This window comes from Taudactylus pleione, unplaced genomic scaffold, assembly GCF_031769625.1.
Source record: "Taudactylus pleione unplaced genomic scaffold, aTauple2 ptg000015l, whole genome shotgun sequence".
NCBI classification, from domain to species: Eukaryota; Metazoa; Chordata; class Amphibia; order Anura; family Myobatrachidae; genus Taudactylus; species Taudactylus pleione.
Genome location: NW_028284417.1, coordinates 2,510,805 through 2,582,893, shown reverse-complemented (window position 1 = coordinate 2,582,893; position 72,089 = coordinate 2,510,805).

Here is a 72,089-nt window from a genome sequence, read left to right as displayed (position 1 = left end):
TAAGGGGGGAATTCAGTTAGGCGCTACAAGCCACTTTTTCGCAAAATAACGGCTTATCGTGCAAATTTATACTTATTGCGCTATCCTATTAGCTGCTGTTTTCGTTGATGCAAATTTTAACATGCATTTTGCGTGAATTAATTTTCACCACCTCCTGAGCAGGTGAAAAGTTGCGAAAAATCCATATTTCAAGGAAATAATGTTGGGACTTGGGGGCTGATTCAGACCCGCTTGCAAGGCTGCGTTTGTACGCAGCCAGCCGATGTTTGCAATCTGCGCATTTGTATGCATCACAGTGCGCATCCGCTAACTAGTCCATTAGATCGGGAAGCGTTCGCTATCTGCACATAGATAGCTCGATAGATTGAGTGACAAGACAAGCTGTTTGTGGGTGGTCACAGGATGGTCGATGAAAAAGAGGGAAAGGTGGTGTGAATGCAGGTGTGCCTGAGCGTCTTAACACCCTTTCAGAGGTGTGCATAATTAAGACGCAGTGTTAATACACATCACATGTTTGTTTTACACACTGAAGCACTCGCAGTGCTTGCGGTAGGGTATGGTCAGCCACAAGTGCTGCGATCGCTTCTAATGGTAGTTGATGTTAGCAATGGTTGCATACACTGGCCCGGTAATGATGTTGGAATGTGGGCATCTTAAGACAGGCTGGTGGGCATCTGCATACACACAGTGATCGCACGCAAAGACATAGTGGGCATGCTAATGCCTTGCCGTGCGATCGCGGATTTGCATACTTTCGCTGCGTGCAAACGCATCTAGTGAGTGGGTCTGAATCGAGCCATTGGTTCAGAACTACTAAGACACCCTCCTATATTACTAATTAGGCAAATATATTTATATTTATTAGTTTAATTTGGCCAATAATGACATGTCAAAAAGTGCAGGAAAATGGTTTAATTGAATGGTTTAATTGGCAGGTATATGGGGGTGCTATATGAGTGGTATTTTTTAAGATTGCAGGTGAGTGTTAGAGACAAATTTTGAAGCTTCTTTAAATGATACAAATATATACTTATAGGTATTTTTATGCACCCCCAATTTAAAGAGCACATTTATTTGGCCAAAAAACACTTTTCTATCATTACTTTACTGTTTTAGAAATATGCATAAAACAGCCATTTGACACAAATTAAGAACCCCAAATACTTTTATTAGGTCCATTAGTTCTATATTGTTATCCTACTGTATATCTCTTTAAATTTTTGGGGGTACAGGCAGATTTCTCTATTTTCACCTATATTTTTCACTTCGATAATACCAGGAAGAATTTTCTCGCAATTGCCGCATTGCGACATTTGGAATTGAATTGCGCAAGAAAGGCAGCGTGCATAGACGTGCTAAGTGAAATTTGCAGTGTAAAAACTTAGCGCATGAAAAGTTACTACATTATCGTGGCTAATTGAATTTCCCCCTAAAACTCTGCTGCAGTTTGCATTACAGTGTACTTTACAGCTATGACAAATGTCAGTTACTATGCTACGTAATAAGGAATTTGTACTTGGATTTTCAGAAATTAAATGTCAAAAGTAGCATCACACACTGAAGTCTGTACTATCTAATTAAAGGTACTTAACTGTTTAGAGATATATTGATATACCCTAGAATTATTTCTGGAAATGATTGTGGAGCACAATTAATATTATCTCCATCACCATCAGTCTCATTTGAGAGTCAATGAGATATAATTATTTTTCGCCGCTAGACAAAATAAATGGTCTTGCTTAACTATACTCTAAATGCTCTTTTATGTGCAAATAATTTGTTAATTAATGCTTATTATAAGCAACCATTAAATCTATTTAAGGGGCAGACTAACCACTTACTTAGCCTGGATACTCCATTATTTTAAATATAGGTGAAATAAAATATATGTTTTAATACAATTTATATATACACCAATTTAAAATGAGTGCCCCAAAAATGAATTACTTTGATTATTAGCCACTGCTAATGTTATTCTATTCATATTTCACAATCGTAAAGAAAACATCACCACTAATTATGAAAGGAAAATTTACTGCTGACAAATGTAAAGTTTCCAACATGCCATACACTGCATGCATTGGCAAATAAAGGCTCAGATAATGGCTTTTCTTTGCAAGTGGTAGTCCTGCTGCTGCTGTTTCATACACTAGAATGCCTATTGTGAGCACTGGGGCCAAACACAGCCAGGCATCTTCTGTAACCACAAATGCAACATCTTCTTGCTCTGAGTCTAGATGTGACACCTTTAAAATAGGAAAAAATTATGGCACAAAAACAATGCACTGTGGCTGAAGAATGAACTGTGGGTTCACAAACTTCACAGATCAAAGAGAAGAGTCTAAGGGTATCCACGAGTGCTATGTGTGATCATAGTGATGCCTCCTTCCATCATTTGTGAACATTCTGCAAATGAAGAGTGGTAGTAAAAGTAATGATGATGACATAGAAATTGAGGATGCAACTGTGGAAGAGCAACAGGATGAGGCGGATATTTGTGTATCTGACACTAATGAGGATGTTTATGATGAATTTGTTGGACAAGAAGATGCTAAAATTCATGAGGAGGATGTTTGTGTCAAAGTCAGCCAATAGTGACAGCAGTTCTTCCCAGTGATAAGAATAAGGACATTGTCATGCTTAGGCATAACACCTTTTCTGTGTGGACATGTTTTTACCCAAATCCTGACAATTTATGAGGCCAATGTAAGTAGAGGTAGGGGTATTTTCCATCTAGGCACCTCCTCCTTGTTACATTATTTGCAGCAAGTCCATGCAAATTTCTTAAAATGTAAAAAATCTGGTAAAATAATAATAAGCAGCATCAGCAGCATGGATAGACCCCAGCACATGCAATTTCCTCAGTCAAAACCTTCATTATCAACCTCCTCATAAATGGAGGTAGTCCCCCTGCATCCAATTTGCAAAAGCTAACTGACTCCTACCCTATCCAGGATTCCCAAGAAGAATGGCTGTTGCTGCTAGGGGTGAATCTTCATCACAGAAGGGGACCAAGAAGACTAGTAGTCTCAAACAACAATTCACTGTGAAACAAAAATTTACAATAGCAACCAAGTAAACCGGATCACTAAAGTCATGATGGCTATTTTAGCATTAGGCATTTTGCATTTGCCAAAAGTAGATTTAGATTTATTTAAAATTGATCTAAACCATTCAATGGGCTTTCCTAATGAAAAATCTGCAAATTTATAATCAGTAGGGTTTCAACTGAAATAGAAACCCTACAGATGATAAATATGTGGATTTTGCATTAGGAAAGCCCATCTATGTTGATCAATTTAGATTGATTTTAAATCGATCTAAATCAACCTTTAGTAAATTTACCCCTAGATCTGCATTTAATGGGCCTGATTCAGAGTATTTTTCTATGTCGATGTTTTCGCAAATGGAGCGATTCTTTGCCACTCCGTATGCATCTGAGTTGCACTGCACATGCATCAAAGATTATTACCATAGTCACATGCTGAGAGTCTTTATTCGCAGTGTGATTGACAAGCCGGCTCCATCATGCGCATGTGCTCTGGGCTACCATCGACTCGGTTGCGAGTGCTCAGTGCTTGTGACCAGGTCTGAATCAGTCCCAGAGTCCTTTGAATATGGGAAGGAAAAATAGGCAATTTGGAGCCCCTTTTACAAACTAGCTTTGGTTTACTAAAGCTGTCCATCCTACAGTGAGTACTCGGAAAGAGTTTTTAGCATACCAGGAACCATGTGAGCAATCCGCATAGAAAGCTACTTCCAAAAAAATGTGGAAAACCGATGTTCATAAAAATCTACAAATTCTGAGCTAATTTTGTGTTATGATAATATTAACAACAATTATAAGGATGATTATGATGATGATAATGATTAACAACAATTATAAGGATGATTATGAGGATGATTAACAACACTGTTAGCTGCCTTAAGCCCATTGATAGCTTGGTTTGTGGGGGCCCAAACAAACCAAGCACTTCAATCACAAAATTGTCAGTCTTTGTTGCTGAAATGCTTGGTTTGTTAAACTGTGCATGTTAATTTTTAATATACATCATAAGGGAGGCTTTGCCTAGATTGTTTGTATCTGACAGTGTATTTTACTGAACTTTACTGGGGCATTCATGTTCTTTTGTATCTTGCAAGGTCATCCATCACAAGCTTCTCTTCCAGGTGTGTAGGCCCCGTTACCTGCAGCTTCTCAACAGATACAGAGTAGTATCATCAAATCATATAATTAATCAATATTAACTTCTAAAAGGCTGTTACTTTGCCTTGATTCTCTTGTATTGTTCTGAGGCCTGTGATTTGCTGTTTGGATTCAGTTTAAACTTTAAAAATCTCATTGGGATATTGGAAGCTTGTTTTTTAATAGTTTTTTTTCCATGTGTCTGATTTGTTTTTCTTTATAGTTATTAGTACTGTTAGTAATTAATCAATCAATCAATCTTTTAGATGGCTACTCCACCTCAATTTACCTATACTGGCCTCTGGCCTCTGATCTGGTTCTTGAGTAATGAAAACATTCTATAGAATTGTATAGGTTATTAAACTGCCATCCTGCCTGCCCCTGCAGTGTCACTATGTTTAATAGATGTGCTACATTCTTTTAAACTGCCATGTTTTAGTGCCGCTGCTTTATCACTTAGTTTAGCCAGGCAGCTTGCTGCAGCCTTTGGTCAATATTGGGGAAAAAAAATATTGCAAGCAGTGAGGTGTTCAAAATTAACAGGAAATGAATGTTAATGATGCTAGTAATATGGTAAGAACAAAAACTCCACTACAAGTTCTTACAATAAAATTCTGTCACCTAAGTTTTATGACACTTTCTAGAGGTGGTGCCTTCAGAGTATTTTGTCTAGTGGTCTCCTAGATGGGATGCATTCATTTGACCAGTGGCCGCAAGGCCACCAGTCACAATCCTGACAATGTAATCCCGGTAAGGGATCTAACATAGGCGTCAAAATACCGACGCCTATGTTAATCCTGATGCCAGGACCTCAACAAGATGCTGGACAGATTGTCCAATGCCGGGGGTAAGTATCCATGTAGCTGGGGATGGGTTACCCCCGGGGGGACTTAGGGTTAGGCACCCCCCCGGGGAGGGTTAGGCTAGGGGAACGGCGGTTTAGGGCTAGGCCCACCTGGGGGGAGGTTAGGGTTAGGCACCCCTGGGGGGGTTAGTTTTAGGGTGCAGGGAAGGGGGGTTAGCTTTAGGGACCCCTGGGGGGAGGTTAGTGTTAGGCACTAGGGGGGAGGTTAGGGTTAGGCACCCCTAAAGGAGGGTTAGGGTTAACAGGGAGAGGGGAGGGTTAGGTACTTTACTTATCTCTGTCGGGATCTCTGTTGTTTGGCCTGCCGGCATCGGGATTTCGACCGCCGGGCTCTTGTCCGGCGATCATTCATACCGATTCCCTCCTAGATATTATAGATTTATAGAGTAAACTCAGCTACTGTATATCAAAACCATACTCTTCCTAAACCATATATGAGATATTTTCTGTAGCTATTGAAAATCAGAGGAATGAGCTACTTCAAATATGTTTGCTAGGGAACATTATAGAATAACATATATTTTTAAAGCCTTTTATATTTCATAATGTTTCATATATAAAGTTCTATTCTGTTGACTGGAGGTATAATTCTTATATTTCTAAAACAGCAGTATTCTGAATACAAAAGTGTGTAAAAACAGATGGCTACTAAAGGGTAGTACAACTCATGAGCATAAACACACACACATATACACACACACACACACACTTTGATGAACAGCGAAATAAATTCCTCACCAAAAGTTACACAAAAATGTATGCATGTTTGGATTCTGATTTTTATTGTCTTTTTATTTAACCATGCTGTTCTGTTTGTTTCTACTATATGCATGTACTGTTCGGGTCAATATGACCCATATCATAAAATTATGCTTTCATTATTATTAAATAAAAGGGCTATTCTCTAAATCTTTTGGGTTAAATAAAGATATCATTCTTTCAAAAAACATTACCAAATTAAAAAACAAACTACAATTTTTTTTTAAATTGTTTAATATAGGTACTTATTTAGTTGTTTTTACAATTTGGGATATGTAACATGGGATTTACAAATATGTTTGTTGCAATTGGTACATGCAATGTATGTTTCATTATAATTTTTTGACAGTCAAAATTTACATCTGGCTTGTTTGACAGCTCCAACTCCCCCCGTTGAAGTTCCTGATTGTTGAATGTATATTCTTCACAATTTTACATGACTCTTCTCTTCTCATGACTCTGAAACAAGAACAGCATACCTCTCAACATTGCCAATGTAGATTCGGGACCCCTGCTTGCATTCCAAAAAAAGGGGAGGAGTCTTGTCAGAAATGGGGCATTCAAAGGACCCCTTTTGCATTACTGTGGGGGCATGTCCAGCATGCTCAGAGATGCTGAGCTACCTCCAGGCTGTCCCTGCACTGTAAATGGATGTTGTGCGCATGGCATCTATTCACCCGCTGCTCTGCTCTGCGGAGCAGCAGTGACAGTGTCCCCTCCAGCTCCCCCACCCCCGTGGGACACTGCAGCCTGTGGGTGGGACCGTCCTCGAAAAACATGCCAATTGGGAGGTATGGAACAGACTTGCAGAAACTTGAAGTTAAGCATAATTATCCGGCTCCACATGTGAACTTGTTTAACTGTGAATACGTGAAATACTGACATACCTTGAATGTAAAACAATAAACTGACATGGTATTCATCATTTCTGCAATTTTTATTGTTGAAATTATGTGTTTTGAAACATAAATGGTCACTCACTGGTATAATATTTATGTTGGGTCATATTAACAAAACAGTACATATTGAGCCAAACAGTACATTAGTACTAACTATTCATAACTGGTAAAAATGAAATATTTAAAAAAAATAATAATCATAACAACTATTTGTCATAAAAAATAAAAGTCAAAAGATATGGAAATCATAGTTACATAAATAAGGAACTGACACCAAAATGAATTTAATTTCGGGTTAAATAGACCCGTACAGAACAGCAGCGTAAATGAAACTGTTTTGCAATTTACAGTGTAATATTGTATGTCATTTTATTAATATTTTTTTAAACATTGCAACTTACTCATTTTAATAATATTCTATCTTTAGTGTGCTTAATGGGTTCACATGCCAGATAAACTTAGCACTTACAAATGCTACTGTACATAAATATAGATTCAGTAGTTCAGTGGGGTATATGTAATAACCTACGAGTTGCAGGCAGCAGAGATTTCAGTGATTTAGCTGCTATTTTTAAAACAGCAATTTAAAAAAATGACCACTTTAAATATAGAAGCTAAATTGCTGAAATCTTGCAACTGCCTTTCAACTCACAGGCATATATATATATGAGACCTTGTGAAGTTTAAAAAAAACAAACTTGTCACAGTACATGAAGATTATTCTGAGAATAAAGTGCATAGTTCTGTAAACACGTTTAAGCTAATGGAGAGAAGATCAGGTTCAGACCCAACAGAGACTTTAGAAAAATTTGCTCTGACACATACAATTCCAGTGCAGATTACACTTGAAATAGTGAGGAGGAATGTGCCCCCGTTAAAAACAAGGTAAAAAAAAAATATGCCCCTGGACAAAACTGTACTAGATGGGGCGGGGGGGGGCAGTAAGTGTATCTGGGCGCAAAGACAGGTATGAGCAGCGAGATCCACACCGAGGACCTCATTCAGAGTCGGTCGTTGCGGCCGCACAGTCGTACACCACCGATGTTCGCTATACTGCGCATGCGTAAAGTTCGCAATGCGCGTGCGCAAACTAGCCGCTACAATCAGAAATTTCTCTCTCCTTGAACACAGCCAGGTCGGTAGTTTGAGTGACAGATGGAGGCGTTTGTGGGTGAAAACGGGGGAGTGGAGATCCGAACGCAGGCGTGCCTGATTATGCGAACGGCGTTTTATAGGAGTGCATACGGATTATGGGAGTGCATAATTAACAAAGTAGCGTCATGGCACATGTGACATGGGAGGTTTTTACACGGACATGATCGTAGAGCTTAAGAGAGGGTATGGTCAACCTTAAGCTCTACGACCAGTTCTGATGGTTCCCGATGGTCTCAATTAATCCTTATATGCCCGGAGATGACATGCAATGCGTACGAGAAGGGGTCGTATTTTTTTGTCTTGCGACCGCTTCCTCTCCTTGGTCGGCCAACTACCGATCCGAACTTAGGGATGCAACTTGCGAGGGAATCATTTGCATATCCGGCCCCTTTTTCCGTACGACCGTGCGGCCGCTTCGACCGACTCTGAATGAGGTCCTGAATCCTCCCCAACAAACAGGACAATCAATGTCATACATAAATAAAGGAAGTTGGGATCAATGGCGCTTTGCCTTAAGCTATAAGTGAATAAAAACATATAGCACATCAAACATATAAAATCATATACAAATAATTATATAGTGGGATAATTGAATCAAACTCCCATCTTGAATGGTTAGATTATCCGATCACTTTATCTTCCACGATGTTAGTAAATGAAAAACAAAATTAAGAGACAGCCAATATAGTGTAAATGCAATTAAGAGCATGCCAACAGCAGAATCTCCTCCAGGGTGTGTAACAGAAGATCAAAACGTACCAAACTCACACAATAGAGTGCATGCACATGCATCTAAAGGTTTCTTTTATTCCACCCAGGAATTGTGAAATAGTGGTATATCCAGCCTGATAGGATAGGGAAAATAACATACCCTACTTACTTAAAAGCACCTTCAATAGAAGCACATAGCAGTTTCTTTCAAAAGATCAACCAGTAACATAAAAGTAATGTTGATCTTTCACATCAGGGTTTCTTTATCTTCACTCATATCAATATAGGACTTAATATATAACTTATCATAGAGAGATTTATCTGCCTCAGAAAGTAGTTTTTGAACAAAGGATTGTCTTTTGTCCCTACTAATTCCATTGATTATTTTCAAGTAAAAGTTGACTCGTCAATTAAAAATGAAAAAATTAAGGACTTTTTTGGCTCTAAGGCATTAAAACGATCTAAAAGCTGTGAAAGACATCAGCCATTATATAGACATTAATAGTCGTAGTGCAGAAAGCAGACTGCATTGTTATAATGGACACCGAAGAATATAAATCTAAGCTATACAGGCAATTGTCTGATGCTACAGTTTACAGACAATTGGAGATTGATCAAACTGACATGTTCCTTTCTGAATTAAGAAAACATAATTCTTAAATAAACTGGAAAAGCATTATTGCAAGCTCACCGGGGATTCCATTAATTTACACTAACTATTTCTCTTGGCTCTTTAAATAGCTTTTCCCAGTGAGAAAATTCATAATTATGAAGATTTTTGCTCCAGACATATTAAAATGTCAAATATTTTGCTAATTATGAGTGGCATACTTGTATATATCTGCTCTAGATGCTGCTTTGCACTCTATTATATTTTAGATATATTTTTAGATATTGTACATACAACTCAGAATACAGATGGAAAACCCAAGTGAACCTAACAACCAATGCTACTTTAACACATAAAAAAGCAAAACAGAAACAAAATAGGAAAAACAGTTAAAAACAAAATACAAGTTATATACAGGTTGAGTCTCCCATATCCAAAATGCTTGGGACCAGGGGTATTTTGGTTATCGGAATATTCCGTATTTTGGAATAATTGCATACCATATTAAAATGTTTTAGGTATAGGGCCCAAATCTAAACACAGAATGCATTTATGATTTATATACACCTTATACACACAGCCTGAAGGTAATTTTATACAATATTTTCAATAATTTTGTAGCTCAAACAAAGTTTGTGTACATACATGAAATTTATTTGTGTCATATACACCTTATACACACAGCCTATAGGTCAATTTATACTTTATTTTTAATAATTTTGTGCCTTAAACAAAGTTTGTGTGCATTGAGCCTTCAAAAATCAAAGTTTTCACTATCTCAGTCATGCTAAAAATATTCCGTATTTTGGAATATTCCGTATTTTGGAATATTTCGTATTTCGGAATATTTGGATATGGGATACTCAACCTGTACTACTGTATCGTTACTACCTAGAATTGTAAATCTAATCTCTAATAACAAGCATCATACTTGCCGACTCTAGGGTAAGGCAGCCAGGTCAGCACTGCGGGAGGCGGTGTTCAGTGTAGATGGGCGGTGTGGGGACATGGAATCCTGGGGGTGTGGGGGCATGGAATCCTGGAGGTGGGCGGGCCTGGGGACGTGACAACGCGATTGTGTCATCATAGCCCCATCCCCGCTATGCAATATGCTGAGATTACCGCCATTGTGGAGCGCGGGGGGGGGCAAAGGAAAGATGACACAAATAAACACGATTTGTGTCATCTGCAGCCTGTGCCGTCCACTTCACTGGGGAAGTGGGTGGCTGTGGCCGGGTGGGCCCAGTACACAGAAGGCTTGTCCTACCCAATTCTTGTGAGCCTCTCGGCCGTTTCAGGAGGGTAGGCAAGGTAGACGTGCATGCAGTTGTTATCACTATAATTGTTGCCAGTTGCAAATTGAATGAGGAGACAATATTGGAAAAGTGTATTTTTCAATTTTTTTCTCAGTTTTCCCATTTAATTATAGTGAATTAAGAATGTTATATTTTATTATTTATTCAACATGCATACAAAGAGAAGTGTCTTTCTGTCCCTAAGACACAACAACATTCAATTGCCTGGAGGAAAAGATACAAAAGTTAAAAATTTTAGCAAAACTAACTAGGGAAAATTACACTGCAGGGGTTAATAAGAGAGTCCTAGCTTAGTAACACACCAAAGGGCCAATTCCGCATCCGTGTCTGTATCTTTGGCTGGTCGCATGTCTGCGACTTTATGCAAATCTCCGGTGTAAATCCATATGTTTAAATGTGCACGGACTGAGACGGCCACTTATTGGTGCAACATTTGACAGCAATCTTCCTGTCACCATCCAGGAACACCCAATACATATTCAAGACATTTGTGAGACCGTTCTTCTCCCGTGCACCTTAATCGCAACTTGGACTGTGTGCATGCTATCTGATCGCATGGACAGTTAACCCAGATATAAGAGCAGACATCGACAGTGTATGTGATTCAGAATCTTTCTCTAGGCAAACTTCATGATTATGGGGTATATTTACTAAAGTGAGAGTTTTTCGAAGTGTAGATGTTGCCCATAGCGACCAATCAGATTCTACTTAACATTTAACTAGCACCTTCTAGAAGATAATAGCTAGAATCTGATTGGTTGCTATGGGCAACATCTCCACTTCGAAAACTCTCACTTTAGTAAATTTACTCCTATGAGCCATATTCAATTTGTAGCGAAAAGTCCGTCATCAGCGCTAATTTATCGCCGATGACGTCGTTTTTGCCATTTTCACTCATCCCCTTATTCATTTTCAAAGACTTTTCGCAGGTGCGAAAAGTCTTTGTAAAATAATGGGGATAAGTTTTCACCACTGTTTAGGTGGCGAAAAAAAAGTGCAGAATTGGGGTTTTGGTGTGTAGAATTAAAAACAGTACCCTGCAGCCTTTGAAATGTCCCCTAAAAGTAATGTGTATCAATTTTTTTTTTTAAATTAGCATATGACCCCCCAAAATATGTGATTTTGTTTTGGGGGTGAAAAAGAAAAAGGGGACAAACTTAAAACTAAGGAAATTGACTCGGGGGGGTCCCCATGCATGCGGCAGGTATTTTCTAGAATGCGGGTGGTAGCGGCAGGTGGATTTTTGAAGAATTTTAAAAAATCACTTTAGGGACTTAAAAATATGCTTGCACCCATTTTCATGTACCCCAAATTTGATGGGACTAGTTATTTAAAAAAAAAAATAAAGATAAATGCTATTCTTCACTACTTCTTCAAAGCTACATTTATGCACCTGCCATGGCTGTTTAAAAACCCCAATTAACTTCAGCAGGCCAAATCGGGGGTACCCCTAGTGATCCCCCATGTCAGACCATCTTTTGGGGGGTGACAGGCTAATTTCCTCAAAAGTGACAGGACTTTACGAAACTTACCTTTCCGCCGGGTCCCGTTTTCGCCAAATCCTAATTGAATACGGGGATAAGCGGACACGCACCCAATACTTTATCCCCTCCTAAAACGGCGATGATGGCAAAAAGTCTGACCTCAGACTTTTCTCCTCAAATTGAATATGGCCCTATGTCTCTATTATAGTGCATATAGGATAAACATCTATCATGTCTTTATTTGTTTTATTAATCACAATGAATACGGTTAGAATTAGTAATGAGTCAAATGACTGGTTGCTGTTACTTAATATAACCTCTGACATTTGGTACAACTACAGGTAGTTGTCTATTCTTAGCAAGATTTGCTCTTTATCCATAGTAATATATGCTGCAATGCTAATTTGGGTGAATAAATGACCCAGTTGAATAATGCTCTTGTATCTAAAGTCTAAAATGACATAACCTGAGCTTTATAGGCACTTGAAAGTCATTCATCAAAATGACAGCAATCCTGTGCATGATAACATGACACTATCAGTCCTTGGTTTGGTTTGTAGTAGCTTCTGAAGCATAAAATGGAACAAGCCTTTCAAGAAAATGCAAATCTTTTATGCAAGTAGTGGGGAATAATGATAAAAATACTCTTTTCATCATGTGCTCTAGTCTTTGTGCCACATTTGGTCACAATGGAGATTTGTTCAGAGACCCTTTTTCTGTCTGTAGTATTCCCATGCAAACCATTCTTCAAGGAATTCATTTTACAGAATGCTAGTGCCAGGACGCCCGGGGAAAGGGAATGGTGCTTATTTTATGCCAGCGAGTAGCTCCAAGCCCTGTTTCAAAGCATTATCTCTACAACAAGCAGACATTCACAGCTTACTTTCTTTCTGAGTTGCATTTTTTTTAATTGGAAACTTAAATGGAATCCTTTTTTTTTCCTTTTTAAACTAAAAGAAACATTCATTAAATGAACATAAGTAATCTCCTTATAAAACCATGAGGGTCATTAAATCATTCCTAGTTGCCTGTGTTAAAGCCAGAAATTAACTTTAAACTAAGTTTTCACTCTCTCCTCAAAGCTACACTGATAGGATCACCTTTTCATATCAATTAGTTATTTACTTAGTGCAGGGCCGGATTTAGGGGGGATCATGGGGAAAGCACACCCTCTGAGAGGGCCACCCACCACAGATCATATCTTTATTACCGATCCGAACCGCAGCACTGCAGCTTACACCAGCAGCACCTACACTGACAACCGTCATACAGACAGCACCACAGAGAACTGCTGGGATGCCAGCGGCCATCCTGTGGAATACAAGGTTGCAGCCAGAGGCTGTGCAGGCTTTCAGTGACTGGCCAGCCGGCGTGCAAGCTGCAGGGAAGGAGGGAGCACTGCAGGCACAGCTGCACATGGAGGATAATCTGAGGAGGAGAAAGAACAAACGTGCTGTGTCACAGTCTGCCACAAAAGGAATCATCTTAACAGAGTAGAGACAGAAGTGCACTTTTTTTTCTCAATTAAAATGTAATAAATTAAAGGCACCAGGTCCTATTACTTTGAATGTGTGTATGTATATATAAAGCAGGGAATGTTTGGCGGTACTCATGGCATATATAAAAAACACAACCTATATAGTTCAACATTCTAGTTCCTGACAAAAGTGTCTGTAAAGACTAAAACGTTGAACTATATAGGTCATCAGGACCTTAATTTTATGTATGCCTTGAGTACCGCTAATCATTCCCTGCTGGTCTTAATACTATGGATGGCAACTGGGGTTCATTATATATACGAGGGTGAGTAAAAAATTATCCGCACTCTGGCTGCAGAATTTATTGTAATCAACTTTCAGAAAAGACAAATTATTTTTCGATATAATCTCCCTGCTTTCTAATACACATTGTCCATCTGTCAACAAGCTTTCGTCTTCCCTCATTAATAAAATGATTTAGGCTGAGCTGCGAGCCACAAATGCACCGCTGTCTTCACCTCTTCATCAGACATGAATCTTCGTTCTCTTATGGCTTCTTTATGGGATCAAACAGGTGATAGTCTGATGGGGCAAGATCAGGACTATAGAGAGGATACTTTTAACACCTCAAAACGAACAATACTACTGTAGACGTCTGGCTCCTTCTTCATGGCTGACAATTTGTGTGACCTTCCTTGAACTTCTCTATCTGTTCATACACACTTCTTCTCGACAAAACACTTTCTCCATACTGTGCACAAAGTCTTTATAAATATCGGCACCAGACACACTCTCAGACCACAAAACCGAATCACTGCATGCTAATCTTCTTTCATACAAATCACAAGTGGGGCAGCCACTTTTCTTGCACTGCAGTCACAAATGAACTGGCGTAACACGTTCAAATCTGCACAGCTACATAGTACGGAAAGCATTGATCAGACAGTACGGTCAACAGAAGTTTTAATATAACTGGAGTGTGGCTAATTTTTGACTCACCCTCGTATATGAAAGGAGCAGAGTGCCAAGCTGGTAGATGCTGATATATATATATATATATATATATATATATACCTACATATATATACATATATATATATCAAAGGTTGTGGCCAGTCAGACCAAATGAGGACACTCACCAGTTCAAACAGTCAGACAGAAGAGTTATTGAGCCATCAAGGTTATCATCGGCTGTCGACATTTCGACCCCTAAGGGTCATTATCAGACAGTCACAGGAGGACATCAGCACAGTATGCAAGCAGTAGGTATACTGACTGCCTCCAGGGCTGCCTTTCTATAGCACCAAGTAAACAGGATAATTGAATAATAGGCAGGAAATGACTCACTCACACACAGGGCTTAAAATGGTCCTGGAGAGGTGGTGGAACTCATCTCTCCCGCCGCCTACTCCCCAACCCCCCGCCACGCTAGTCTCACAGGCCAAAGCAACACACACGCACAAGGCCACTGTTGTGTATAGAACACAGTAGAGTGAATGGCTGGAGGCCGCCTAGGAGCTTTGGGGGCTATGACAGTGTGAAATACATTTTACATGCTTTCTAGCACTCCTGCCATCAGCAGAGACTACAATGTTAGATCACTTAAAAGGAAAAAAAAATGTTCTATATCATCAATGTTATTTTTCTGCCGTACCTCTGAGTTTATGTCACTTGGATGCCTAATTTTTTTTTGCAACCACTATGTATTGCCCTTGCTTGATTCTTTCCTTACCTATATATTGGTTTCTGTGAAGAAACTGAGCCTCTCTAGGCAGACAGTGAGTGACTCTCTGTCTTTGGGACTTCTATACAGGGACTTGGTGGAGGTGAAACTAGTTCCACCTACCATTAGAGGTGACGGAACTCAGTTCCACCCCGTTCCTGTCCATGCTCACACATGTAATGGGTCATCAAACAACCACCAGTGTGTGAGGGTATATGCATCAATCAACTAAGTGCAGAACATACAAATAATAAACGTAATAAACAACATACCATATAGAAGCAGAAGGTGCTTCATATTATAATACAGTGATGGTGCCAGCAACCAACCAGCTCTGTAAAATAATATGAAGCACCTTCTGCTTCTATGCTAAGCTGATGTCCCCCTGTGACTGTCTTGATAATGACCCTTAGATCGTATATATATATATATATATATATACAATGCGATGCACCGGCACTCCCACACTCCGTGTCATGGGGCATGTAGCCCAATATTTGCTCTGGTGCCCTCCAAGGGGGACAGCACCCCCAAAATGTATAAATAACAAAGGTCAGGTGGCACTCAGAGTCTCAGTAAATTCAATACCCTCACCAGAGGGGTTTAATGGTCGACGTTTCGAGGTGAATCCACCCCTTCCTCAGGACAACATAACAAAAAAGTTTTTGTTATGTTGTCCTGAGGAAGGGGTGGATTCACCTCGAAACGTCGACCATTAAACCCCTCTGGTGAGGGTATTGAATTTACTGAGACTGAGTGCCGCCTGACCTTTGTTATTTATATATATATATATATACATATATATATATATATATATACATATATATGTTGTCCCACTCCTGAAGAAGTCCCGAGAAACTACAGATGGATGAAATGCATAGAGCTGGACCTCCTGTGGGCACCTCCAAACCACTGGACAGTTATTAAAGTGTATGTCTGTTTGAACACACTACACGATTAGAGGCTCTCTTTTTTTCTATACCCCATCTATATATGAATATCCATTTGATTGAATGGGACCTGATGCGGACGATCTTTACCTGTACTAAACCTTTGAATAAATACAGTTGGTACGAGGCATTTATATCTAAGGTGCTGGAAGCCTATCTTGAGCACGAGTGGAGTGCTTTTCACACTATTTGTGATTTCATATATTTATTTTGATCACACATTCCTTGCATGTGAGCACATGTATTTTTAATTATCAGGTTTACACATTTTTTTTTCTTCTATTTGTTTCTTTTTGGGATATATATTGTGGAGGCACTGCATGAAGATACCACAGAAGTTCCTGTAGGGACATTATGATCCCCATTGAACATTTTTGAATAGATGGTTCATCACTAAAGATTTGGAATCAGATTTGTACACTGAAGGTGCTGTTCTTCACTTCAATTCATTAATTTTGTTATGGTTTTTTGAATAGATCATCTTCTGGAAGAATTTAGCAGCCACCTTTAATAGGGAGTGTTTCACCATTATATTGCACTTGGTATTTAATATTGTCTTTTTAAAATTTTTATGAGCTTAGTGCGCTGCTTACACTATTCATATATATATATATATATATATATATATGTATATCTTACATGTATCCAAGAATTCCAACATTTATTTAGAGAAATTAATATTTATAAGTCGCCACAAATGGCGTTATTTATAATCCGCCATATAAAAAGGTCAACATTTTGGTTCTGCATGAAAACCTTTCTCAAGACTGGCGTATTAAGCAATATAGATGCTTAGAAAAGACAATAACATACATCTGAGGATAAAAATTAAAAAATAATCATGACAGAGTCTAACAGGCTGCACTAGACTGTAAAGCAGAAAAGCATGAATATAGCAAGGACAATACATATAATAATAAGACAAACAAAATAAAATAGCAAGAGTGACTACAAATCGTGCAACATATTTGGAGGATATATATAGAGAATATGCACCAAACCCACAATCAAGTTGTGGCAATAGGTTTATGGTGATAGTACAATGTAGCTATCAGAAATGATAACAACAGGTTAAGCAGCCTAAAGGGGCCTTTCCACTAGGCGACCTGAAAGACTGAACGTCTAGCGTTCAGACCTTCAGGTTGCCGAGGTGCTGTGCCCGCACTGAACGGCAATCACTGAACGTCATTCAGTGCAGGAGTCCGACCTCTTATCTCCGAACATGCAGAACCTGACGAGCATCTTCAGGTCGACAGGCATGTTTAGTAGATTGTTGGGGTCAGCAAGAACCCAGCGTGCACACGCATCGCTAGTCCTTGCCAGCTATCCATTACAAGACTTTGTGGACAATGCGACCAAAACCTCCTGGTTTGGGTCGGATTGTCCACAAAGTCGTGTAATGGATAGGCCCCATAAGTTTTAAGCAGAAACACAAGTGATAACATGGTTAAACTTTAAGTTTAAGTTGTTGTACATAAACTACACAGCCAGAATGTAAAAAGCTTACCTGGTCAGCGTATAACCAAGCACAGGATAGAAACTCTGTGCTAGCCGTGCCGGGCAGAGGTACACGTGTAGTGCTGGCTGTGTAGGAACTGACGAACATTGCTTCGGCATGTAAATACCGGCTGAGCGGAAATGACCGCTAAATAGCTACTAATTATGCCTCATCTGCGAGGAACATCCTGACACAATCAGGAGCCACCCACGCAACAATGATCACTATAGAGACCAAATGAGGGGCATGTTAAAGCTACAAAATATAAACACAGAGGTGTCATTGATGCACCTCTGTTATAAGTGGAGCCTGGGAGGAGAGAGGAGATCAAATATCTTTAAGCTAGGATTGCAATTAAATTAGCACTATAAAGTGAAGTCTAAGTGTGACTATGTATTTCACATATACTAGATCTATAGCAGTTTAGTCATGCTGCAAAACATCAAATTACCTTCTAAATAACAGTGGGGTTATTGACATTCACTATACATATATGTATTGTGATGCAGGTAAGTGGGCACAGAGTGGACACCAATCACCAAATGATAACAGTGACCAAATCGAAATAGTAAATAAAAAGTAACAAAAGTGATGGTGATATTAATGATAATGGAGATAATGATACCGGTGTAGGTGATGGTAATAATAATTAAAATATAATTGAAACTGAATAATAAATAATATATTAAAAAAAATAATACATAATAATATATAATAAATGTGAATATAAAGACTATATATAACAAAATTATATATATATATATATATATATATATAAATAAATGTACACAAAAATATATTAGAATAAAAAGAAAATTAAAGATATAAAAATATTTTATAAAAAGTGGTTCACCCATGTGGAACAACTATATCATCTGATAAAACATATAATAAATCAGAGAAAAATATTCAAAGGATTGTATTCATTAGGTCCACGTGGTGCTACTGTATCCAGGGTATGTATCCAGTAGCTTTTGCGCTTCTTAAGAGCCAGCAGTCTATCACCTCCCATCGGTGTAGGTGGTACCCAGTCAATACGTTTGCACTTAAGGGTTGCCAACTGTCCAATTTTTAAGAAATGTCTAGGAACAGGCTTATCAGTAGAACCAGAAGCAAGGGCAGATCGAATCGTCGCTAGATGGTTGGCCATTCTATCCCTACATTTCCAAGAGGTGAGACCAATGTAGTATAGACCACAACGGCAAGTGAGGCTATAAATAAGATGGTCCAAGTGCATATTTTATGTTTATTTTCTTGCCAGTATGGGGATGTGGAAAAGAAAGTCCCACTGACATTGATACACAAGTAATACATACGCCGCAGGAATAACTGCCTGGGCTTTTAGTCATTAAATCAGAGATGGTCTTGCATTCACTGGGGTATATAGTGGGCCTTATTAACATTGCTTCAAATTTGGGCCCCTTCTATAGGCAATCATTGGAACATCGAAGTTCTTGAAAGGTAGATTATGGTCAGTGGCTACTATAGGCCAATGCTTCCTCAAGATTTTCTGAGTCTTTTAGGATTTATTATCATAAGTGGTTGTATATATAAGATGTTGTTTTTTGCTCCTTGTTGGAGACCTTTTGGTATTGTCACCTCTGAATAAGTTATATGCCCTAGACATGCATTTCTTTAAGATAGCATCACGATATCCCCTATCAATGAATCTTTTTGTCATCTCATCTAGTTGTTTATCCCTTACTGCGTTGTCAGAATTGATTCTCATCACTCTTAAATATTGTGACACTGGCAAGTTGTCTTTTAGAGCTGGTGGATGATGAGCTGTCAGTAGAAAAGCCATATTTCTATTGGTCGTCTTTCTGAACAATGAGGTAACCAAGGAACCATTGTTGTTTTCAATCATTATATCCAAGAAATTGATAACATGTGAGTCTACCTGGTGGGTAAACCTGATTGGACTTTTCAAAAGATTCAATTTGATTACCATTTGATTAAGTTTCTCAGGGCTGCCTCGGCAAAGCAAAAAAATTTCATCAATTAAACGACAATAAAATAATATTTTATTACCAAACTCTGGAAAGATAAACTTCTCCTCATATGTGGTCATGTAGAGTATGGCGTATGAGGGTGCCAAATTTGAGCCCATCACTGTACCAGCAACTTGAATGTAATACTCATCTTTGTAGCGAAAGTGGTTATTATACAGGACCAATCTAGCTAACTCAATAATAAATTTGGATGGTGTATCACCATGAGATCAGTTGCTCAGCACTGCATCTCTCAAGTTGTCAAGACCCTCTTCATGTGGGATCACCATGCACAACAGGTGACATCCATGGTGGCTAGGATGATATCTTCATCCAATGAGCCAATCAATTTTAATTGTTGCAGAAAGTGACTCATATAGTGGATGAAACCAACACCAGGCTGCAGGGACTAGTGCTGGTTTTAAATCTAGGGGGCAAAAAAGATGTGAGGTACCCCCTATAATTTAAGACCAGCACCAGACCCAACCGACCGGGGTGTAATACCACAGTCCGGAGACCCTATCACTGGGGCTCCAGGTCCAAAGCATTACCCCAAGTTGGTCAGTGCAAGCCGGTGATCTTGGGGGAGTTGGGGACCCCCCAAAGAAGGGTCCCCCCCTCCCGAGCACCCAAGGCTTATGCTGAAGCCTGGGGCACTTCCCCATACCCCTGGAGCGGTGGGTATGGGGGTAATGGGGGGGCCAAATAATGTAAGACTATTGTACTTTACAGTGGAACTACAAGTGCCTGCATGCCTGCCATTTTGCACTTGTGGAACTAAAAGTGCCAGCAGACATGCGGCGCTTGTAACTTCACTGTAAAATAAATAGTTTTAAAAAAAAAACACACACCGTGTCCAGTATAACTTTATTACACACACCTACCCATTCACACATACTTACCTCTACCAGATGGAATATCCATAATGAATGGCCCTGCAAAAAAGAATTCATACTCACCTATATCCATGTGCTGTTCTCCGTAGCTTCCCCGGGACTTGGCAAAACAAAAAAACAACTCTATTGACCACACGGACACAGGATGTCTATTTGTGTTTGCCACACATACACATCCCTCCCGAATGCCAGCTGACAGGACTGACCGGGGCATTGCAGTCCCGTCAGCCAATCAGTGGCCGCGCTGACTGTAGAGCGGCCGCTGATTTGCTCCGGCAACTAACAGTTACCACGTGGGTGAGTCACACCATGTGCGAACTGTCAGTTTCCGGAGCCAATCAGCGGCCGCTCTACAGTCAGCGCGGCCGCTGATTGGCTCTCGGGACTACCAGCTCCGTGCGTGTTCTGGCAGCTGGCATTCGGGAGCTATGAGTATGTGTGGCAACACACATACTGATAGCTAGTGTGTGGATCGGGTAAACTCATTTATTTGTTTTGCCAAGTCCCGGGGATGCTGCGGAGACCAGCGCCAGGATATAGGTGAGCATGAATTCTTCTTTGCAGTGCCATGTTTTCGGATATTCTACTGGAGAAGAGGACAGATTCACCTTGTATAGGTAAGTATGTGTGAATGGGTAGGTGTGTGTAATAAAGTTATACTGGACACGGTGTGTGTGTTTTGTCTTTTTTTAACTATTTATTTTACAGTGAAGTTACAGGTGCTGCAGGTCTGCTGGCACTTGTAGTTCCACAAGTGCAGAATGGCAGGCATGCTGACACTTGTAGTTCCACTGTAAAGGACAATAGTCTAACATTATTTGGCCCCCCCATTACCCCCATACCCACTACTCCAGAGGTATGGGGAAGAGCCCCGGGCTTCAGCATAAGCCTGGGGTGCTCGGGAGGGGGGGACCCTTCTTTGGGGGGTCCCTGACTCCCCCGAGATCACCGGCTTGCGCTGACCGACGTGGGGTGCTAATGCTTTGGACCTGGAGCCCCGGTGATTGGGTCTGGTGCTGGTTTTAAATATAGGGGGTACCCCACGTCTTTTTGCCCCCAATATTTAAAACCAGCACTAGTCCCTGCAGCCTGGTGTTGGTTTCTAAAATACGGTGAAACCCTACACATTTTGTTCCCCATATTTTTAGAAACCGCCACTGGCTGCCAAGCCTGGGGCTTGTTTGGCTTTTGGAGGGGGGCCATATGTAATTTTTTTCAAAAACTTTTATCCCGTTTTTTTGCAGGTAAAAACATAACGGGAATTGCCAGAAAATATTACAGGGGACACCCTAAAGATGTTTAGACATAGGGTATCACTATGGGTACCCCCATTATTATCTCTTGAAGGAAGTCGGGGTTTGTAATAGCCGCGGCAGGTGCATAAATGCGGCTTGGAAGAAAGTGCTGCAGAAGTCCATTTACAAGTATTTTTGGGAAAAATAACTATGCCCATCAGGTTTGGGGTACTTGAAAATGGAAGGTCAGCGTATTTTAAAGTTGCTAAAGTGAGTTGAAAAATACATGAAAAAACCACCTGCAGAAAGCAGCTGCAATGAAAAAAACACTTGGGGCATACTTGGGGACCCCCCCCAGAGTAAAGTTTGCTAGTTTTTAAGTTTGTCACCCAATTTTTTTTTTACCCCACAAAATTAATTGATTTTTTGGGGTGTCCAAAACAGTTTTTAAAAAATTTTTTGACACAGTTTACATTTGGGGGACTATCTGAAGGCTGCACTGGGGTCCTGCAATGTTGCACCCCAAAACCCAAATTCTGCACTTTTTGACGCCTGCTATTCATAGCCGATACTTTTCCGCCTATTACATTGCGTTAACTTTCCAACTAGGAGGAAAGTATTTCAAATTGAATACTGAGGAAAACGAAAACAGGCAATAATGACGTCATCGGCGGTAAATTACCGCGAATCCGGACTTAACGCCTCAAATTGAATACGGCCCTTACTTATTTAAGTGAGTTATGATGGTGATGGATGCCATAAGTATGTGAATTACAATATGACTAATGAGCTCTAGTCTCCGTGAATTAGAATATGACTAATGAGTTCCAGATTGGCTGGCTGCTATGTGGAATCTTATCCATTTATTACAGAACGTTTATGATCTACTTTTTTATGTAGTTCTATTAATTTGATCCATGACAGCAGCTAGTCTACCTTTCCCATGTCAGACCAAGATTGGTCTGAGCGCTCTGATACGGTCTTCTTAGTGACACTGATTACTTATGCTATTTGACCTCGGCTGGTCAAGACCGGGGAATTAACATTTGTTTTATGTGTATCACTCTATAGTGACCATTGTGCAGTTTGACAGCAGCTCGCTGACACTTTAGTGTTAGAGTGGTGTTTATAGATATCTAAAAAAGTTTGTGTATCCTCCAAAATGGCGCTAAATCTACAGAATAATCATAAAAGGTAAACAAAGATGATACTTCTCTCATGAGATGGTTTCTTAAATGAAAAAACACAGGTGTGGGAGCGCTAACAATATGTCATTGAATAAATCTAATGAGATGTAGTGGATAGATAAATACACATTTAATAATGCAAATACACAAATATAAATGAAAAAGGAATCTGTTCATGAACATTAGATAAAAAATAAAAGACAAATGCGCATATATGTCCTAATTGAAAAAGGATATCCTGACAAATAAAAAACAAATAATGGATAATGAATAAATCAGTTGGTCCTTAAGATGGACAAAAAAAGAGGACTGTGTGCAGTGGAAATGTTGAAGAAAAAATAATGTTAGTATTAGTCCAGAATCCAAATAGCCAGATATTGGTATAAAAATAAAGCCAAATAAACGTGCTGGATATTTCCAGTGGCTTACCCGTTCAATGCAGTTTGTAATGTGGGTAATCGGTGGCAAAGGATCTGGGTGAAGTCTCTAATCGTGAGTCCCGGCAAGGAGAGCAGCTGATTACAGAGTCTCGTGGTGTAGATAAGTGATGCGGCTATGTGACACCGAGCGGCTAGTAGGTATGCCGCTCTTGCAGCTAGCGACGTCTCGCTTAGCTGTTGTTGACCATCCGGAGTCACCTCTTAGTCAGCCACAGCATGTGGAGCCGGAATCAGTAAGATTTGAACGGGGCATATGTAGAGAAAAGCCGCTGGCTGGTGTAGTAACCGCTTCTTGGTGGGCAAGCTTCTTAGCCGTGGTCAGTGGGACCTTGAGCAGAAAAATGTGTATAGATGGGAGCACCTAACGCGTTTCTCGGCACTGGTAATCTGGCCGTTTCCTCAGAGGTATAGCTCCCATAGCAGGACATCCGTATATATCTCTCCAGGTGGAAATGCTAAGTTGTTGCAGGTGGACATTACATCTGTTACTAATTAAAATAGTAGCAACACTGTGTAACAGCCATTTCAGTACAAGGTGTCCATATCTTGTTGAATATAGAAAAAACCTTTTTTCTTTTTTCTTATTTCTTATATATGACCAAGGAAACATATCTCAGTATCAGAACAAATTGTATCTATTAACTCAAATCAATAAAATAAAATGTGTATACTTAAATACAAACAATTAAATAGGAATGAAAATAGAAATGAAATAAAAAATAATAATAAATATATATATAAATATATAAAAATACACGTAGTTATAATGAAATAATATAAATATAAGTATGCAAATATATAAACGGTAAATATACTATGTACAGATAATAATGTTAATTTATTTTTTGTCTTCCTTTATTTATATATTACTTTTATATTAATAATTACTCACATATATGTTTCATAGTCATATCTAGATATTATTATTATTATTATGATCATTCTTTTTTCTTTTATTTTTACAATTTCTTATAGAGATTGGGTCTCCTTTAAGCAGGGTACATATTGTATAGATTTTATTCTACTTATTCACAGAAAACCTAGCCTATTATTATTACCATTACCTTATGTCTGTTTTTATTAAGATTTTTGATATACATATTTTGGATTGTGAATAATTCATGTTGCGCCATTGCCTGGCCCCTCAAATTGGAGTTTAAATATATCTCATTTCTGGGACCATCCATTGTAGCGGCATGTATGCTTTGTATCCAACTAACACCTTTCATCATTTATGTATATGGTATATAAATTCTCAGAGAGTCATTTATATGAGAGGTTTAGCGGAGATTTTAACTTATAATAACAATTTTTTCTTTACATTATATAAGTTATTTTTAAATAATTTGCTCAGTTGTTTTTTAACATGTACATCCTGGGGTGGATGTCCTTGCATTCTGGTCATTGGTGCAATGTGACACCAGTTTGACGTAGAATATAGGTCTTTCTCCACCATAGAATGTATGTAATCTGTGTTTTTATTTATTTTTCTTAAATAAAGAATAAAAAATTCTTTTTGGCACTGTTATTTAAATCTTAATTAATTTTTGACACTATTATCTGTACATAGTATATTTACCGTTTATATATTTGCATACTTATATTTATATTATTTCATTATAACTACGTGTATTTTTATATATTTATATATATATATATTTATTATTATTTTTTATTTCATTTCCATTTTCATTCCTATTTAATTGTTTGTATTTAAGACAAGTATACATTTTTTATTTTATTGATTTGAGTTAATAGATACAATTTGTTCTGATACTGAGATATGTTTCCTTGGTCATATATAAGAAATAAGAAAAAAGAAAAAAGGTTTTTTTCTATATTCAACAAGATATGGACACCTTGTACTGAAATGGCTGTTACACAGTGTTGCTACTAATTTAATTAGTAACAGATGTAACAACTTAGCATTTCCACCTGCAACAACTTAGCATTTCCACCTGGAGAGATATATATGGATGTCCTGCTATGGGAGCTATACCTCTGAGGAAACGGCCAGATTACCAGTGCCGAGAAACGCGTTAGGTGCTCCCATCTATACACATGTTTCTGCTCAAGGTCCCACTGACCACGGCTAAGAAGCCTGCCCACCAAGAAGCGGTTACTACACCAGCCAGCGGCTTTTCTCTACATATGCCCCGTTCAAATCTTACTGATTCCGGCTCCACATGGCTGACTAAGAGGTGACTCCGGATGGTCAACAACAGCTAAGCGAGACGTCGCTAGCTGCAAGAGCGGCATACCTCCTACCTGCTCGGTGTCACAGAGCCGCACCGCTTATCTACACCACGAGACTCTGTTATCAGCTACTCTCCTTGCCGGGACTCATGAGCAGAGATTTCACCCAGATCCTTTGCCACCGATTACCCACATTACAAACTGCATTGAACGGGTAAGCCACTGAAAATATCCAGCACGTTTATTTGGCTTTATTTTTATACCAATATCTGGCTATTTGGATTCTGGACTAATACTAACATTATTTTTTCTTCAACATTTCCACTGCACACAGCCCTCTTTTTTTGTCCATCTTAAGGACCAACTGATTTATTCATTATCCATTATTTGTTTTTTATTTGTCAGGATATCCTTTTTCAATTAGGACATATATGCGCATTTGTCTTTTATTTTTTATCTAATGTTCATGAACAGATTCCCTTTTGATTTATATTTGTGTATTTGCATTATTAAATGTGTATTTATCTATCCACTACATCTCATTAGATTTATTCAATGACATATTGTTAGCGCTCCCACACCTGTGTTTTTTTCTTTTAACTAGTTATATGAGGGATCTGCCTATCCCCTAAGTCAGTGTTGGCTAACCTTGACACTCCAGCTGTTGTGGAACTATATATCCCAGCATGCCCTGCCACAGTTTTAGCATGCCCTAATAGCAAAACTGTAGCAGTGCATGCTGGGTTATGTAGTTCCATAACAGCTGGAGTGTCAAGGTTAGCCAACACTGCCCTAAGTGGTGAGCTGCAATAATATCTGTAGTTCTCAGTTTTTCTTTTCTGGAGCGCCCATTTTTTCTGTGTGGGTTTCTTAAATGAGGTTTTCAAAACATGTAAGAGAAAATAAAAGGCAAAATATTGCGTAATATAGTCATATACATGAACAAATTTATTTTCTCATTAGGCCCACACTTGGCCAACAATAAAAACAAAAACAATAAAGCAACTGGGGCTAAAAACTATGGCGTTGCCATAGGCTTGCGTACCATATATAAGATGTATTGTGTGTGCACCGTTGGCAAACCAGACTCTACCAGATGGTGTCTAACAATTTTGGAGGATACACAAACTTTTTTAGATATCTATTCACTATCGGGGTGTAAGGTACCCATGTGTCTCCACCTTAGGCTGCTTTATTTATTGCGCTCACTATATATATAGAGCAGTGTTTATGTTATATATCCTGGCGCCTCCTTCGTTTGTGATTGCTGTGCCCTAACCTATGTCATTTTCGTTTTTTCAGGGGTATGGACCTATTGATGGAACGCATGAGTTTTCGATCTGTGGAACGCATACTGCTGGGCGCCATCCTGCATGTGGTACACAAAGTTCGACTATGTTGATTTACACAGGTAGTATAATATGCACACTACTGATAATTATCAGTGTGGTTAAGCGCTATTGGATATATACAATTGCTGTAATATTGAGTGATATTTTTTAATACATATGGGAGTTCAGTGCTATTTCTGGTTTTCACAGTGGGCTGGGTTGAGCCAATTAGGGAGAGGGTTTTTTGGTATGCTGTTAGCTACTTAAGGTGACTCCTGCACAGTGGCGGAACTGCCGGAGACAATGGAGGCAGTTGCCGTCGGGCTCCAGGTCTGTATCTTCCTTCCTGTTGCTGTAATAGAGGAGCCGCCGAGCTGATTGCCGATCAGCAGCATCAGCGGCGCTCCTCCACTGTGATCTGGACCCTCTGCTCGGGTCACGGACGTCACATAACATGTGACCGTGACCCTGAGCCGTCTGCCTGCTGAGTGGGAGCCGGGATACACTGACAGAGCAGCTGGGCGTGCCGCGCACATGCTGAGAATGGCTATCACACATTGTAGGGAGCGTGCAGGAGTCGGTAGAGCAGCCAGCAGTCGGGGCTGGAAGAGCAGCCAGCACATAAACACGGGCAGTGCAGTGGTGTCAGTGGACAGGCACCAGTGCTGTGACTCACCCTGAGCGGCATGGAGGGGATGGAGACCCTGGCTATAGATGTCCCAGGCTCCAGCCAAGGTAACAGGTAAGAAGAATAACAAAGGTAGGGGCAATTGCATTCAACATGTGTGGGGGAGGGGGGAAGGGAAAGTGTATCATGGTGGCCAGGAGAGAAAACAGGGGGGCTGAGAGAGGAAAGTTTAGAAAAGGAAAACTAGTAGAAAGGGGCACAGATAGAGGCACAAGGGGGCATAGAGAAGCAAAAGGTACAAAGGGCCCAGACAGACAGAAGGGGTGCAGATTGAGGCACAGAGAGGTAGGAGGGGGGAACTGAGAGTCAGAATGGGGCACAAGTTTGTAGGCTTGCCATATCATCCCTTTATCTCAGGATACATGTGGATTACACAGGTTCTGTGGCCAGGGGCGTATCTATAATGGGTGCAGGGGGGGGCCCGCACCACACACCCTGCACCCATAGTATTACTTACCTCTCCGGAGTCCCACATCAGCGCGGGGGTCAGCGCTGTAAAGACGACTGGAAAATGGCTGCCGCGGCCATTTTCTCGTCGTTTGCGCATGTGCAGTACAGGGAAAATGGCCGCCGTGGCCATTTTAAGAGTGACCTGCGCATACTCTATAGGCTTTGGGCACACATAGTGCCCAGAGTCTATAATTCCGGCACTGGCCGCACACAGCTCAGTGTCGGAGACTGCACACGGGCACCCTCCTCTCTAGAAATGTCCCTGTTTGTGGCTGATGAAAATCAGATGATATGGGGACTTGAAGTCAGCCAGCCACAGAATCTGTGTAATTCATGTGTGTCCTGAATTAAAAGGGATGACCTGGCGAGCCTACACATATAGAGGCACGGACAGACAGAAGGGGGTACAGGTAAAAGGAAATGTGTAGGTAACACAAAATTACTTGTTGTAGACTGATCACTCGACTGTTTTGTTTTCAAATAAAAAATGGCGTAGATGCGGTTTCTGGGTGGAAATATACCAACTGGCAGCAGCAAGATAGGTATTCTCCCTGTGCATATCCTGCATATTTACTTTAGCAAATAGGCTCAATAGAAACATTCTATTTTAGTGTGTTTGTGTGCGTGCATGCACGTGTATATATTGATACATATACATCACATTTATTTGCCCTCTTTTCTTGGGGGGGGGCCGCCAAATTAGAGCTTGCCTCCGGGCGACTGGGATGAACTTACGCCACTGCTCCTGCACACTAGTGACCAGTGTGTGTGGAGGAATCTGTGTGTTAATGTCCTGAAGAAGGTCCCCGTGAGGACTCAAACGTTGACCTTTATTATGCTGTTTTAAGGGTAACAAATAAAGATGTGTTTTTAACCTTTACTACAATACCTGGTGAGTTCAAAAAATAGGGGTGCACTCACCAGTCTTTGAAGCTAATAGCAGTAAAAAAGACTTTTATTCCAAGGTATCAAAGCATGATAGCACCTACGTTTCGGTCCCTTTTGGACCTTTGTCATGGTACAAATGAGCTTTACTACAACAGGCAATAAATACCCACAACCCATCCCACAAACATTTCATATACAGGTATATACATATAAACACAGATATGGATACAAAAAATAACTCAGAGTCAGCGGTGTAACATATTAAAAGTCTAAGGGCCTCTTTCAAACCCACTCACGAGCGTATAGCGCTCGCAAGTGGGTCGATGGTGGGGTACTGCACACGCGCTGCGCGCTCCGCACGCATGTGCAAGCCCCGGAGCGAGAGAGAAATTGTCTCGCTCCGGGACTCACTACAAAAGGGGTGGCTGTTGATGTTGATCGACAGCTCGTCCCGTTTTGTAGGTGGGGAGGGGGGGTGGCTACACAAACGGAGGCGTTCCTGAAGGAATGCCTGATGTTTGTGGGAGGCACCACTGACATCACCAGTGATGTCAGTGGAGAGCTTCCTGCTCTGTTAGAGCAGGAAGCTCTCTGGGGCTTGCGACAGATGAGACCCTACCACAAGGGACTCGTCACAAGCCCCGATGGTCGTGACCATCGCAACAATCACCTGGCCACTCATAAAAGCTGTGGGTGGTCACCCCGCAACATAAAAAAAAAAAAACGCCCTGATTCAGAGCGAGTGCTCTTAAAGAGCATCCGGCTCTAAATCAGGCCCTAAGTCCCATTCCATCTAAGGGACATTCAGTGTTTGGTAAATACATATAGAGACACTCACCGCAAGTCCAGAGTCCGGCGCCAATGGTGACCTGCAGTTGAGCCACATGCAGCCGGAAACAGCTGCAATCACATGGTCCATAACCTGACATGCTCCCAGTGCAGCCAATCATAGTATTACTAATGCGGCTATTATCGCCGCATCATATCCCGGTTGCTAAGACACAGAGGGTAAACAAACTCCCTCCGATCTGTGTCAATGTACTGTCACTAGGAGGGTAAATCTATGGGCCAGTGAGCGCAGCCATGAATGCACAACATCATATAGAAAAATACCATACCAACATATAAAATAGAGCACCTACATTGCGAAAATATAGTGGTTCATATGAATCTTACTTGATATCTACACAACATCAATCAAATAATATTACAGTATGATAAATATCATATACATAATCTCCTGGTGTAAAATCCCTACACATAAAGATATAGGCCCTGATTCAGAGCCGGACGCTCTGACCAGAGCGCTCGCTCTGAATCAGGGCCCACCTCCATTAATATGGAGCGTCCTCCTGGATGCTCGTATAGCTGTGGGTCACCACCAACAGCATATACGAGCATGCAGGATGATGATCGCGATGGTCTTGACCATCGCGACCATCGAAACTGCGAGCAAAAGCCTGCAGTTGAGTTTTTCAACCGCAAGGCCTGGAGTGATTTTGGCTCTATCAGAGCCAAAATCACTCCCACTGACATCACTAGTGATGTCAGTGGGGCCGGCTTCAGACGGTAGGTGTTCCCTTGGGAACGCCTCCGTCTGGCAGGCATGCCCCCGGCACGCCCACCAAAGGGGGCGTGCTGTCAGTCAACATCGACAGCACGCCCCCTTTGATGAGACACTCCGAGCGAAGGAAAGTCCTTCGCTCGTCGTGTCTCGCGCATGCGCACGACGGAGCTCCCTCCGTCGTGCGCATGCGCAGTGCAGACCATCGACCCACTTGTGAGCGGACAGCCGCTCGCGAGTGGGTCTGAATGAGGGCCATAGTAATAACCATTTAGAATACTGGTTATAATTAGAGATGTGCGCCAACCCCCGTGTTTTGGTTTTGGTTTTGGATCTGGATCTCCCCTGGTTTTGGATCTGGATTGGTTTTGCCAAAACCTCACCTCCGTGTTTTGTTTTCGTATTTTGGTTTTGGATCTGTATTTTTTTCTTAAAAAATAAAAAAACAGCTAAATTCACATAAAATTGGCCTTTTTTTGATCCTACAGTATTAATAACCTCAATAACATTTATTTCCACTCATTTCCAGTCAATTTTGACCACCTCACAGCTCACAATATTGATTTGTTCATCTTGTTTAGGCCCAAAAATTGCACCAAGATAGCTGACTGACTAAGCTGAGCTGCAGCAGTGGGTGGCACAAACACATGGCAGTTTAACTTCAAACATGGCACATCAGGAAACACTTTTATTATTCAAGAGAGGCCTGAGGTAGTTGGAGTATGTATGTAGTTGAAGGTAGGGCATGGACAGGAAGGGTTGATTGGTAGTAAATTTTGTTTTGTTTTTTGATTCAAAAGAAAGTTTATGAGGGCGAAGGGTAGAGGAGGAGGCATTTACAAAAAAATGTGATACAGTACAATTACATCAGTCCTTGCCACAGAAGAATCCTTGAGCATGGCTGCTGCTACTGGGAGTTGATTTTCTCATCCCAGAAGGGGACCAGGAAGAGTGCTTCCAAAAAAAATAAACAATTGACTTAAATAATGCTTTGCAAATCTTCTATAAAGGCATTTCTCAACCTGTACAGGGACATAAAAAAACATAGGCCCTCATTCAGAGCCGCTCGTTAGCGGCAGTACGCTCGTTCCGAGCGATGTTTGCACATCTGCGCATGCGTACGGTTTTTAGTACGCATGCGCGAACTAGTCAGTGCGGCCGAAAATCGTTTGTACGCTATATTGCGAGTGCCTGCTATTTTGAGTGACAGAATGAGGCGTATGTGGGTGGTAACAGGGGAAGGTGCTTGAAAATGGGGAGTGGAGATCCGAACGCAGGCGTGCTTAAAGGTCAAAATGGGCGTTTTATGGGTGTGTATATTTAAAACAGCAGCGTCATTGTCCACGTCACTGGGTTATTTTATAGCCAGAACTGCTCGCAAATTTGTGGTAGCAAACACCAACCACAAGAATAGCGAGCAGTTCATACGCTGGTCGATGTACTCGATTAATCTAATAAATAGCGGACATGACGTATGGTGCGAGCGGCCAGGGGGCGTTTTTAACAAATAAACGAGCGTATGTTTTGCTCGTTCGTTCAGACTTAGAGGTGTGAACAGACTGCAATGTGCGTACGGATCATTTGAATAGCCACCCCTTGTTTTTAAACGAACGACCGCAAATAGCGAACGGCTCTGAATGAGGGCCATAGTTAGTTAGTGGCCTTCAAACTTCCATTGTTCCCACTGTCCACTTAACCATATGAGATATGTGAACAAGCGGAACAGAGCAGCAAATGCAACATTTCAGATTTAAGGTTTAAGTCTTACGTTGTGTCTTTCTTGGGAAATCTTTCTTGAGCGCCATGGCTGCTTGCTGGGAGTGGATTTTTTTCATCCCAGAAGGGGACAAGGAAGCATGCTTTCCAAAAATAAATAAAAAATTGACTTAAATAATCCTTGGCAAACCTTCTGTTCTGTAACGGAATCAACCTGTGCAGGGACATTAAAAAAAACAGAGTTAGTTAGTGTCCTTCAAATTGCCATTGTTCCCACTGTCCACTTCTTAGATATGTGAATATGTTAGAATGTAGAAGGCCAAAAATTGGGTGCCCCACACATGGCTGATTGATCAACCATGGCGACTGGATTAGTGTCATAAGGAAGCGGAGGCTGCAAACTGGGTGTCATGTTATGAGTTGGCCATATGGGGTATGTTGCTGTTAAGGGATCAGGCTGGTTATCAGTGGACACATTATTATAGTTGTTGTTATTTTGGGTTGCCATCTCCTGAAGGGTGTTTACCAACAAACAGAGACTACGTACCTATCAGCTCAGGCATAAACACTTCCTGAGGAACAGAGCTCTGTTTTCTGGAGGGAAGACAAATAGGTGGGAGCCCCTGTTCCAACATCTGAAGCTCTTATCTCTCCACATCCTCTATTATAGATGAAAAAATATGTCATCGGGGACACCAAGCTCCTCTTTCTGTACCCTGCTCACCCTTTTTGGACAGGAAGTCCAGGATGGATGGTTTGGAAGAAGAAGGCCTAGCAACAGATGGGGATGGTCATTATCAAGACCTGGTCTCCCCAGTGGGTGTAGTCTGGGAGATATTGGTTGGCATGCAGGCAGCGGAATAACAAAGGCCTCCATGTTGTCTGTGCTTACTATTCCGTATTTCAGTTTGCGATTCAGGTAGGAATAAAGTTGGCTACAGAACACAGTGACAGAATCACTGGATGTCTTAGTACATTCAGGCCAAATACGATCCATGAGTTCCCAGATTCCGGACAGATGAATCCTTTGCTTGTAATAATCTTTGGCAGTGGTGTAACTAGGGCAGGGCGAGCGGGGTGCGTGCCCTGGGTGCCGTGGGACCACCCTAGTTAGCCAGTGTAGCGCCGACCGCAGTCAGTGCGGTCAGCGCTACACATTTACACAGGACCGGCGCTAGGCTTCCAGCGCCGGTCCTGTACTGCACAGCTGACCCCTTCCCTCCCCCTGAGCGCTTGCCCAATAGCGCCAGGAGGAGGGTGGCAGGTGGGCTCAGACTGTGCTAACACACACATCACCGCCAGCACTGGCGGTGATGTGTGTGTTAATCAGCAGCCAATGAGAGGCTTCCGTCCGGCTCCTGCAGTGGTAATAGGAGAAACGTCGTGATGTCATGATGTCTCTCCCATAATGCAGAGCGGCCCGGCCTGGGGGGATGGACGTGCGGACAGCGGCGGGAGCAGGAGCGTGGATACAGGTAAGTATTTTTCTTTTGTTTCATTTTAGTGTGTATTTCGGGGGGTGCGCGCTCTATTACAAAGAAGGGGACTACTACTGGGGGCACTACTGGGGGGGATACTACTGTGGGCACTGCTTCGGGTGGGGGGGACCACTACTGGGGACAACTACTGGGGGGGATACTACAGGGGCACTGCCTCGGGGGGGACCACTACTGGGGGATACTACTTGGGGGGGATACTACTGAGGGCACTGCTTCAGGGGGGGACCACTACTGGGGGGGATACTACTGTGGGCACTGCATCATGGGGGACCACTACTGGGGACTACCACTGGGGGGGATACTACTGTGGGTACTGCATCAGGGGGGACCACTACTGGGGACTACCACTGGGGGGGGCTACTACTGTGGGCACTGCATTGTGGGGGACCACTACTGGGGACTACTACAGGGGGCACTGCATCAAGGGGGACTCCTACTGGGGGAACTATATAAAGGGCACTTTATAGGAGGGACTACTACTGGGGGCACTACTCGGGGCACTATATAAGGGGCTCACTACAGGGGGCACTGCACAGGGGGGTCCACTACAGGAGGCACTGAAAAGGGAGAACCACTACAGGGGGCACTGCATAAGGGGGACAACTACTTGGGGCACTGTATAAGGGGCACTGTATATGGGGGATCACTACTGGGGGCCTGCATATGAGGGATCACTACTGGGGGCACTGTATAAGGGGAACTAATGGGGGGCTGCATAAGGGGGACCACTACAGGGGGCACTGTGTAAGGGGCACTGCATATGGGGGACCACTACTGTGGGCCTGTATAAGGGGAACTAATCAGGGCCTGCATAAGGGGGACCACTACTAGGGGCACTGCATAGGGGGGGACTGTATAAGGGGCACTGCATTAAGGAGCAAATGGAAAGAAATGTTCCCAGTGACAAGAAAGGGGTGTGTGTCATGTTGACACTCCCCATTTTTCAGTGGCCACACCCATTTTCACACATAGGGGGGGCTCCATTTTAAAATTTGCCCTTGGCTCCAAATACACTAGTTACGCCACTGATCTTTGGTAATTCCTGGCAAAGGTGGGTGTTATAGCCAGACACTTTGAAGGCTGTAACTTTGAACTGCTTTATAGAAAACATGTGAATGAAACCTTTCCACACTGTAGAACATGATGGAGAAATCCCTTGAAGTTCAGCATGTAGAGCATCTTATTTCATGTTCTCTGAGGCCTCTCCTGACTTTTGTTTACATATTTGAATAGAACAGTTTTAGAATTTAGGATGTCTACTCTATATAGGTTTGTAAATAAATATAGGCTTTAGTTTTTTGGAGTATATAACTTTATAAGCTGTTAGGATAACATTTCTGCTATGTTTAAAAAAAAGTTTTCATTGCAATATTCATGCAGCCCCTTGACAGACAGCAGCACAGCACCCCTGCGCACTTACGCCGATGACAGTGACAGCCAGGTGTGGATGACACGCACACAATAAAAACTGTTTCATTATTATTTTGGGCAGCAGCCCCTCGACAGACAGGAGCACAGCATCCTTGCGCACCTACGCCGATGACAGTGACAGCCAGGTGTGGCTGACACGCACACAAAAAAAAATTGACGAAAAAAGACAATATTTTTTTTTTTTTTTTCAGCTCCAGAACTTGGGCCCAGAGCACAGATTAATCACGACTGGAGTCGGGCAGCACTAGGTTGCAACTTGCGTTGCTGGCTGGATGTTGTGCGGTGCTGTGGTTAAGCCTAACGCACACGCACACACACACACAGAAATTATTTTATCAATAAAAAAATGTATTGATTTTATTTTAGCATGACTTGAGTCGGGCAGCACTAGGTTGCAACTTGCGTTGCTGGCTTGATCTTGTGTGGTACTGCGGTTAAGCCTAACATGCACGCACACACACACAGAAAAATATAATAGACACTTTGTTTGATTTTTTTTTGACTATATATATATTTTTTGAGTCCAGAACTTGGGCCCAGAAGGACACAGCACCAGCCCAGATGTATCTGCACCAGCCCAGATGGACAAAGCAGACAGCAAAGCACCAGCCCAGAATGGATCAGCAGCACCAGCCCAGGACACAGCAGACAGCACAGACTGCCCAGATGGATCACAACAGCCCAGATGGACACAGCAGACAGCACAGTGACAGCACCAGCCCAGAATGGATCAGCAACAGCCCAGGACACAGCAGACAGCACCAGCACCTCTCCCAGCCCTACACTACCCACCCTCCATGTTCAGTCTCCATAGCCAGAGTGAAATGGCATCTGTCGCGTGGTCCCTTATATACTACATTGATCATAGAGATGAAAGCTTGTGAACCGCGAGATTTCAGACTCTATAGTTTTGCCTCGGTTTGAGATCTGAGTCAGGCTGGAAAAATTGAGCCTGCTTGGATCCGACTTGGATCTGATAAATTCGGGTGGGTTCGGATCTCTGAAATCCGAACCCGCTCACCTCTAATTACAATGGATCACCGAATAAAAACTGAAAAATATGAATAAATCAAAATTAAAAATAATAAAAAAATTGAAAAAGAAAGAGAAAGAAAATATAGATGAAAACAATTGATGAAAAAAAAAATTTGTATTTGATACAGAACTTAATTTTCGTTTTGTCACCACTTATCAGAGTGCAATCCTATAGGAAGATATTCAATTGTATCGACTCATTTAGGCCCTTTGGCCATACAGTGTCCAATTTATATATCCATTGAAACTCTCAACGTAAGAGCGCCTTTGCTCTATCACCACCCTGTTGTAGTGGAGGCACCCTATAAATAATCATACAGATTGGACAGTCTGCTTGACATGGCTTTGAAAAATGGATGGATAACTGAGATTGAATCTGATTTCATGCTGACAGAGTTTCCAATATGTCCAATATTATATTCGCTACCAAAAATACATAAGTGTATACAGAAACCTCCAGGCCGACCAATTATATATAAGCTAAGCTGCAGCAGTGGGTGACACAAACACATGGCAGTTTAACTTCAAACATGGCACATCAGGAAACACTTTTATTATTCAAGAGAGGCCTGAGGGAGTTGGAGTATGTATGTAGTTGAAGGTAGGGCATGGACAGGAAGGGTTGATTGATAATAAATTTTATTTTATTTTTTGATTCAAAAGAAAGTTTATGAGGGAGAAGGGTAGAGGAGGAGGCATTTACAAAAAATGTGATACAGTACAATTACATCAGTTCTTGCCACAGAAGAATCCTTGAGCATGGCTGCTGCTGCTGGGAGTTGATTTTCTCATCCCAGAAGGGGACCAGGAAGAGTGCTTCCAAAAAAAAATAAACAATTGACTTAAATAATGCTTTGCAAATCTTCTATAAAGGCATTTCTCAACCTGTACAGGGACATAAGAAAAACATAGTTAGTTAGTGGCCTTCAAACTGCCATTGTTCCCACTGTCCACTTAATCATATGAGATATGTGGACAAGCGGAACAGAGCAGCAAATGCAACATTTCAGATTTAAGGTTTAACTTCTTACGTTGTGTCTTTCTTGGGAAATCTTTCTTGAGAGCCATGCATGCTAGCTGGGAGTGGATTTTTTTCATCCCAGAAGGGGACAAGGAAGCATGCTTTCCAAAAATAAATAAACAATTGACTTAAATAATCCTTTGCAAACCTTCTGTTCTGTAACGGAATCAACCTGTACAGGGACATTAAAAAAAACAGAGTTAGTTAGTGTCCTTCAAATTGCCATTGTTCCCTCTGTCCACTTCTTAGATATGTGAATATGTTAGAATGTAGAAGGCCAAAAATTGGGTGCCCCACACATGGCTGATTGATCAACCATGGTGACTGGATTAGTGTCATAAGGAAGCGGAGGCTGCAAACTGGGTGTCATGTTATGAGTTGGCCATATGGGGTATGTTGCTGTTAAGGGATCAGGCTGGTTATCAGTGGACACATTATTATATTTGTTGTTATTTTGGGTTGCCATCTCCTGAAGGGTGTTTACCAACAGACAGAGACTACCTACCTATCAGCTCAGGCATAAACACTTCCTGAGGAACAGAGCTCTGTTCTCTGGAGGGAAGACAAATAGGTGGGAGCCCCTGTTCCAACATCTGAAGCTCTTATCTCTTCACATCATCTATTATAGATGAAAAAACATGTCATCGGGGACATCAAGCTCCTCTTTCTGTACCCTGCTCACCCTTTTTGGACAGGAAGTCCAGGATGGATGGTTTGGAAGAAGAAGGCCTAGCAACAGATGGGGATGGTCATTATCAAGACCTGGTCCCCCCAGTGGGTGTAGACAATATATTTTTTTTTTTTTTCAGCTCCAGAACTTGGGCCCAGAGCACAGATTAATCACGACTGGAGTCGGGCAGCACTAGGTTGCAACTTGCGTTGCTGGCTGGATGTTGTGCGGTACTGTGGTTAAGCCTAACACGCACGCACACACACACAGAAAAATATAAAAGACACTTTTATTGTTTTTGTTTTTTTTAGCATGACTTGAGTCGGGCAGCACTAGGTTGCAACTTGCATTGCTGGCTGGATCTTGTGTGGTACTGCGGTTAAGCATAACATGCATGCACACACACAGAGAAAAATATAAAAGACACTTTGATTGATTTTTTTTTTGACTACATATATTTTTTTTGAGTCCAGAACTTGGGCCCAGATGGACACAGCACCAGCCCAGATGTATCTGCACCAGCCCAGATGGACACAGCAGACAGCACAGACTGCCCAGATGGATTAGCAACAGCCCAGATGGACACAGCAGACAGCACAGTGACAGTACCAGCCCAGAATGGATCAGCAACAGCCCAGGACACAGCAGACAGCACCAGCACCTCTCCCAGCCCAACACTACCCACCCTCCATGTTCAGTCTCCACAGCCAGAGAGAAATGGCGTCTGTCGCGTGGTCCCTTATATACTACATTGATCATAGAGATGAAAGCTTGCGAACCGCAAGATTTCAGACTCTATAGTTTTGCCTCGGTTTGAGATCTGAGTCAGGCGGGAAAAATTGAGCCTGCTTGGATCCGACTCGTATCTGATAAATTCGGGGGGGTTCGGATCTCTGAAATCCGAACCCGCTCACCTCTAATTACAATGGATCACCGAATAAAAACTGAAAAATATGAATAAATCAAAATTAAAAATAATAAAAAAATTGAAAAAGAAAGAGAAAGAAAAAATAGATGAAAACAATTGATGAAAAAAAAAATTTGTATTTGATACAGAACTTAATTTTCATTTTGTCACCACTTATCAGAGTGCACCCCTATAGGAAGATATTCAATTGTATCGACTCATTTAGGCCCTTTGGCTGTACAGTGTCCAATTTATATATCCATTGAACCTAACGTAAGAGCGCCTTTGCTCTATCACCACCCTGTTGTAGTGGAGGCACCCTATAAATAATCATACAGATTGGACAGTCTGCTTGACGTGGCTTTGAAAAATGGATGGATAACTGAGATTGAATCTGATTTCATGCTGACAGAGTTTCCAATATGTCCAATATTATATTCACTACCAAAAATACATAAGTGTCTACAGAAACCTCCAGGCCGACCAATTATATTGGCCCTGGGGTCTCTGTTTTAATCTGTGTCACGCTATTTGGTTACTTTTTTACAGCCTTGTGTGAAACTCATCCATAGTTACATTAAGGATACAGGTACATCAATGATCTTAAGATGCTATCTATTGAATTGGATATCTGCCTACTGATTACAATATAGGTGCTCTATTTTATATGGTGGTATGGTATTTTCCTATATGGTGTTGTGCATTCAGGGCTGCGCTCACTGGCCTTAGATTTACTCTTGTCTCCTAGTGACAGTACATTGACACTGATCGGAGGGAGTGTGTTAACCCTCTGTCTCATAGCAACGGAGATATAATGCAGCAGTAATAGCCACATTAGTAATACTATTATTGGCTGCACTGGGAGTATGTCGGGTTGTGGACCATGTGATCGCAGTGAATCCGTATTGTTGCTACACTTTCTGATGAAGCAGACAGCATGCACCTGAAACGTCTGTCAATTGTTTCTTTAAAATCATGCAAAGTTGTTGATAATGATTTTGATTACAAAATAATGAATGTAGTACTATAGTTACTGGAGAAGTTTGTTTTATAAAGTAGACACAAACTGCAAGAAATATATAATAGTTGCACCCCCTGGCACCCAGATGCCTATAGAGCAGCAAAAGATCAATCAAAAAATGGTTCTACCCCTAGAACCATAATATCATATGGGACTTAATAAAACTTGAAAGATAAATTGCGCTTGTATCTTTTTAAGATATTCTGAGTACTTCCCTTTGTAGTATCCAATTCTTCCTTTTGCTGTTAAATCTTCTCTTGCTCAATATTCATACCATGAAAAAACAAGAAAATTATACCACAATCATGGTGTAGTATTTTCTTAAAAATTCATAACATTTATTTGTATATTTTAAAAATCAAGTGCACACACCTTCCAATGTGTTATACACGTATCCAACAATTAAAACAAAATGGGAAATTTCGTTTCGGGAAGCTCCTTCTCCCTTCCACTGCCTTGAGGAAGGGAGAAGAAGCTCCAGAAACGCGTTGCTAGTGTGACAGAACTACTGGTGTAGTGGGTGATTCCAGAGGATCCTGAATATAGATGCAGTTAGAGGTAATCCGGAATACCTCCATCATTAACATCTACATGCCCTATATACATGGATTTCTGGTAATTTCCCATTTTTTTTAATTGTTGGATACGTGTATAACACATTGGAAGGTGTGTGCACTTGATTATCTTTCAAGTTTTATTAAGTCCCACAGACTGCAAGAAGAACTCCTAATTAGTGACTGCATCCCAACTTTCCTTTCACCAATTTCTGATATCACCAAACAGGACAAGCCTGCCCAATTTGGTGCCCCAGGCAAGAATTTTAAGGTGCCCTCTGCCCATGCTCATGGGCCTAACCCCTAACATGCTGGTGATCCAAGGTTGTAATGAACAAAGAAAGGGTGTCCCACTGGGACCATAACCGCTCTGCTGACCTTGGCAGGCACAGAGGTGTACCCTCTACACTGGCTCTTTCCTATAGGGGTCAGTGCCACTTTTTAGTTTGCCAAGCGCCAGATCCTCGCTTGCCTCTTGTTGTTGGCTTGACTCCACCTGCTACTTGACTCACTGGATTTCACAAGGGGTCCAGTATAAGATCTTTTACAGAAGCCTCCTTGCTGCCAAAGCTTAGGCATCCTGGAGTCTACTGGCTTAGCTCTGTATCTTCTGTTTTCCATCTGTAAACCTCTTCTAGTCTCTTGTCTTCTGGTGCTGCATTTTCAGCTCTATGCTCCCCCTCTGCTGTCATACTGAGTTTGTGCCTCTTGCATTGACTAATAAAAGCCAAAGTGAGAGGGTGGAGCTCACCACATCTGCTCCTGAATAGGTGCTGGTCTTTAAGCCATGATTGGCTCTCACCCGGCATTACATGTGAAAAGTGGCTCTTTCGTCGGTGCTGAAAGCTGCAGATTTCCAGACTATTTGGAGTAATCCCGGATGGATGGCAGCGTGGCACCCTCCTTGAACTACAGTAGGTCACCCTAGGTAAGTACTTGGGTTGCCTATGCCAAGGGCCAGTCCTGTCACCAAGAGGTGTCAACTGCATTACAAACAGGTGATATACCAACTTGTAGGTTACACTAGATTTATTGTCTTTTATCATCAGTACACCTGCACCACAAGATATAATGGGGGAGATTTAATAAAGCTTGGAAAGAGATAAAATTGGAGATAAATAGTACTAACCAATCAGCTCCTAACTGTCACTTTACAGGCTGTGTTTGAAAAATGGCAGTTTGGAGCTGATTGGTTTGTGTTATTTATCTCCAATTTTATCTCTCTCCAAGCTTTATTAAATCTCCCCCAATACCTCTAACACTGCGAGAAACAAATTGTTCCTTCTTCTGTTGACCAATGAATGATTATGGTACAGTCACGTACCTGTTTACTTTATGGGCATGAGAGGGTTTTTGTGGATAAAAGAATCCAGCAGTTTTTTCTTAATAATACACACACAATTATATCCTGTTAATAGAACTTTGATATGCAAATGAATATGGATTATGGGCCTGTTTCAGGTTGGATCGCAAGGCTGCGGACGCATGCAACTGGTCAATGTTTGCATTCTGCGCAGGAGTATGCATCGCAGTGCACGTGCGCAAGCCGGCCAGTGCGATCGGGTATGCGAATGCAGCGGAGCCGCAGCGGCACAAAGAAATGATTGACAGGAAGTGCCGTTTGGGGGTGGAGAGGGGAGCTGGTCAAAGGAATGCAGGAGTGCCTGTGCATTTGAATGCTGTTACAGGGGCGTGCATAATTAAGCCCCAGCAACGGCATACGCAGCCAGAGCACTACATAGCAACAGGAAGCTTCCCTGGTTGTGAGGCATGTCATGCTCAACCACAACTCTGCGTATGGATCCAATGTTACTCGATGTTACCAATGTTTTTAGTGACTTGCGGATGTATGTAATGAGAAGTGGGCAGCTCTATGAGCTGGGGGCATCTTGGTATAGTGCTGCGATCGCATTCATTTGCATATTTTTAGATGTGTGGGTGAGTGCAATTGCAGACTAGCGATCCGTGCTGAATCAGACCCTATGTTCAGCAAACTTTCTTATATTTATATCATACGGAAAGCCCCATACTACAGCATTCATAAAAAGTACTATCTCTCAATGGGGCCTATTTGTCAATTATTATTAGCAAGATATCCCATGAAAACACCTTTTTTAGGGGGGTATCTGCAAATAATAAATTTCCCTCAAATTTATGTACAAATAGTACTGGGAGTGTTGAGGGTGTGTCTTTGCAAGTGGGCTGTGTTCTCAGATGCATAGCCACTTCCACAGAGGCCATTTTCAGGGCCTGATTCAGTAAGGATCGCAACTACGATTGCAATAGCGATTACGCACGCAGTCTCACTGTGATAGTATGCTAATCCATTGAGATCGCTATGCCGTCGCAGCACAACATAAGGACACCCACCTTACCTTACACACATCCGTAATGTTTAGCAAGACTGCAAAACCATCGGTACCGTCGAGTACCATCACAGCGTCACGCACACTTTCACAAGGTCTGACCTTACTCAGGAAGCCTCAGGCTGCATACGGCATCGCAGTGGATACTTTAAGTACGCCCCTGCAACAGGCATTCAAATGCACTGGCACACCTGCATTTCACCGACCACCCCCGTCACCACCCACAAACAGCACTTCCTGGTAATCACTCTGCGTTGGATCTGCGTAGTCACTGCGATTGCAGTCTCGATCACAGTGGCCGGTCCGTGCATGCGAAGTTGCGATCGGTAATGAATCAGGCCCTGAGGCACTGCATCTGCTAAAGGCAGGTACAAGTGTCGATGGTGCACCAATGGTGGGGTGTCCAAAATCACCGGTGGAATTACACTGTGCAAGGGCAATGAAAGTGGGCATCTCAGTACACAAGGGGGAAGGCTGAAGTTAACATTTGCATATTATCGCAGCCGTGGCACCAGAGAAAAGTGCAGCCACGAATTCAACTGCATCCACCTCTGAATCAGGCCCTTTGTCACAATGTGGTCAGAATAATATGTACTGCAGGATGTGGTACTAACATTTCCAATGTTTACTACAGAGTATATACTGTAGCTTTAATACGGAGTACTGTATAGTTTGAAGTACCTGGAATAACATTATTGTCGTGAGTGCAGAAGATTCTATGTTTTTTTGTTCATACAATCTGGTTATATCCCTCTTGCACCCTAGTATGCATGTGTCTGTTAAATGTTAAGCACATGTTTAAAAGGGATCCTGTCAAAATCCCACAGTTGGGATGCCAGCGCTTAAAATGCCAGCGCCGGAATTCCGATACATGTCAGAATCCAGACGCCAGCATCCCAACAGTAAGTGCTGGGGTTAGGGGGAGAGTTAGGGTTAGGTGTAAGGCACTAGGGGGATTGTTAGGGATAGACACTAAGTGGGGAGGTTCTGCGGGGAGGGAGGGATAGGTTTAGGCACTAGGGGAAGGATTAGGTTTAGGCATTGTGGAGGTAGGGTTAGGGGTAGGGAGAGGGGTAGGGTTAGGATACTGGCCGACAAGTGTCGGTATCCTAACCCTGTCGGGATGCCGGCGTGGGGATTCTGACTATTGGGATCCCGTACTCAACCCATATCAATAACTGTAAAGAAATTCTGCATTTGCCCTTGGTTTTGGGATGGATAAATGAACTAATGCACCAAAACATAACATTTTAAACAATGGTGGCATTCTAACTGGTGGGTACTCAGCTTTAACATGGGTGTTTGCAGTTACTGCAGGTTAGAAGATCAGCTGTAATTTGTAGTACTGTGATTTTTACTACACTGTGAAAAGCAAATTTATAAAAACAATATAAAGTAGCAGAACTGTACACTGGTGGTGCAGTGATTTTCTCACTTGTGAACATTATGACAACTGTGGCTAGGGCACATTGCACTTCTGGCCATCATGAGCAGTATGATTATATGTTGACTGCGGTTGGGTAAGGGATCCAGGTTATTGAGATGCTGGCGGTCAGAATACCGACAGTGGCATCCTGACAGTCAGATCCCGACACGAGTAGGTAAGTGACCTAATCCTAAACCCTAACTCTCCTCCTAACCCTAACCCATCTTTCCCGTAGCCTAACCCTAACCTTTCCCTTTACGACCACCAGGATACCAACTACACCATGTTGGCAGCGTGTTTATTTATAAGGTTATTTCTGTAGAGCACACATATGCAGCACTTTACAGAGCATATTTTATCACATCAGCCCATGCCCAGTGGAGCTTACAATCTATATATTGTATTACATGGACACATACACAATACAGTAGAGTTCATTTTATTCTTGTCAGCAGCCAATTAACCTATTAGCATGGTTTTAGAGTGTGTGAGGAAAGCATAGATCCCAAGGCACAGCCATGCTGCCTTAGTGTGTTTGATTTCTTTCAGGATCCAAAAGATTATAGTTATAATTATGTCCAAGTCTTGCATGTGCCCCCCCCCCCAATATGACAGGCTCCCGACATGTGTCCCCATTGTACCACTCAAGTGCCTATACAACCTTCCGACCTCTTTGGGGTGTACTGATGTAGAAATGGGTTCCTACGTATTTGGTTTAAAAACTTAGAGCCTGATTCAGCATGGATCACTATTGTGATCGCACTGCAATTACACATGCAGTTCTGCTGTGAAAATATGCTAATGTTTGCAATCGCTCAGCCAGCATACGGACACCCACTACCACTTTCTCACATCCGTAAGACCTCACAGTCCTGGTATACATTGGTAACATCGAGTGACATTAGACGCTCATGCAGAATTACAGCAGGTCTGACTTGTATCACAAATTGCAAGTCTCGTCGCAGTGGCTAATTTATGCACGCCCATATAACAGCGTTCACACGGACAGGCATTTCTCCGACCACTCCTCCGTCACCACCCTGAAATGCTGACTTTCCTTCATGGCTTTCTATCTGCATGAGTGTGATTGCCATGCTAACCTGACCACGCTCACTGTCATGTATACGCATGCGCAGTACGCACCATCGGCCGATCTGCATACACGGCTGCAAATGCGATCCATGCTGAATCAGGCTCTATTTTAATGGTCTCTTAAAAACTAATTTGTGGTATGTTACCAAGCCCACATAATTCCAAAAATCACCACTAACTTCTAGACACATTTATCTGGTTGAATTGGTTGTGTGTTGTTTCCAACCACTTTAGCATATGCTACTCTACATGGGTCTTTAAAGATGGACAAATTAATTCAACCACTACAGACATTCCAAATTTTAGCAATACAACAAAAATCTCAGAATATTTAACATTACCAAATATTCAGGTAACCCTACTTACAGAGCAGCAGCGATCAGCAATAATATGTCATTGAACACAGTCGCCCAACTATTTTATTGCTATAGGAGTTGATCTCACAGCAAAACTTCCTATCTTCATCCTCCATATACACCAGTGTCAGTTCTGGTTTCACAGAATCCACTTTTTAAAAATAATCAGAATTTACCACAATTCTTTAACTAGCCTCAATGCTATTTATAGCCTCTAATAAAACTATGAATAACAGTGAAGTCAGGGCCTAAGTCAGAGCCGCTCGCAAGCGGCTCGATGTTTGGGTCCTGCGCATGCGCCACGTCCGGCGTGCACATGCGCGAGCCCCAACAAGTGACTGAGCTTCAGTTGTTGTGGGGCTTGCTACAAGACGGGGTGGCTGTCGATGGTGAGTGACAGCTCGCCTCCCGTTTTTTAGGCGGGTAGGGGGGGTGGCTGCACAAACGCAGGCATTCCCTTAGGAACACCTGGCATTTGTGGGAGGACCTACTGACATCACTAGTGATGTCAGTAGTGGACTTCCTGCTCTATTAGAGCAGGGAGTCCACTCGGGCTTGCGGCAGCCGAGACACTACCCCAGGGTCTCGTCGCAAGCCCGATGGTCGCGATAATCGCGACGGTCACCAGCCCGCTTGCACAAGCTGTGTGTGGACACCCACAGCTTTGTGAGCGGCCTGGAGAACAATAAAAAAACACCCACAGACCCTGCGAGCTGGTCTGAATCAGGGCCGCATTCTACTCTGTGATGTAAGGTTAAGAGTAGGGATGTGATTTACACAGTAAAACAGCCCTCGAGAGTGGGGTGGGGCCGTGTACTGGAGGGAAGGTCCTGTGTACTGGGGGCATGGCCAAATTGAAGACAACATGGCCATGCCCACTTCTAAAACTAAAAGCATAAAAGGGGGCACAACTCACCCCAACCCAAAAAAATTATTTCCTGTCAAAAACTACTGGCCGCTGTACAATATAGCAGCACAGTGGCAGCAAGCATATCATGCAGGAGGAGAGAGGTTACTGCTGCTGCTGGTCTGGGGAGAGAGGCTGCTGCCACTGAGTAGCATCAGTCTCCTCTCTCTCCCTGCTTGATGTCTGTGCAACTTACCCCGGCCCCTCCAACAAGCCAGGGACCAGGTAAGGAGTACCCTCCCCTTCCTCTCAGTGCCCCTGCACAGTAAAGCATTGTAAAAGAGTTATGAATACAGCCGGGGCCGTAGGGAGGGCGGTGCAGCCGGAATCCTGCTAGGTCACCGGCCGCTGCCTGCCGGGCTCCGGAGGTCTTCAGGAAAAGACCTTCTGGGGTGCAACGTGGCAGAGCAGAGTAACTTTAAATAAATCCCCACCTTCCACCTGACGGCCGGATGAAAAGGTAAGCGCTTACAGGAAGGAGGGGGCGGGGGCAAGCGAGAGGGGCAGCACTGCCGGACAGAGCGCACTGCCGCACTGCTACGGCACAGAATACAGCAGCTGAAATCCAAACAATCTATTTTGAGCACCATAATCAGTTTTCTTACAGGTAATTTCTTTTGCCTTTTCTGACTGGCTAGTAACGACTAATATAAGTATTTTTCGTTTGTGAAAATGTATCTGCCCTGTTGTATTCAGTAAGTGACTTTCCTAAACTTAGAAAGTGATGTGAGTCATACTTGTTAGTGATCATCACTGCATTCTGCAATTTAGTACTGCCAGTCCAGGCCAGTATGGGCACAGCTGTCATACAGCAGCCCAAATTCATACAATTTGATACTGATTTGAGGTATCACGATTAATATTATTAATATTAATAAATATTTTTTTAATTTTTTGGCTAGTAGAGGCTAAAAGACCCACTGTAAGACTTGCTCTGCTCTGTTGCATTTAAAAATTGTCTTTCAAAAACATACAACAAGGTGTCTGATCATCATCACTGAAATGGTGCACTGTCCTTTTCTCATTATTTTTCTCGATTTCTTATCTCACTCTGGGGGAGATGTAAGAAGAGGTGGTAAGTGTCAAATGTGCTATAACCAGCGCTATTTGACACTTAAATCAAAGCTTGTCATGTATAAAAGCAGATAACATAGAGAACATCACTTTTCTCTATGGTATCTGCAAACATCTAATGATTTCGCCATCACCATACAAGAGGTAAAGCAAGAGCTATGGCAGCACGATAAGTGCCGCTATAGAACAGAGTATAAAAATAGAACAAACTATACCAGAGTAAAACAGTGTAACTATAATTACCAAAGGCATGTTTTGCAACATTTTAAACAGCACATCAAAAATAATTAAGTACATACATGGGACTCATTTCTGAATTGGAAGCAAAAATAAAAAAGTAACTTTGCACCTTGGCAAAATCCTGTTGCACTGCATGTAGGGCAAATTTATATTCGAAAGTAGGGTTACTTACCACCCATCCAGGATTCCTCCGGGCAGTCCAGAAATTGCAAGAACTGACCGGAGGACTGGCAATCCTGGGCAAGCAGTGTCTGGAATTGACATGACTCTCTGCTACTCTGATTACGGTTCTCCTCTACCCACCCAGAATCCTCTTCCACCTGACCAAAGTCCATATTTGCCCGCCCACGCCTCCGCCCCCACAAAGTCAACCTCTGCCCACCCAAAGTCTGCCTCTGCCTGCCCACAGTCAGCATCGGCCTGCCCACAGGCAAGTTCATTCACAGGCAGAGCAGGATTAAGGGTGGGCAAGGCTTTCTCTGACCCAGGAACTCATTGCCAGTGCGTGCAGGCTGGGATGAGACATGAGTGCATGGTCCAGCCCTACCTTATATTTTGGTCCCTTCACATGCTGCATCAGTGGTTGCACAGAGAGCGCACATGCTCAGAGCTGCAACAATGTTTGGCAGCTCCGTGGAGTGTTGTACCCAGCCTTTCCAGAGGAACTATAGTATCCTTTCCAAAACTTGCTTGGCAGTTCCCAAATTCTGAAATGGAGGTGAGTACAGCATACTTACGGTATTCATCTTTTTTTTTAACTAGTTATCAACTTATCATACAGTTATTGAGTCTAATTAAAGTAACATTTTAAATATTAAACTACCAAAATGTCATCTGCTATTACTCTGTGTGGTATAATTTTATAAAAAAAATATTTTTGGTTAAATAAGGTTCTTGCTATAGATTTAGTGGCCTAGTCATTAGTATCCTCTCAGCACACAAGTGTCCCAATCATTTGCATGCCCCCAGCAGGGGACCCCCCCTCTCCGGACACCAGCAAATCTTTTTAGCTGTCTTTGGGGCCATGCAGTTCTCCCAATGTTGGGAGAAATGCATTAGGGAAGAGCTAGGTAATGGTGGGGGATATACTGTACATCACTTATAGAGCAGCAGCTCCTTCCTGCAGCTCTATAGTAGGGGTGGACATCGATGGTTGATGTGTACAAACCATCAATGTTTTTCTATTGATGGTGGAGGTTTTACCATTCGTTGGCATTTTGATGTTTGCCACCATTGAATGGTAATGATTCATTGGTGTTCCAATGAAGACAGAGCTCACAAGTAAAAAAGCAGCAGAGTTGTCAGTGAGTCATTCAGTAAGTTGCGGACGGGGGTGGCCAGCGACACTGCCATTGTCCACTTAACTCAGAGTCCTGTTGCCATACTCTGCTCTAACTCCTCTAGTGAAATAACATGATGGACCCCATTTTAAGTGCCTTTTGTAGCTAAGGGCCTGATTCAGCAAGGGACGCAAGCGAGAGAATGCACACACTCGGCCGATGTTTTCGCACTGCGCATGCATAAGCATTGCACAGCACATGTGCGAACTAACCAGTGCGATCGGGTAAGGGTACGCAGACTACACACAGTGTGTACGCAGACCCTTCCGATATTGATGGACAGGAAGTGCCGTTTGTGGGTGGTGACGGGGGGTGGTTGGGCGAACGCAGGCGTGCCTGTGCATTGGGATGCTATTATTGGGGCATGCATAATTAAGGCAGTGCGGCGGCATACGCAGTCAGACGACTTGATGCATGCAGGAAGTGGCCAAAATCCTGCGCAGTCAGGTCATCCTCTATTGTGTGTCTGGGCCTGATGGTTCTCGATGTTACCAATGTTTGCACTATCCTGCGTACTGATTGAGTATTGAGTAAAGGGAGATGGGTGGCACTATGTATTGCTGGGCGTCTGCATCCTTGTGCTGCGGATGCCGTGCATATGCATTGATTAGCATATATTTGCAGCGGCCGGTCCGTGCGAGCTCTCACATGTGTCCCTTGCTGAATCAGACCCTAAGTCACACACTTGTTCTCGTACAATTATTTTGCCCGCTCTGTGCTATAGAACCAGCAGAGCCCCATGAAAAATAGTTGTATGTAGAAGTTGCCACGACTGCAGCTATGAGGAAGGAGCACCTTACAGATAAAGGAAATATGTCAAAGATGATAGCGAAGCTTTAAGATGCCATTACCTTTCACTTAAATACTGTAAGAGAATTTTTGGAAAATAAAATAAAAAAATTGGTTAGATTTTCTTCTGTATCAGCTTGTGACTACCACTGTTTTTTCTTTTAAATCTGTTTACAAACTGTATTGAAGAGGACATTGGAGCAGACACGGTAAATTAAAATATATAAAATATTAATACAGTTTAGCTTTTATGATAAGGGAGCACACCATTAAAGGGTAATGCTGTAAGCAATATGCAAAGGTGTTTATAATGAAGCCAGTCCTGAAATAGTCCTTTTTTCGTAATCTGGAAAGGTTGAGTATTTTTCGACATTCAGCATTACTAATGCATTTTTTCTAGGAGACATCTCTATACCACAGGAAAAAGTTCAATGCATACTGATATGAAATAAAATGCTAAATGGATCTCCTTTGAGAAAAAGACAGGTCTAGTCAAAGTAATAATATGTGAGGCATACTGACTCTATGGAGGTGGCATCAGTAAGCACTTAAAAAGACAGGAAAGCCAGTGAGCATGAGATTGATACAGAAGTTTATCAGCAGGGATAACGCATTATCATGTGAACCAATTCCCCTTCAGATCACTACACACACTGCTGGGCTGTGAATCACTGCATGAGGTTACATATGACTGAAACAGGGACTTTATAAATCACAACTTCTGTATACTTGAATTGTAATGTCTCTCTGTCACCTTGGGGAATCATCTCAATTCATAGTTCTAAATCCCCATAGAACATAGAATTGCACCTACTCCTGTCATTGATTCACAAACCTGTCTATGGCATGTGTATATTACTAATCAGTGCTATAAATCACAACTGTATTAACTGTATTGCTAGTTAGACAATCCTAAAAACATTCCCCATACAAGTTCAAACATTGAGGTTTTCACAAAAAATGTTACAAAATGTTAGATTCAACTCTTTATATTAATTTGATAAAACCATTTATAACTTACAGAACTTACAAATTAGCATAAAACACATATGAAACACTAGTGTATCTTAGACCAAATAATAGATGTACATCTAAATGAGCCCCATAAATTACAAATATATAGGTAGCAAACATTTATTATACTCCTAAACATATGCATGACATACATATCATTTGTATAATATATAAGTCCTGACCTAGAATAGTGACAGTAGCATCTACATCAAGCTGATGCAATGCACTAGGTATAAATAGATGTTGAAACAATTATATAGAAATGGTAATGTCTGTCAGAGTCTGTATTTGTTGTGAACCCGGGGTGGAAACAGGAGCAGACACAGGTTAAAACTGAAAGGTGGGTTATTTAAATTGACTGTTCGTAGACATGAATAATAAGATAAACTAAAGTCCAGTAATAAACAAACTGATATATGTGGCTGAAGGGAGCTGTAGTGAATGGGAGTAACGAATGTCCAGATCAGTGACAGAGATGAAGCCAGATAAACTGTGAGAGTGAAGTGGGAATCCTGGTTTTCTGAATAGTGGCATAGTGGCTGAAGGGGATATTCAGTAATGCGGTGATGCTGGCTGAAATGGAAATCCGGAAATGCTGTGATGGGTTAACTGAGGAGACAGGTTCAGGCAGGAGTGGGTTAACTGAGGAGACAGGTTCAGGCAGGAGTGGGTCTGGTGGAAGGTGCAGGGCTGATCTCAGCAGTGAGCAAGGCAAGGCAGAGCGGTGCAGGCTATGCAGGGAGCCAGAGGCCGACAAGGAGCTGGGGCTAGCACCGGAACACAAGTCTAGGTTTCAGGAGCGCAGAGAACTCTCTCTCACAGCTACGCTGTGAACACGTTGCACTGGCAACTGCAGGGAGCTCCAAACACCCTTAAGTACCCAGTAGCAGAATGTGATAGGCCAGAGAGAGCAGTTGACCGACAGACGATTGGCCTGCTATGTCACATGGCCAAAGACAACATGGTGGCGCCCAGACACCTGTGACACAGAGATGCCGCTAGACTTACCCTTGCTAGGATGGCCCAATGATGGCAGACCTCTGCATACAGCCAATGCCAGTCTCCACATGCCAGCTCCCCTGACAGAAGGACCACGCCACAGCGTCCTCACCGGTTAGGACTGCAAACCTCCACACCGCGAAACCCTGGTCATGACAATATCACAGTTAGTTGTATTTTTACAAGTATTCTCTATATGTACTAAGAATATGACCACCACGCCTACTTGCAGTATTACATCACCCAGTTTGCAAACACCATGCAAAGTGTAAAAGAATTAATACAATTTTCTTGAGTGTGTGGAGTTGTAACTAATAGGCTAATATAACAATTTTGTTTTTTATTTAGTTGGATGAGTTAATACCTTCATACCACAAAAAAAAATCCCTTGCTGTCATTGTAGTGTGACCGAGGATAAGATACCAAGAATTAGGCAATTGCACAATTCACACTCCTGGAGAGGTTAAAAATATGGGTTTTAGCTGAAAACAGTATCTACAGTTCCCTGTAATTTCTGAACCTGAAATTTATCCATTTATGCCAAAATATCATATTCTTTTAGAAGACAAGCATGTCCTTTTTTCCTTTAATAAAAAAAATATATAACAGGATACAGGATTGTGAGAGTTATATATCAAATAGTCACAAAAACACAGCTTTCCTATGGACGCATAGAACATTTTCTGTGGGGCTATTTAACCAATGAAACTCTCTGGGGCAGCTGAATAATACACCACAGTGATACGGGCCAGTAGGGGTCCCTTCTGAACTTTCAGCCTGTTGAACTGTGATTTGGAACACAAAGTGTTCTCCAATAAGTATCTCAGTTTTAGTTTTTTTATTTATCCTTGTATTTGTCCTGTCCCATTTCTCCCAGATACAGTCCCTAGTAGGACATTTATAGAATTATGCTTACACACTGTACCTTCCAACATTTACTTCCCTGAGCCACCGCTAACCTCTTTTCAGCACTGTATGGATGTCTAGTGCATAGCCAAAATTGGGACAGTTTGGAGGTATGTGTAAGTGTATTCGAATAGCTTTATTTTGCATTTCATGTACATTTAGTCCTGTACTGCATGCCTATATATTGTTCTAGCATTTTGAGCCGCATGTATTTTAAATATGTCGCTTTTACTTCTTGGAAAGCCAGACCAGGGGTATTAACATGCAAGTAGAGTACAATAAGGGTATGCGGATGCAAGATAAGCATGCCCATTCTGCCTATAACTGACAAAGGGCAGGATGCATGACACATCGCATGCAATACATCCCACCGCTCTTCGCATGCATGCCGGCATGACGAACACCGCAAAGGGCCACTCTCTTGGTAAGAGCGGCCCTTTGTGATGGAGGAACTTCCGGGTCTATGATAGAAGGATACAGGGGGTACTAGGAGGGATTCTGATCAGATCCCTCTCACAGCACTCTCCCGATAGAAGCCCATAGACTTCTATAGGGTAACACCATCAGGAAGATGGCATTACCCACCACAACCAAGCCCCGGAGTGCATCACCTTCCGGGGCTTTGTGCATATGTGAAATGCAGTCAAATCTGCATATTTGGGGTTTGACCACATTTCCATCTTTGCTGCATTCCGCCAAAAGAAAAGATTAGGTTATATACTTGTATAGCAATAATTGCAAGTCTACTGTTATGTTTATAAAGCAAAAAAAATAAAAAATTAAACAGTGCTGTATATTGTTCATAGTAAACTCTGCAATAACGTAAATATCACACAATATAAATGTTCAATACATTTTATGTAATTCACATTTATAAAAATACAGTAATCTAAAAAAAATCTTTATACTAAAATGAAATAAGAAGTATATCTAAAAGAAGAAGGAAAAGCATGGACCGGCCCCTTCAATCAGCTGGATGCACATAAATAAGTGTCAATGAACCAGATACCATTGGCTGTATGGAAGTTCACAAGTCCTGCTCTCTCCTACCATATGACATGTTTCAAATCCATGCTGGATTCTTTAGTCATGTTAACATTATATTTTTTACTGCAAGTGGCGGCTTGTAGGTTATTACCAGAGGCACCCAGTTGATTCCTGGTTGCTGAAGGCACTGGATGGGTTAGTTTCAGAGTATTTTTGTGGCTCTGAAAATTTGATTTGATTGTAAATGTCAATTGTATGGTACTTTGATTTAAGAACATCCTCTAGAGGTGGTATTAAGGTTCTGGTCCTTGTCAACAATGGCAACAAATATTAATTATATACAATAGAGTGTATCTGGGCACAAAAAGCGGAGTATATACAGCAGCACAATCCACACTGCAACCTGCCCCAACTGCAGGAATAAAACAATGATATACAAAATAATGTGAGGTGCTCTACCTCAACATAAACCACAATTGTCCTAAAAACAGGGGGTCACCACATCGAGGGGTTTCTTCTTATAGTGATGTTAGGACTAGCAGCTCTTTTTTTCAAATGACTTTATCCTCCATAAAATGAAAACATGAAACAGAAAATTGGGGGCAACAATGTGTAGTATATTTTTACAAACAAAGTTCTCTTTCCCCTGCAAAAGGTGAATTACTGTACAATCTGTATTGTGAATAGATATCCAAACATACCTTACTAACTTCTAAAGAAGTGTGATTGAAGCCTATCAAGGTTGCTTTTAACACACCCAATCCGGTGTTACATCCTAGCTCAAAAGGCTTAAAAGTCAGGCATACTCAACTCACTTGCAACAATTCTAGTGTAGACTTAACAAGGTTTCTTTACATGGTCAACATAACACGTACCATACTCAATTATAAATATGGTTGATCGCCCTCAAAAAGGTTTCTTTATATTACGCTGGTATTACATCAATCACTCCATAGGATCCATTATGAGACAATTTATTGAAAGGTTCACATAAATAAAAACTCAACAGGTCCACTTCAATTTAAAGTCTCAGACTGAAGGTACAGATCTTATAGAAAACCCATAATAAACTGTGGACTCTGGTAAATGTACAGTACAGTATATGCCCCTAACCAATGTCAACACATGTTTTTTCCTAATTTGGACTCCCTTATGTCTTGTTTTTGCCAGGGAGAGTTTATTGTAGCTTGGGAGTTTAATATGGTTCTGAACAGTACCTTGAGTAGTTCTACTCCTGTTGCCGCACCACCTTTCTCTCCTGAGTCCCATCATTCTCGATCTATCCTCAGTCTCATGAAATTCCAACTTCTTTGTGCCTCATGGATAATTAAATAGCCATCCGCTCATGAGTATACGTTTTACAGGTTCATGGCAACATACTTCATGCCCTATTTAATAATATTTTCCATTGAGAATGTTTCTCCCCTGAAATGCTCAAGGTCAGGATTGTTGTGATCCCTAAAAACCTGCTCAACTGTGCCAGTTATAAACCCATCTCCCTCCTTAACCTAGACCTTAAGATATATGCTAAAATCCTGGTGTGCCACCTGGATTCTCTCCTTCCTTCCCTGGTCCACTACGACCAGGTCAGACGTGCCCAACTCACGTACACTAATACCAAGTCAGACATGCAATTGATCTCATCCAGATCTCAAACTCCAGAAGATTCCCTACTGTTATGATGTCTCTTGATGCTCAAGAAGCAATCGATTGGATCTCCTGGAGTTTCATAAGAGCCACACTCAAAGTATTTGGTTGAAAATTTGGTACTGGTTTTACTGGTTTTACTGGTAACTTACTTACAAGGTATCAAAGTATTTGGTTTTACTGGTGACTTCCTTACAAGGGTCCTAGTATTATATTCTGCTCCCTCCACCATAATTCTTTTCAATGGTACCCTTTCCGACCCATTCCTTATTAGCAATAGCACCCTGCAGGGCAGCCTTCTATCCCCCCTGATCTTTGCCCTTGTGATAGAAACAGCTTTCTACTAGATTAGATCCGAGCCTGACATATGGGGAACACTCAGTCCAAGATATCCATCTTTGCAGATGATCTCCAGCTTTTCCTAACTCAGTTGATGACCTCCCTTCCTAACCTGTGTGATGGTCTGTGGTCCTACAGTGCTGTTTCCAGTTACAAGATGAATTACTCTAAATCAGAGGCCATGCTGCTCCATTTATCTTCTCAAACCGCCAGGACTCTTAAACCCAATTTAAATCTCAAAATGCAATTTGGACGACTTTGACTGAGGGATCTCCTTTTTCAGGAGAACTTCCCGCTTCTCTTTTCCAAAATGATGGCTGATCTGACCTCCTGGAGCCCACTTTTCATCTCATGTCTAGGTAGGATCACCTCTGTCAAAATTACCATTATTCCTAAATGGCCCTATTTATTCCAGACCCTTCCTGTAGCCGTGCCCACCAGCAACAAAATCCACAAAAGTAGCTATGCCACTGATACAAAAATTAGGAAAACACACAATAAAAGTAAAATAAATAATTTAATCAACAATTGAACTGCAATAATACAAAAACTCCCAGCAGTAAGAAATAAATCAATCACATGTGTAAAAAACTTTGACGCTATTAGTAATATATACTTATTCATTTAATTGCTATACTAAAATGGCCAAAGTTATTATTTAAATTAATGCAGCTGCAGCATCTTATTAATGAGCCAGTGACTGCTCAAACAGACAACAGCAAAATATAAATAAATTAAACAGGATGCTGCAGTAATAAAAAATTGGAAATTGGCAGATAATGCAACAATCGAGAAGCTTTTTTATATTAATATTTAATCTCCTCAAATAGCATGTGACTGTGAAGGTGCACAATGTAAGCACTAATATTTATAATAAACTCTTAACACCAAACATGGAGTTTAAATACGTTTCTTAGTACATGTTTAGCAAAAAAGTATGCCCACCTACCATTTCAAAGTAAACCTCATCAGGTGGGTCCCTCACACCCCTAGTACTGACACATTACGTAAATGTATACAGGACTTACCTAGAGGTTCACCTTGACGTGGTAGATGAGCATACATTTTTGGCCAAACGTACTAAGAACCGTTTTTAAACTCCATGTAAATTGTTAGAGTTTATTATAAATGTTTTTATTATCAGTATTCTTAGTGCTTGGAGTGTGTACTTGCATTTTCTTTCTTCTGCATGACACTACACGTCTCAGCATTGTAGCACCTCTTATTATGTGTAAAATGAGTGTGTGCAGTCCAGCCTCCCTCTTTTTTTGATCATGTGATTGGCTAACATCACAAACAGCTTTTGTGATGTATCTCAGATGTATTTACTAATATGACTTCTTGCAGCATAAAGTAAGCTCATTTTAACCTAAATGTTATAAGAAAATAAATTTTTTAATGTATAGAAGGAGGGGAATGGGATTGAAATTCCGACAGCGGATGCCCGACATGAGGAGATCCCGACTGGGGTAGGTAAGTATACTAACCCTCCCCTGTCCCCCCCTAACCATAACCCTCCTTTAGTGGTGCCTAACCCTAACCTCCCCCCCAGGAGTGCCTAAACCAAACACCCCCTCCCCACATCCTAAACCTAACCCTCCCGGGGGGGTGCCTAAACCTAACCTCCCCCCAGTGGTATCTAACTCTAACCCTCCCTCCTAGGGGTGCCTAACCCAATCCCCCCCAAAAAAAACTAATGCTAACCCCGCTAGACTCCCTACTACTAACCCTCCCTCTCCTGCGGCTAACACTAAGGGCACCCCGGACATACCTTCTTTCGGGCTCACGTCCTTGGCGTTCTGGTGTCGGTATTTTGATGCCTACATTACATTCCTTGCTGGGATTCCGCTGTCGGCCTTGAGACCGGGGGCCACGCGGCCGCTGGTCTCATCACTACATCCCGATGGAGGTAGGTGGGCTGATAGGTATCAGTGGTGAAATGCAGGCGTTTATGATTTATCACCTGAGTAGGCCTGTCATGTGACTGGCTAACATCATAAACAGCCTTTGTGATGTCAATCAGCTTGGGTATAAAGCGTACTGCATAGTAAAGAACTGTCACTTTTCTGGCATGACCTCTCACAATGGAAGGTAAGCTTATTTTAATTTAAAAATGTTATATACACATATCAACAGATAAAGACAGATAGAGAGTAGTGCAATGCAGACAGGTTGTGTTCCATCACCTAAATATCAAAAGCACTATGAAGCTGAGGATCCTGAGATATCTACCCAGGTTAGATGCTACTAACCCAGAGGCACAAAGTCTAATGGACCAAGAACCACCTCAACACATCCATTTTCCTGTAGGATCCATGTAGGACAAATATTATATCACAAGCATTACGAAGTTGAGGTTCCTAAGATGGTCTATTCAGGTTTGGTGCGCCTGACCCAGAGGTGCAAAGTATAACAAACCCCATAGTTTTCACCAAGAACAGATGCAAGGTAAGATGGACCACTGACTAGAGCCTGCAGGTCATGGCCCTCTGAGAGAGCAATAGGTGAGACTAGTTAGGGATGGCATAGCAGAAGGGTGAATGAGGAGTATGAATGACAATGCAGGATTGCCAAAAGCTGATGGAATAATGGTATGCAACAAGGTAAAAGGCACTAGGAATTAATCTGGATGCCCACTGAAGAAATTATATATATTAGAGTATTTGTTATGAAGAAACTGTTAATTATTTGCAAGCTGATGTGTCCCTTTATAGGTTTTGAACTTTTCTGTAGTTGGTGACATCGCAGTGGTCCTAGGAGTGTGGAGAGGTCAGAATATTACTCTGGACTTGGAGTGCAGATATTTTACTGGTCTTGGAGGAGTATGGACTTTATACTGAGCTGGGTGGAGTGAGGATATTAGAGTGGAATAGGAGAAGTAAGGGATTTGGATATTCAAGGTGGCATGAAAGGGACAAAGTGAGAAGAAAATAAAAGTGGTCTTGCAGGAGTGTTTTTTTTACAGTGTGTTTAACAGGACTGTGAAATTAGTGGGCTGGGGGGTGTGGGGATATTTTGTGGAATGGGAAGGGTGAGGATTTTACAGTGGGATAGGAACAGTGTAGAGGAGGGCCATTACAGTGGGTAGGAAAGGGATGGATGGGCAGGGATATTACTGTGGTCTAGGAGCAGTGGGAATATTTCATGTGGCTGGGAGATATGGAGGGGTGGGACATTACAGTGGGCTGGGGTGAGTGGTTGCTGTGTGATATAACAGTGGGCTGTGCAGAGTGGTAGGGTCATTACAATAGACTTCAATTGGTGGGGATACTACAATGAGCTAGAAGTAGTGGAGAGATGAGGATATTACAGTGGATTTGGACCGGATGGAAAAGTGTGGATATCTTGTGTCAGAGCAGAGATTATCAGAAAGAAGAGGTTATACTACAACTTGTAATCCTTAAAAGGGAAGTATATATGCTCAATGAAACAAGCAGTGGTGCACTGCTGCCCTTCAGAAGGCCTCTACCACTGCATTCATCCAGTTATCCCTTCATGCCCCAACCAACATTGAATTTGTACCTTCCAATGTTTATTCTTTCCCAGAATCCTCTCCCAAAGCTCTATTAGAAGCCCAGTTTTCTATTACAGTCTATCTAGTCTTCTACAGGTTTCTTACCAACAGCACAAATATGCTGTACCAACTCAATTAAGTATTTAGTTTTGTTTGTTTGTTTGTTTTAAAAAATGATGAGATCTTTCCTGCACAAATTTATATTTGTTTTATCCATTTTACATAACTTGTGTTATCTAGTCTAATGACATGTAACTAGTTACTAGAATATTCTTGTTACTCTCTGGAATTAGTCTTATGCTATACAGTATTACATTTTGAAAAGTGTAAGAACTTATATTAGTTAGTTAGTTAGTTAGTTAGTTAGTTAGTTAGTTAGTTAGTTAGTTAGTTAGTTAGTTAGTTAGTTAGAATCTTGCCAGGATTGGCCATAGGATATTTAGGGCAAATATAAAAAAAAAATCAGGAAGGAAAGACATCCATACAGTATAACTCGTTGTGTATGATAAATGGTGCTCCAGCCACTCAGCTCCCAACTGTCATCTGTTTGAAAAATGACAGTTGGGAGCTGATTGGCTGGAGCACCATTTATTATACACAATTGGCCAAATGTAATATGGTGAGAGTTTAGAAAATGTGAGATTTTAGCAGTAAACTCTCACACTTTTGAAACTCGGCCAGTGTAGTAAAGTCAGAGAAGGTGCAATCTCGCATGTTTTTAGGATAATAAAACTCTCACAATTTAAACTCCCATCCAGATATTTTCCCATTTTGAATATAAAACTCTACCAATGTTTACTGCTAAACTCTCACATTTTCTAAACTCTCACCCTATTACATTTGGCCCAATGAGTTTTATTGCTTAATAATAAAACTTATTGATAAATCAGGCCCTTAATATCTGCATAAGCTGAAGTTTGTAAATAGTTTATCACTCAATCATAGATTCAGTTAAATAGTGATAGACAGTGTTTTGCCCCATGTAATATGCTTTTACTGTATAAATAGCTGAATATAAATAAATATTCATCATAATGTTTATTTGGCATTATAATATTTAGAAGTAGATGACTGGCAACTTTTGGCCTTAAGGACAAATAAAATGTTAAGATAGCTTCTGTAAGTATTTATAATAAATATAGCATGAAGTAGGTCCAGTTCAGCATTGATCTGTAACTTTATTCACTGGAGGACAAATCTGTGGATACAGAGGGTAATTATCACCCCAGTATATATATTGCCATCAACCAGGTATATGCATATCAACTTCCATAACGTGAGCACCCCTAATCAGTTAAAAAAAAAGTTGGATTCTGTGTATGCATCTACATGTCCCTCTGAATGATGTCATAGGACTACCCTTTACATCTTGAAAGCTTTTTGACTGTATGTCCAGAACCAAACTGACATTTATTTCCAGCAACAGAAATGTCTGACGGACAAATGTAATATATTATTATTATGAATCTTTATTATAGAGTGTGCTTGTTGAATTAATTTAATCCAGTGAGCTGTGTGCATAGCCAATTAGTTCACTATAATGTTATTTTATTAAATAAGACTGATGGTTTTCCGTATAGTTGTAGTACGTTTGTGCATGTGTGCTTTTTGAAGGTTTCATATTTCTTAAGGCTTTATTTATCATTTTTGAAAATATAGATAATTCACAGTCATCGGGGTGTTGTAAAGTTGACATTGAACACGTCAGCATGTTCATAATGTCAATATTAACCATGAGGAAACTGGAAAACATACACTGTATTAGAAAAGAGTTGCTAGAAGGACAGTTTTAAGACCCACAACTTACCTACTATGAGCACATGGGTATGGTACAAAATGTAAACATTCAGAATGCTGACATGGGCGTTACAATGTTGATATTGACATAATAAAGTTGATAGTCACAGTCTTCAGACAATCTCATTTAAGGGTATGCCTAAAAATTAACCAGTTGATTTAATTTGGAACATTTTCTTGCATGACGCTACAGTAGTTATGAAGTATGCACGTGATGGAAATAAGTCCAAATGGTAAAAATTGCCACCATCATTAATGTTTTTTACCATCATTATGCTTGCCATTTAACATTGTTAGCATAAAGGACTGAAAGATCTCAATGAACTAGGGAGATCTCAATTTTCTGTGTACTAAAGAAAAGAAAGAAGTTTTAAAAGTTACACTTGAATGTAAACACAATAGTTTACATTCACCAAGCAATTATAAATTGAAGACCTCTCTTTCCTGGAGCTTAGGTAAGTAGCTCTCCACATTGTATAGTTGATAATATAATCAAACTACCCATGTGAAAATGTACAAAAACAATAATGTATGTAAAAAGAACAATTAACCTTCATATTTTCCAGGGAAAGGATCAAGGCATCTAATGGAGGCCATAATGGGGTAGTAAAAGAATTGATTCAATGTTTGAATGCCATTGTTCTTATGAAATAGACAGCAATAAATTTAGGCAGTACCAACAAAGGGTTGATGCACCATTGAATTTCATTAATAAGCACAAAACACAGCTCTCTGTGCATAGTTGTATTTAAGAAACAGCAGAGGCTTACATTAGTCACAGAAAAGCACTTATTCAATAAATGAATATGTACAGAAGCCAGAAATGTATTTATTAACAAAGTAGAAAACTGAAAATCCTTAAACCACTTAATTAATTGTAAAATAGACTGATTACATTTTCTAAGTTCAATACATTGTTGAAGATGTACATTACTTCTAATGGGGGTGGGCTCCGAGCTCATGGTTGCGTAGAAGGATTTTCAACTGATAATGCCTCTTGTACAGTTCCTCCTCTCTTGTGGGTTCCTTTAAGGCATTTCTTAGGGGTAAGTCTATTAAACAGGTGGCCAAGATTAAACAATTTAATAAGCGGAAGGAAGTAGAGATGGAGCAAAAATGCTGTCAACTTGAGTCCCAATATCTCTCGCCTCATGCGATCTCTGACAAGACTCTGCTACTCTTTGCACAGCGAGAGTGAGCTGATTATCTTTAGTATAAATCAGAATGTCTAGTGTTTTTCCAAGGGAAAGCATAACTACTGCTTTTATGCAATACTATGCATCTTTTTATGCCTCCAGAGCTTCCTACTCCCCTACAAAACTCTGAGATTATTTAGCTCTGGTCCTTTTTCCTAGGCTCTCTCAAGATGCTGTAGACTTTCTTGATGCACCATTTACTATAGAGGAGTTGGATTTAGCCAACACCTTATTCACTGCATATAAGGCTCCTGGGTTAGATGGTGTACAAAAAGTGTTTTTTGGCGATATTCAATGCTTTTAATGAGGCTGGGACTCTTCCTTTATCTATGTCTAAAGCGCTAACTGCTGTCCCTTATCTATGTCTAATGTGCTAACTGTTGTCTTTTCTAAACCAGGGAAAAAATCTCTCATAACAGAGTCACATAGACCCTTCTCCCTGCTTAGAACCAATATAAAATTGCTGGGCAAAATACTTGCTACCAGGCTTAATTAGATCATTACCACTATAATTCACCCGGATCAGATTGGATTTATGCCTGGGCAATTCAGCTCATAGAATCTCCATCGATTATTTTACCACTTACAAATAAAACATAGGATGGATCTGAAGTCAGTGGGGAATCGGTATTAAATACCGCCGGCCGCATGGCCGGTGATTCGATTCCCGGCAGCGGCAGTCCGACAGATGAACAGATCCCAGCAGCGGCAGTCTGACAGCGCTGGAAATCCTGATCATCCTCAGGTAAGCAATAACTAACCTAACCTAATCCCCTTAACCCTCCTTAGGGGTGCCTAACCCTAACCTGCCCCCCAAGTGCCTAACCCTAATCCTCCCTGTAAGTGCCTAACCCTAACCCCCCCTTCCCCGCTGCCTAAACCTAAGTCCCCCAGGGAGGTGCCTAACCCTAAGTCCCCCCCGGGGGTGCCTAACCCTAACCCTCCCTCCCCCTAGCCTAACCCTCCCGGGGGGTGCCTAACCCTAAGTCCCCCCCAGGTGCGCTAAACCTAACCCTCCCCCCCACGGCTGTCCGTTCGCGGCGCCCGGCATCCCTTCAATTGGGATGCCGGGTGCCTGTCTCCCAGCGTCGGGACACCTGTCATTTAACCCACGCCGGGATAAAGCAGTCGGGAAGCCGGCTGTCGGGATCACGTCAGCCAGTTTCCCGATTGCATCCCATCAGTGGTGGTATCTCTTGACGTCGCCAAGGATTTCAATTCTTTTGAAAGGCTGTATCTCTGAGAAGTATTGGGTCAATTTGGCAGGGATTCAAATTTATCCATTGGGTTCAGTTGCTGTTAGGCTCTCAGTTAATGGCTACACTACTGCACCATTTGATCAGGGCAGGGGTACTCATCAGGGCTTCCCCTTCTCACCTGCTTTGTGCACTCTTGCCATGAAACCATTGGCATTACTGGTATGATCAACTCCCAGCATCCAGGGTTTGCAAGCTGGCTCTTGTGGATACCATAGAACAACTGTATATGCTAATGACATGGTCTTGTTCCAGGTTACATCGACTGACTTCTTGCACTCTGTGGTTACTGTTTTTGTTGAGTTATCTGGCATATTAATTAACTGGTACACATCTAGGGGTATATTCACTAAAGGTCAATTTTAATCCATTTAAAATCGATAAAATCCTACCAATATTAATGTGGTATTTCTGGGACTAAATCACATATTCACTAACATACAGTTTTTGATTTTTTTTTAAGTATTAGTAAACATGTGATTTAGCCCCAGAAACACAACATCGATGTTGATCAATTTTAAATTGATTAAAATTGACCTTTAGTAAATATACCCACTAGTATCTTTCCCTTTAATAGCTATATGCTCCCATTCCCTTTCCCCTACCCCTTACGATGGACATGAAATTTAAGTGTTTAGGAGTATGGATTTCTCCTCTCCCTGCAGACTTTGTGAAGTATAATCTTGACCCTATCACTACTCAATTTAAAAATAAGGCACACCAAAAACTTATGCTGTCCACCACTGGCTGTATAAATCTCCTTAAAATGATCATCCAGCCAAAATACCTATATTTTCTCCAGCAGTCTCCTATTTAACTCCCTATTGGCTCTATTTACAACAATCCGCATACTGAATGCAGATTGTAGTGTGATATTACCGAGTGAATTCGCATTGCGAATTCAGGCAATATCACAGGGATTTAATATAAATCCCTTGCAGGGACAGAGCTTGCGATAAAGCTCTGTCTCTGCGGATCCCATCCGCACTCTAGTCGTGGTATTTTCGGAAAAAATACCGTGACTAAGAGCCCGCGCATGCACCGACCGACCACCGCTACTAACCCCCCACCGACGCTAAGCCCCGCCCCCGGTGCTAAGCCCTGCCCCCCGCGATCGCGGACCCCGCGACCCCCCTCCCCCCCGCGACCCTCCCTCCCTTCATTAGACTTACCTGCATCCTCCTGGCCTCCGGTGATCTTCTCCGGGCTTCCCGATCAGGTGATCTCCCATACTGCACTGGGGCCCGATCACCTGATGACCGGGCCCCACTGCACTGTGGGAGACCAGCTGACCGGAGAGGAGCCATCACCGGAGGCCCGATCACCGGTCCCTGGAGTCAGGTAAGTAAAAAAAAAATTTTTAATTTTTTTTTCCTTTTTTTTACAGCAATCAGCTTGCGGTCTGCTTAGACCACATAGCTGATTACTGGTACTGGCTCCCGCCTCTGCTCTCCCCGTTAGGGCAGAGTGGGAGCCCGGTAACCGGGGGAAACCCTGGATAACGCCACCTCCAGGTGGTGTTATTATCACAGGGCTTCCCCCGGTATTTTTTTACAATTTATTTTTAGTAACTGTGGTCGGATCACATTTCCCATTACAATTATGGGAAATGCGATCTGCTTTACTAAAAATAAGTGATACTGGGGGTTGGAGTAGAATTTTACCAATTCTACTCCAATTGCCCTGTAATAACTACAGGTGAAACTAAAATAATGTGAAAAGGGTGTGAAAACACCCTTTTTCACTTTATTTTAGTAAAAATAATGTTAATAAATAGAGCTCTAAGCCATTTGTTGCTATAGACCAAATTATTTCCTCATTTATTTGGAGTGATAAACAAGCTTGTGTAAGTCTGTGTATACTGTTCAAATCTAAGGCCTCTGAGCGTCTGGCTCTTAAAAAACTTAGGGCCTGATTCAGACCCACTTGCGAGCGGCTGTCCGCTCGCAAGTGGGTCGATGGTCTGCACTGAGCATGCGCACGACGGAGGGAGCTCCGTCGTGCGCATGCGCCAGACACGACGAGCGAAGGACTTTCCTTCGCTCGTTGTGTCCGATCAAAGAGGGCGTGCTGTCAATGTTGATTGACAGCACGCCCCCTTTGGTGGGCGTGCCGGGGGTGTGCCTCCCTGACGGGGGCGTTCCCACGGGAACGCCTCCCGTCAGAAGCCGGCCCACTGACATCACTAGTGATGTCAGTGGGAGTGATTTTGGCTCTGATAGAGCCAAAATCACTCCGGAGCTTGCGGTTAAAAATCTCAACCGCAGGCTCCGGCTCGCAATTTCGATGGTCGCGATGGTCACGACCATCGCGGCCATCAAAATGCACGCTCGTATAGCCTGTGGGTGGTGACCCACAGCTATACGAGCGTCCAGGAGGACGCTCCATGAAAATGGAGCCCGGCCCTCATTCAGAGCGTGCGCTCTGCTCAGAGCGTACGGCTCTGAATGAGGGCCTTAGTTTATACTATTTGGTTTCCCAAATAGCTCATTTAGGGGCCTATTTATCATTACATAATTATCACTAGTAATAATTATGTTTTAAACTTGCAGCTTTTCAGAAAAGTGATACTTTTCCCCCTTACCACTGAAGTATCCATAAGGAGTTCCTCACTGCCTGTCTCTTGTCCCCTACTCTGCTGCCAGTATCTGTCCCAAGACCCCCTTCCCCCTGCAGCCACTGGTGTCTGACCCCTGTACCCCCCGTTGCTGCCAGTGTCTGTCACGGCACCCCCCCCCTGCTGCTGTTGGTGTCCTCCTCTCCCTCCTCCCTGCAGTGTCTGCTCCGGTGCCCACCCCCCGCCCACGCAAGATGTTCTTCTTCCTAGAAAATTGAAATTGGAAACAGACTTGGGTCCCCTCACTGATGAAGACTGAAATAATATTACAGGCTCTATTAATGACACCAATCAATGTGTTGAGTACCAGCAAATTCATTATTATATCCTACATATGGTGTATTGTACTTCTGTATCCTTAGTTCAAATGGTTCTGATTCTTGTTGTCTTAACTGTTGGAAATTAAATTATGGGTTCTAACACTTCCTTTTGAATTGTCCTGGTGTTTTTGCTTTTTAAACTTGTGTATGGGCAAATAGTAAAAGGTACCTGTGGATGTTTGACCCCTTGTGCAGGAACAGTATAAAGCTACTAACTGCTCACCCTCCATGTCAGCAGCTTGCACTTATTTAGGAAGCACTTTAGGGACAATAAAGACACTGAATTATTGCTACTGTTACTTATACAGTAGTTTAGGCACCCCTAAACCAAGGCATCCTTGGTGTTGTTTAGGTTCACATAATAATTGCACTGTCCCTAAGTAGCAAGGTATCAGAAACTCAGGACAGGACATTGGTAGCAGGCTGCCTGTAGCTGAGGATAGCATACTGGTAGCAGAATGTCAGGAGCTCAACATAATAGACTGGAAGCAGGGAGTCAAGTACTCAGGATAATAATCAGAAACTCATGTGTCATGATTTCAAAGCAAATATGAGGATTTGTTCTACCAGTGAAGATTATGAGTTATTCTCATAAACCAACAACAGCGGGGCTGAGGGCCTGATTCAGAGCCGCTCGTAAGCGGCCGCTCGTTCGTTCCGAGCGATGTTTGCCCAACTGCGCATGCGTACGGATCGTAATACGCATGCGTGAACCAGTTAGTTTGGCCGAAAATCGTTTGTTCGCTAAATAGCGAATGCCTGCTATTTTGAGTGACAGGAGGAGGCGTATGTGGGTGGTAACAGGGGAAGGTGCTTGAAAACGGGCAGTGGAGATCCGAACGCAGGCGTGCTTAAAGGTCAAAACGGGCGTTTTATAGGTGTGCATAATTAATACAGCAGCGTCATTGACCACGTCCCTGGGTTATTTTATAGTCAGAACTGCTTGCATGATTGCGGTAGGAAAAACCAACCACAAGAATAGCGAGCAGTTCATACGCTGGTCGATGTACTCGATTAATCTAATAAATAGCGGACATGACGTAGGATGCGAGCGGCCAGGGGGCGTAGTTTCCAAAAAAAGACCGCAAGTTTTGTTCGCTTGTTCAGACCTAGAGGCGTGAACAGACCGCAAAGAACGAACGGTTCATTTGAATAGCCACCCCTTTTTTCAGAATGAACGACAGCAAATAGCGTCCGGCTCTGAATCAGGCCCTGTGTTCACCAGGGACCCTTGCAAGGTTTGGAACTTAGCTGCTACTGGCTTGCAGAGTAAAGCCCACTGAATTGGTTCCTAGCATGGCAGGCTGGAGACTGGTCAGATAGCAAGTTCTGATACATAGAACTGATGTATAGAAGCCAAAGGAATAAGCAGCTGAGGTTATACACAGGAATCACCGGAACAGATCCGGGGGATAGAGCAAAGGAGTAGGTAAGGGATAAGCGCCAGGTCCTACATGTATGTCAGTAGTAGCAGACAAGGTATGCTGGAGAATAGGGGGCTGATTTATTATTGGACACACTGCCGATGTTAGATGCAGTCCTGATTGGGTCTGTAGAGTCGCAGTTTCGATTTCAGAAGCACGCATGGAAAAGTGTACTGAATATGTAGTGGGTGTTTCTGGGATGTGTCAGGGATGTGGATTATCTAATACACAGAGACGGTCTGTCTTATGGGCATGTTACACGAGTGTCATGGGCATGTCAGTGAAAGTGGTTGCATACACAGAAGCTCAATCACTCATATAAGAGGCCATACTCGGACAGAGAAACTGCACTTGCCATAGAGCTGTTGCAAGTTTTGATGGTGCAAATGATGGTGCATCTAAATATGCACCAATGAGTATTAAAGCATGTATGTGGCCATCTCAGTCCTTGCACATTCAGATGCATGATAGTACACAAGAGAAATACTTTGAAGTGGCATTTGCATAAAGTCAAGAAACCGCCAGTAGACGCAGCTGCTTCTGCGTCCACCCCTGAATCAGCCCCTAGGAGTAAAGCTTAATACTCTGGCAACCAACCTTTGCAAGAAATCGGGTTTTATGTGCAGAGGATTCAACCTTGCTGCCCGCTGTGATGTCATCAATCGTATGACCACAAGTATAATATGCAAGAAGAGCCATGCCCCTGCCTATAGAGCAGTTGCTAAGCAAAAGCATCATACAGACAAATGGAGACTGTAAAGAAGGATCAGCAGACATAAGCCAATGGCGACATATAGTTTCTGACCCAGTAAGTACTAGCTAATGTTCATTGGTGTCTGACATCCTGACTGTACATGGATAGTAGCATATCATAGAGTTCATGAAAGGATAAAGTGACAGGAAATCAGGATTGAATTCAGGTAGCAGAGTGTCATGAGCAAACAGATAGCAAGACCAGGAACTCATGTTTGCAAGAACATGGTAGCAGGAACTAAGGAGTACAATATTATAACAGCAAAGGCCACAGTCAGCAGAGGCCAAAGCTTTAAGTCGTTACGCAAAGATTCACAAAAAACTAATTATATATTGCTACTTGGCTTTTTCTCACAGTTTGGGAATATTTACATTTAAAGCCAAGCCTAAAATGTTAGTTTTTTACTGAAATGGAACGCCAATCATTACTTCTTGAACTACTTAAAGCATTTGCACATTTACATTAACACACCATTGCAAATATTGTTTACATTTAAACATATACAGTGATTAGGACTGATGCAATGAATTTGATAAAGGAAAAAATAAGAATATTTCAACAATTGTTTATTTGTAGAATATGCTTTTATTCATTCCTTTATTTGATAAAATTGTGAACACAAAAAATGTAGACAACAAAAAGCATCAGTAAAAACAAATAACAAATACAGAGGTTATGCCTTTAATATTTTGTATAAACTAGCAGAAATTATTACAAAGGCGAGCTCATTATACAATTAATCATAATATGGCTTAAGTGTACTGCGGTTGTATTGCCTTAACGGTGAACTCTTGAACGGCTGCACTATGGGAATACTGAACAAACAGAATGTGTTATATAAGTCTTTTAACAAATTAGGTCTTAATAATAACATCATGGTAATGTAGCAGAACTGTCTTCAAGGAAGGGGCTCTGGGAGTGTGCAGTTTAGTACCTGCCAAAAACAATAATCATCTGCCATTAAGTGTAGTGCAAAGATATATGTATTACACTTTCCTTCCATTTCCATATTTTTTCTATAGAATGTAAACCAAAATACAGAAGATTCAAACTCTGTTTTATATAAAGTATTAGTTTTTTAATAGTTTATATGAAATCTTACAGTTTAACTGTATCTTATCTGAGGGTTGTATTTGTGTTATCTTTTGATGAACAAGCAATTCTAAGACTAACTGTTTTACTTAAAATATAATAATAATAATAATAATAATAATAATAAATTATATAGTGCTAAAAGTATGTAATTAAATCTGTAATGGGTAATTCATTGTAATAGAATAGGACAAAATCATATGACTAATATTATAAAATTGGGCTACAAATACAACATAAAAAAAGCATTTATTATAAGTAACTAACAAAAATTGATAAACGTGGAGAGAGGGTTTGATGGTTAAATTCCCAATATCCAGTATTGAATTGCCAGTCAATTTTACATTACCTCCTTATTAAGATTAACTCAATTTAGGATTATTACTGTCATGTATCTCAGTGCAATTCCAGGTACAAACTCTCTTGTGTTTTATCAGTACAAATGCACTTGCATATAAAATCTGAGTGACGCTTCCAAAATAACTTTTTATATTTCAACTATTGTTTTTGCATTTACTATAAATACAGGATGTTGCAGAATAAGAGTTGGCAAGGCTGTAACTGGGTGGGCAGAAAATGGAGGGCTGTCGCAATTGGTAGTCATCTATAGGGCCATATTCAATTAGCCTGCGAAAAGTCGGAATCGACAATAAATTATCGCCGATGATGTCATTTTCGCATGTTTCAATTATCCCCATATTCAATTTCAAAGACTTTTTGCCGGTACGGGGATAAGTTTTCACCATGCAGAATTGGGGTTTAGGGGTACAGGCTTTAAAAAAGTAGCCTGCACCCCTGGGAATAGGCCCTAAAAACGAACTGTTTCAAAAAAAGTAAAAAAAAAAAAATAGGGACACCCCTAAAAATATTTAAATTTTGGGGTAAAAAAAAAATATGGGGAACAAGTTTTTAAATAGCCAAATTAATTCAGGGAGAGTTCCCAAGTGTGCGGCAGGTGTTTTAAAGAATGTGGGTGGTAGCGGCAGGTGCATTTTTGAAGAATTTTCAAAATGCACTTTAGGGACGTAAAAATATGCTTGCACCCATTTTCATGTACTCCAAATTTGATGGGCATATTTTTTTTTTGCAAAAAAAAAAACGTAAGTGCTATTCTTCACCCTTCTTCACAGGCGCAAAAAAGCACCTGCCACGGCTATATAAAAACCGACTTCCTTTCAGAAGCCAAAATGGGGGTACCCATTGTGATCCCCCATGTCAGGACATCTTTAGGGGGTCCCAGGGACAATTCCCCAAAAATTCCCATTTTTTTGCGAAACTTTCCTTTCCGCCAGCTCCCGTTTTCGCACATTCCTAATTGAATATGGGGATAAAGCGGGCACGTGCTCGATACTTTATCCCCGGAAAGCCTCCGATGTGGAGTGAAAAGTCCAGCACGGACTTTTCGCTCCAAATTGAATACCCCCTTTAGTCTCATTTATCACAGAAGAACATTTTCAGGTGCACAATTGGTACTCAAGCAAATTACGTCAATGGCAGGAAAGCTTGATTTATTTTTCTTCCATTTTGTTTTATTTTGTATTTATCTGGGCAACAGGGCTGACCCTGAACAATTTGGTGCCCTAGGAAAGATGGTGCCCTCCCCACTATGCCCACAGGCTTAATGCCTAAATGTGTGTTTAATGGGCCTAATGCATGACACCTTAGTGGTCTAGTGTGATAATGAGTAAAGGGTGTACCTCTGGAAGCTTACCTGCTTGACCTTCATGGACACAGAGGGTCCCCTTTGTGCTAGCCCTTCCCCACAGGGATCAGCACTGCACCTCAGCTTGCCAAGCACCGGATCCTCTCTTGCCTCTCTGTGCCTCTGAAGTTTGCCGACTACTTGATTCTCGCCAGACTTCATCTGAACAGTAAGGGGGCCAGTAAAGTATAAGTTGTTTTGCAAGAGCCACCTTGCTGCCAGGACTTAGGCATTCTGGCTTGACCTGATGTCTTCTGTCTACCTTCAGCCATCTCTTCTGGTCTTCTGTCTTCCGGTACCTTTGATATTCTTCCCAATGATTCGTCTCTCCTATGCGGTGTCTTCTGTGACTCTTAGGAAGCTCTTCTATGCTCCAAATCCTCCATCATACTGACTTTGCCCCACTCATGCCAGATAATAAAAGTCTGACTGAGCGAAGTGATGACACGGCACCAAATTTGAAAAACTGCATTGGCTCCTCTGTTGGTGCTGGGATCCGACAGTCGGTCCCAGCGCTGTCTACAGATGTGTTTCCAGTAGGACATCTCTACACCCATCCAGATTCCGCTGGATTGACGGAT